The sequence below is a fragment of the Dasypus novemcinctus genome, chromosome 19 (assembly GCF_030445035.2).
Source record: "Dasypus novemcinctus isolate mDasNov1 chromosome 19, mDasNov1.1.hap2, whole genome shotgun sequence".
NCBI classification, from domain to species: domain Eukaryota; kingdom Metazoa; phylum Chordata; class Mammalia; order Cingulata; family Dasypodidae; genus Dasypus; species Dasypus novemcinctus.
In genome coordinates, this window is record NC_080691.1 from 10,102,905 (window position 1) to 10,174,993 (window position 72,089).

A 72,089-nucleotide genomic window follows, 5' to 3' on the forward strand; every position below is an offset into this window, starting at 1 on the left:
GTACAGAAAAGTGAGTGCCCCGGCCAAGGTGCCACGCTAATCACGGAACCACGGGCAACCTCGCAGTGGTGGAAAAGACACAGTGGGCGCGGGAGGCTGAGCCTGCATCCCAGAGGAAGGTGGAAACAATGCTGCTCTCAAGTCCCCTTCATTGCTTTTGTATTTTGATGAGTCTTTGGACTCATCAAAAGACCATTCGATAAACCCTTATTTATATATAACTTGGAAAATTCACAATTAAACCTTGGACAGTCATTTTTAAAAGTGATTAAAATGAAGAAACTATACTTACCTGCAGGTCAGATGTTTTTGTATATCATTGGGGTTCCTTATTTATCATAAAGATAGATTTGAATTTAATGAGCAAAGTAGATGGGGGCTACGGCGGTGCCCGCAGCGGGGCTCTCCTGGCGTGCTCTCATTCCTTCGCCTGCCTTTGTTTCAGGAGCACAAACGCTCTCCGTCGTCCTGGGCCTGCAGGGGAAGCTGCTGCTGCCAATTCCTGCTGCCCGGCAAACAGGCCTGAGCTCGCCCGGGCCTCCTGCCTACCTGCTGTTTCTGGACTAATCCCACACCCGAGAGAAAAACCTGCTTCCAGGCCGCCTGGGGCCTGAGCCTCGGGCTCAGCAAGGGGCTGCGGGAGGGCCATGAAGGGACCTGGGCACACTCTGGAGCTGCGCTTCTCATGGACATCCTTGTCCCGACCCTGTCACGGCCACCTGCGGCTCTGAGCGGCCTCCACGGTGGCAGCCTGGACCCCGCCTGGCCATGTGGCAACTGGCCAAGGCCTGCGACGCTGCTCGGGGGCTCCTCATTTTATCTGGGTCTGGGCAAGATCTCGTTTCCTGGAGCTTGAGAAGCTGCTTGAGTTTCCTAGACAAGGCATACAAACGCATACTCTCAAATCCGAAATTCTTTGGTGAGCTTTTGTTTTTCCCTGAGCACAGTGCCTGCCTCTCAAGTTATGTAATACTTTTAGCAGAGAGAAAAGCAAGCGGATTTTTTATGCGAGCAAATAATTTCCCAAAATCTTTCCCAAAAATCATGTTTTATTTATGTTGCAGTATGTATTTATTTTTATAACGTATGCTTATTTGTATGTTAATGACATATGTCATTTTCCCAGGAGAACTGAAAAATAGTTTTAAATTTACTTTGTGTTGTATAGACCTATGGGTTTTTTTGCGTTTTTTTTAAAAATTTATTCTAGTAATGTGTATTTGTGTTAATAGGATGGTATATGGGAACCATATTTTATGCACGATTTTTCTGTAAACCTACCACTTCTCTGATAGAAAGAATAAATAAATAAATTTGTTTTGCCACCCAGTCAAGAGACTTTGGATGAAGAAGGAAACTAGTCTGTAAACCAAGGAGTAATTAATGCCAATGGATTTCCATCACAGATGTTGTCCTCTCACTGTCCAGCTATATTTTCCATTAACGATGGATTTAGTAAATCGTTTCAGTTTTTGAGAAGCTGCCTAAGTAGTATTTATGTCTAATAGGAAGGGAAAACATCCTGTCCATCCCCTGAAACCTGGGTTTATGGCGCTCACTGACAAAGCAGCGACTTTCCAGAGCACCATCTAAATATCCTCAGTCCAGAGGGAAAAGAGGGTGCTCCCCTGTAAATTGGAATTTCTTAAACCAAATCTCAGTGGCACCAAAGGTCATGTTTGCAGACCTAGGAAGCTAATTTTCAGGTAGGATTTTACTGTTTACAACCCCTTCCCTGCCAAAGCTCTGCCACCCACTGAGGGCTGGTGTTAATATACATTAATTTATTCAACAAATAGCTGCTGAGAGCTATCTGTGGGCCAGGCCGGGCACTGGGCTCTAAAGGTACAAGGCCAGTCAGTCCAGATGTTGCGCTCAAGGCAAGGAATACACAAGCAAAGAGTGAAGGAAGATACCCTTGGAGCGCAGCAGGCCCCGCCTCCTGTGCACGCGCAGAGGTCCGCGGGCTTCAGGGCGCCACTTTGAAGCGTGGATTCTATTACCTCCGCCTCACAGGCGAAAAGCGCGAGGCACAGAGGGGCTGGGTGAGTCCACAGCATCCCACAGGTAGTATGCGGCAGGTTCAGCAGTCAAGCCACAGCGGGACAGCTCCAGAATCTCAAGCAGCAACAAATCTTAAGTGGCTGGTGGTGCGGGACCACCACGTGGTCGAGCCCAGTGCTGGGCACAGCAGGTTGGGCCTGTGCTCCAGGGGCAGGATGGACGCCGAGTGGGCGCTTGTCCAGAAGAAGCCACCAGGTCCCTGCATATCCCCAAACAGGCCGTGCACTTGCTCACACATTCACCACTGACACGACCTGTGCCTCCTTCTCCCAGACAACTCCAACTCGTGTCCCTCCCAGTGTCCAAACACCCTTTGATCCTATAGTGGGGATGCATCACAGGAGCACAGAATTGACACCATTTCTACTCTGTGTGCACAAGATCAAGGGCAAGCATGTTAATTGCCCAGGCAGCTCCGTGCCCCATCTCAGCAGGCATGAGCTGGGAGGTACGTCTCGTCTCTATGCTCTTCCAACTTCCTCAGTCCCCAGGTAACTCTGGTCCTGCAAACATGTTGTGCAACCAACTGTAATCCCAATGATATAATATATACTCTTTTCTTTACCCCAGAATACAACCAACCACTTTGCTGCTCCCAGAACAAAAGTAAACTCTTCCAACGCTGGTAGGGTCAGAGAGTAATCCCGATGATATGATATATATATTCATTCCTTTATGACAGAATAAAACCAACCCTTGAACTGCTGTTCACAGAGCTGCAGTAAACTCTCCCTCCACAGGAGCATAAGGCAAGATGTGTTGGACACTTCAAAGACAAATGCAGCCTTCCTACAGGAATTTCAAGTGATTCTTGGCCTGCGGAACTCATATCCTGGGTTTAGACTCTTATCCCAGGGGAAGAGGCTTCTCCCTGCCCTGCACGTGTAGCCCAAGCATTAGGGCTTCTGGAGAAGCAGACTTGACTCCAGGCCCCTGAGACCCCTCCACCCTCTCCCCAAGAGTCTTTCTGGAAAGAAGTAAAGGAAAAAAATAAGCAAAAAACATCATCAGGAGAGGAGTACAGAACAAATTGTATACACCTGAGCACCAAAACCTGCGATGATTTCTTCTGCTATAGCATAGTCAGGGCTGTTTTTTCCGTTTTCCCCCAGTTTGCTACTGTCACTAGGAACAGCTTTATTCTTGGTCATGCAGGACTGGCCCATGCATTGCAGGAAGGGACAGACCCAATAAAGGCCAGCTGGCCCCTCTAAGCACTGTGACAATGAAAAATGGCCCAGCATGTTTCCCCGTTCCCTGTAGGGGGCGGTAGCTTCCCAGCTGAGACTACAACCCCTAGTCTAGCCCAATGGAAGAGGGCAAGGACGGAGGCATAGTTCTGAACTGTGCGAAGGGAAGGTGGGCTCCTGCAGCCAGCCCCGTGAGCGGGAGAGGCAGGGCAGGGAGCGGACGCGGGCTGGGGGCCGCACCGCCTGAAAATCGCTGTTCTGGGAATGGTTATAATGCGTGGGGAACAAGGTATCCTCCAGCATGGAGGGTCTCCCTGAGGTGAGACCAGGCAGGAACTCAGCAGAGAAGACAGACCCCAACACACACAAGGGGTGCAAAGGAGGCACTGCTGAAAAGGAGAAGGGCCACAGCCGAGCAGGCCTCCGGTCAAAAGGCTTCATCCAACGTGGAGAAAAATGGACGCAGAAATTAAGCTCCTTTGCCGGGACAGGCACAGTCCTTGTTTTTTCCCAAGGTGATCACAGGCAGCAGCAGCAAAAATAAGCAAGCAAACAGCATGACAAACAACAGAAAGCACCTGCCGCCTAGGCGTAAACCCTCCAAGTGATGTGTAGAATCCACATCAGCGAAACTATAAAACCACACCGCGGGGCGTAAAAGAAGACTCGAATCCATAGCCAAACCCGCCGCAATCCCTGGCAGTGAGACCAACAGGGCCAGCGCTGATCTCCACCCAAACTGTTTAATAAAATCAAGACTGTTGCCATAAAGTCCTAAATGTGCAATAACTTCCAAGAAGATTTTGAGAGAGGAGCTGTTGTCAGGGAGACTGTCATTGACTAATCCTGAAACATACGACAAGGCTTTTGTAATGAACGGAAACCCCCGGATGCCAGCGGTAAAGCAGAGGCAACGCCATGCACAGAGGAAAATGCCAGAGAAGCCCCAGGTTCTTACCAGCATCCGAGAGATGGCAAATGTGCCGTTTCAAGTCAGTGGGAAACCAGAAGCCTCTTTCATGGAGGGTGAAAAGTCAGCCTGCCAGTTACTTGCCACCAAACAATCAATCAATCAATCAGTATCTGACAAAATGCACCCATTGCGTAATACTCTGAAATAAATTCACGCAGACTAAAGAGCAGAACACGAGCACACGTGGGAGCACCCACGGAAGACGTGCAGGAACTTCGTGGGTACAGAGCTTGCTCCCAAGCTTTGTAAGAAACACTTTGCTTTTCTACATGGGTTCACGTTTTTTAGCTGTCAGTGGTAGAGTGGCAGAAAGGGTATTAAATGCAAGTTAGAGTTTTCTCCAGGGTGCGGGGCCGTGTACTGCAGGGGTTTACAGGGTGCCAAGGACCAGGGGTGGCACAGGTCCTCGGGGCCACCGTTTTCTCCCTCCAGTCTCAGCTCCGGTGTCCCCAAGCTGAGCCATCTCCTGGGCGCCCCCGCAGCCTCCTGTACGCGCATCGCTGGCGTGGGAAAGCATTTGGAGGCTCAACTCACCACGTGGGTGAGAGGAAAGCCTGCCCACTTTCTCAGGACCGTCCGCCCCAGTAAGCCCCGTGAGCGTCTGTGCGCCATTGCCCCTCGGCCTGCTGGGAACGGGGAGCGCAATGGCCCTGGGCTGCCCCAGGCCCCCAAGGGCCACCGCCCGCAAGGTCTGGGCTCCTGACTCCCAGCTCTCTGAAACGTCTCCAGGGCCCCGCTCCCAGCCCTGGGACCTTTGGTGCCAGAGGTGGGAGGTCTGGGGGAGGAAGCAGGAAGCAGGAGGCAGGCATTTTCTCAGGAACACACACAACAGGTTTCTCTCATTCTATTGTCTTTTTCCATTTTCACCACCCACTCTTTCCTGAGGCAACAACATGTCTCCTAGCTTAAATCAGAGAAAAACTACATGATGGGCTACAAAGTGTAATCACCAGGGACCAAAGAAAATAAAGAAATAAAAGTAAAAATAAAAAATACATATACACCATCTTATAAATAAATAAACCTGTTGTAATCAACAGAAAAGATGGAAAATGAATATTTGTCTGATATATGGTTACCAAAGGCTTTTCTATCCTAAAATCAAATTAATAAGCCACAAAGGAGAAATTATTTATGTGACCGTACAACATTTGAAAATTTTGGTATACTAAAATGAATAAACAACCTAAAAGGCAAGTGAAAATTGGGGGGGAAAAACCTGTAAAAAAATGGCATGGCATTTGCTTCCTTAATACATACAGAACATTTATAAATCAGCCAATATGAATGCAATGCTTTAATAAAATCAATGGATAAATGATACGAGTGGCAAGCCAGAAAAGAAAAGAAGATAAGCTATGTAATATATATTTAAGAAAAATATTCAATTTAATTATTAATAAAAATACTACAAAACTCAAGAAGTTATTTTTCACTCATCAATCTAGAAAATATGTTTTAAAGATAATCTCCTTTGTTGGCAGTGTGTGTTGAAACAGTCACCTTCACAGAGTAGCATTATTTAAGGAAATTTTGCTCATCCATCTCAAGTTTCATAATGGAATATCCTGTTTGGCCCCCAAATTTCAATCATTGGTATTTATCTCAAGCAACTAATAAGATGTAAAAGGATAAGGACTTCCTGTGGGCTGAAGAGTTCCCCATCTCAGAGAAGGTTTAAGCACCAAAGGCATGCTGATGGTTACGTGTACTAATGGTGTTTTCAAGTAGGGGAAAAGGATCGCCCCAGATGAGTTGAAGATCGCTCTAAGTCTGAAATTTTATTATCCAATAACAACTCTGAGGTCAGAACAGAATTAGAATGGATAACCAGAAATGCCTGTCTAGGCTTAACACAAATCTGACAGTGAGGGGGAGGAAGAGGTGGGGGATGGTAACGAGGAGAATGATGAGGAAGTCAGTGATGATGGAGATGGTGGTGATGGTGATGAAGGTGGTGATGATGATGACGGCGATAGTGATGGTGATGATGATGATGAGATGGCAATGACAGTGAGGGTGATGAAGGTGGTGATGATGGTGATGAAGGTGGTAATGATGGTGATGATGATGAAGGTGGTGATGATGGTGATGGTGATGGCAATGATAGTGAAGGTGATGAAGGTGGTGATGATGGTGATGATGCTGCTGATGGTGATGATGATGGTGATGTGATAATGATGGTGATGAGATGGCAATGACAGTGAGGGTAATGAAGGTGGTGATGACGGCAATAGTGATGGTGATGGTGGTGATGTGACGACGATGGTGATGAGATGGCAATGGTCCTGCTGCTGCTGCTGCTGCTGGTGATGGTGGTGGTGACGATGGCAAAGATATTGATGGTGGTGAGCATGGTACTGGTGTGGTACTGTGAGCTGGGTAGAGGGTCCCTTCGAGAAGTCCACTTTCTGGGGCATCTCTCTCAAGAAGCCCCGCAGCCTCCCTCCTGGCCCAGGGAGCTTGTATTGACTCTTCTGGGGCTTGTTGGGGCAGTGCTGACCAACGGTTAGCACAATTAGTGTAAGTTTAGGGCAGATACTGTTCAAGCTCTCCCTATTTCAGTGGGGCTTGGAGCAGGAAATTGAACTTCCCAGGTTCCTCTCCTGTAAAATGGAGATCTGCTGGGAAACAGGAAATGCTACTACAGGCAGTTTGCACAGTTTACCAGTTAAGTACCCAACACCTGCGGGTGAGGCTGAGTCTTCCGTGTGCTACAAGGTCCAATTCTCTGCCTCGACTGCCTTTGGAGAAGGAACATTCTACATAAGGACATCATCTGACAGTTCTACACCAGGCTCAACACAGTCACATTCAAACACATGCACAAGTGTTAATGTCTTGGAAAACCACAGAGCTCTTTCTTGGCTGAAGGCTTATGCAAAGGGATATTGGGAATTGAATCATGTCCCCTACAAAAGGCATGTTCAACTTTGATTCCACGTCCTGTGGGTGTGAGTCCATGTGCAAAAAGGACCTTCTGAAGACGTCATGAGCTAAGGTGTGGCCAAACCGAATCAGGGTGGTGCTTAATCCACCCAGCTGGAGGCCTGGTAAGGAGGAAATGGGAAACAGGTGGTCAGTAGAAGCCGGAAGTCAGCAGATGTAAGAAGAACTAGGGATCGCTCACACGGTAGAGGACAGCACCGCCACACCACTCCTGACCCGGGAAAAGCATGGCTTGCCAGCATCTTCAGGGTGGCCTCCCAGCCTCCAAACGGTGAACCAATAAACTATTGTTAAGCCAACCCGCTGCGTGGTGCTTGTTGCAGCAGCTCTAGCAGACTGAGGCAGACATCATGAGGACTTTGCGCCTCTTATCAAGAGTAAAACTCCTAAAGTTCTTCCTTCAGGGACACACACCCTTGCATTCCTGTCCCGCCCTGGCCCTAAATAACCTGTTGCTCTCCCTCCTCTCAACCCTGAGGTCAGCCCTCCTTCAGGGCACTGATTAGGGTGAGGGCTGGGACAGAGGGAGGGTCTGGAACAAAGGTACCAGACGTGCAGTCTGCTTAGGCATTAGAGAATATCAAGGACGTGGGAATTCCAGGTGTGGGCTGAACACTGGTGACAGGTGCAATGGAGTCAGCTCTGTTTGGAGTGCTCTCAAATGCAACTGCAAGTGAGAAAGAAAGAGAAGTTAAGATTTGAGTTCTAGGAAGTGAACAAAGCTCTGCCACGTGGCCACGATCCAGGATTAAGGAGGAGAACATGGCCCATGGCAGGGAAAGCTCCAGAGGTCCCCACGAACTGTATTCCCCACATCGACCCAGAATCATCGCTATCAATGATTACCTCTTTTCATCTTTTTACTTTGAGTTAAACCTATTATTACATGTGCACCTCTGAAAAATCCTGCCTCTTGCCTGGTTTTGAATGTTATATAAATGCAGTCATGTGTAAGTACTTCTCTGATTCTCTTCTTTCAAATTCAGGTTTATGAATTTCATCCACACTGCCTTGTGTGGCTGCAGTTTGTTCTTTTCACTGGTGTGTAATATTCTGTTTTCTGAGCTTGCCAGTTGACTTACACAGACTCTTCCAGATGACCACTGTGGCTGTTTTCCAGATTCTTCCCATCATTTTTAGCATTCTTCACCTGCCTCCTGGGTCTACAGAGTTAATACTCAGCAGCAGGCAACTGTTGGTCCCAGAGCATGCACATTTTCAGATTTATTGGGTAGGTAGTTTTACCAGTTCCGATTACCACTCAACAGTGGATGAAAGCTCCCATTCTCCCATTGCTCCCACTGAGCTCACTGGCTTTTGAGACACTTCCTCCAAGAATCTCTGTCCTGCTTTCAGCATTTCCAGGGGGCCACGCTCTACCCACAGCAAAGATACCTTGGTCTTTGGCCTCAAACTTGTGGCCTTTCAGAGGTGGAGGCTCTCCTGCATCTTCTCACCAATTTTAGGAACTAGAATCTCTTTGTGAGGTTGCCCATAGTTTTGCCTGTTTTCCTAGAGTAGGGGTTCCAACCCTGGCTGCAAATTAGAACTAGCGTGGTACCTTTTGGAAAGCTCCCCCATGCTTCCATGTACAGCCAGGGCCACGAAGCCCTGCCCTGGATCCCCCACCCCCACCTGCTCATATCTCCCAAGACTTAGATGTTTCCCAAAGAGGATGCTGGGGAGTTACGCAGACCCCAGAGCTTCACGCCCCCTCAAGCCCCGGGGCGGGGGATATTTCCTCTAGACTTGAGAGTTCTCCTTCTGCCTTCATGTTTCTGCTCAAAACGTTTGTCATTTCTGAAAAATGAAAGCCGACAAGTCTAGCAGGGGTGTCGTGTTTTCTGCCTGCTCAAAGCCTTCTGATGTGGGGACAACATGAAAAGGGGAAGAGGGTGATCAGGGTGGGAGTGGCATTCAACTGATGTTTCAGCCTCTGTCAACTTTGGAGAGCAAAACACATACTAGTTACCGGCTGGGTTTCAGTGTCTTACCAGACACACACAGCCTAATCACAGATGACAAAGTGGGTCACTGCGAACAAGAGTAATAAAAATGTTAGCATGTAAACAATTACGATAAAGAATGCTTAAGAATAGAGTTTTATTAAAAATACTGAAACAATTAAAAGCATCATAGAAGCAGTAAAATCGAAGCAGTCCATCACTATAAACCGAGCTGGATGGTTTTGTTGTGATTTTCTTACAAAACACGAGTGTGTTGTGGGCGACAGAGCTGAATCCAGGGAGCTGTCTGGAGCTTTGCCATGTGGACACAGCACCTGACGCCCTGGCCAAGTGACCTTCATAGCTGTTAGCCAGATCATTCCCGTTTCCTTGCTCCGGAACCTTCTAAGACTTCCCATCCTGCTTCAGTCAAACCCGGGTCACGTCTGGGCCTGTCTGGCTCTCTGGCCTCAGGGTCCCACCCTGTAGCCCACGGCGCCTCTGGGTGCCCCCCCGGCCTTTGTCCTTGCTGGGTCCTCTGCCTGGGACACCCGTCCCCATTCAGTGTGTCCTTGAGTCTACTCTGGCCACCAGCTCCTCAAGGGCCCTTCCTGGGGCTCCATCTCCAACAGAGCTGTCCCCAGTCTCTCCTCTTGGTTTACATGTTGTTTTTCTTGTCGCACTGGGAATTTCTTGAAATTATACCACACATTTTAAAAAATTTATGTTCTCCCACACCCCCTGGACGTTAATCCGCAGGAGCCAGGGACCCTAGCCCTTGTTTCCCCTGCTCTCCTGGTGCCTGGAATAGACTCAACACTCACTGGTGAGTTAATGAATTAGTGAAAGAGCACGGAAAGGTAATTTCAAAAATGGTTGAAATAGGTAAAGCTTTATCTTGGGGTGTCTGCAGACAAATTAAAACTGCAAGTCTGACTGTATAACGAAATTGTAATCTTGGAATTCTCCCAGCTCACAGCCTTTCCTTTTCAGAAATCTACTCTCCAGCCATTGGCCAGGCGTCCTCCCCGGGGACTGGAGGTGTACGTGCCAGAGGGACAGCCAGAGGCACGCGGGGTTCAGCTGGAGCCCCTTCCAGAACTACGTGGCCATGGACTGGAATCGAAAGGAAGAGACAGCCTGCTGCCCCTGTCGTGGGCAGCCCTGCTCCCGCCGGCTTTGCAGCTTGTTTCCCAGCCCTGCAGAAGCAGCCTCTCTTCTGTGGAAAATGGATGACATTTCACTTCAAGAAAAAAATTCGTTATTCCCTCGCATGTGAGTCAAAATTTCCTTTCACATCTAGAAACACATCTTTTAAAGAAAACGATGGAAGCGTGAGTCCGAGCTGCAAACGCCCTCCCTTCCTGCACTACGCAGGCGAGAGCTGGTTCTAGACAACAACCTGCAGGAGCGCAGGCAGCGCTTGGGGGGACCCAGGGCTGCGGAGCCGATGCCGAGGTCCCCCAGTGACCCACAGGCTGGGGGCCGCAGCGCTGTGCCCCCTCCCCCGGAAGAAGGCCAGGTTCGCTCTTCCCCCGCCACCTCGGCGGGGAGAGGCGCTGCCGGGGCGCCTTCGGGGCTGCGTGGGCACGGCCGTTGTGATTTACTGTCTTCCAGGCACAGAATTTGGGGTGACTCCCCAAGTCAGGAGAGTCGTAGCTCTCTCCCCTCGTGCCACACAGGGAGAAGCGACAGGGCACCCATTCCCCCCCCTCACGACCAGGCCCCTGAACAGACCGCACCCACCTGGCACCAGCGGCCCTGTTTCCAGGGGGTTGTCCTGAGGAAATAACTGAGAACGTGTCCCAAGGCTTTACCAAGAGGGCCTTGAGGCAGTGAAATGCTGGAAAGGACCTAACGGCCCCCAGGAAGGGCCGACGAGCCAGGCAGGAGCAAAACTTCCAGCAAGAGCTGCTCAGGCTGCCGGCGCGGCGGCGGGCCCTGTGCGCGGCTCTGCTGCCTCCAGGGAAGCGCCGCTCTTGCCCCAGTTAGCAGAGCTCGCCAGGTGGGGGGGGGGCGGTTACCTGCTGCATGGGCGCCCCTCCAGGTGGGGAAGGTGTTTACGTGCTGCATGGGTGCCCCTCCAGGTGGTGGGGGGTTACCTGCTGCATGGGCGCCCCTCCAGGTGGTGGGGGGGGTTACCTGCTGCATGGGCGCCCCTCCAGGTGGTGGGGGGGTTACCTGCTGCATGGGCGCCCCTCCAGGTGGTGGTGGGGTTACGTGCTGCATGGGCGCCCCTCCAGGTGGTGGGGGAGGGGTTTACCTGCTGCATGGGCGCACCTCCAGCTGGTGGGGGAGGGGTTTACCTGCTGCATGGGTGCCCCTCCAGGTGGTTGGGGGCGTTACATGCTGCATGGGCGCAGCCTGCAGGTGGTGGGGGAGGGGTTTACCTGCTGCATGGGCGCAGCCTGCAGGTGGTGGTGGGGTTTACTTGCACTGAGCAGCTGGTGTTCAATCACACTGCATCGCCTTTTCACAGTGGCTACTCTTGCCTTCCCCCTGCCAGAGCCGGGAAGGAGCATTTCCTAGAATCTTCCCCATGAAAATACACTGAGGTTCATTGGAGATAAGCCTACAGAGGTGCAGGGGCTCCACGAGACCAGGGCCCCAGGAGCTTCCCACGCTCACGCTGGCCACACTTGGCCTGGGCACTGCGTGAGGGCGCTGCTTCAGTGCTCCTCCCGCTGCTCCAGATTCCAGGGTGATGGATGGCCGCTGAGCTCAGCTCTCGTAAGGAGCTGAGACAAGTCACTGATTTTCAGCTTTCCAGGGTGGGAGTGACGACTTCTGCTCTATACACGCTGGGACTGAAACTGGAAGTCCCTTCCATTATTTTTCAAAAGACGGTTTTATTTATTTATTTATTTAAAGATTTATTTATTTATTTAATTCCGTCCCCCCCCTCCCCCCTTCCCCCTCCCCCCTTCCCCCTCCCCTGGTTGTCTGTTCTCTGTGTCTATTTGCTGCATCGTTTCTTTGTCCGCTTCTGGCTTCTGTTGCCGTCAGCGGCACGGGAAGTGTGGGCGGCGCCATTCCTGGGCAGGCTGCACTTTCCTTTCGCGCTGGGCGGCTCTCCTTACAGGGCGCACTCCTTGCGCGTGGGGCTCCCCTACGCGGGGGACACCCCTGTGTGGCAGGGCACTCCTTGCGCGCATCAGCACTGCGCATGGGCCAGCTCCACACGGGTCAAGGAGGCCCGGAGTTTGAACCGCGGACCTCCCATTTGGTAGACGGACGCCCTAACCACTGGGCCAAGTCCGCTTCCCAAAAGATGGTTTTAAAATCCAAGTTAATGGTGACCTTACAGCGCCTCTGCAGAACAGCTGCTGTCCAGCTGAAGGAGTCCTGGAACCCATATATACATGGCCAGTTCCCAGGTGCCACCTTCAGGGACCCTGCAGAGTGGCCCGAGATGGAAGGGCAGCCCGTTCAGGAAGTGCAGAGCTGGGCGAGGTGAAAGTGCCAGCGTCACACCAGAGGGACTTCCAGTGGCCCAGAGTCACAGCCAGCACCAGACTCTGAAGTAGCTCAGCTCTGCTCTGTTCAGACTGAGCAGCCTAGAACACCTTCCCTGTCTTAGCTGCAGGCAATGGGACGTCCTGACTCGGGCTCACTTGACTAATATGGAAATTCATTTTCTTATGCAGGAAGAGGTCTAGAGCTTGGGAGGACTCCAAAGTTGACCCCACACCTCAACAATGTCCTTACTCATCTAGGTTTTCTCCGCCTGCAGCAGAGCCCCCAAAGTCTAGTTCTCCAGTCCTCGCAAGTTGGCCCTATCGGCAAACATTGCTATAGGTTTTATTATCTTTCTCATACACGTGCGCAGACACACGAAACCTTCTGTGGGGTCATCCTGTTAGGAGTTCACAACTGGACTAATAACATTCACCATGGAACGACTAGGTGGTACAATTAAGGACCTATGCCTGGGTCTAAGGACAGAGCCAGTGTCCCCTAAAGAATGTGGCTGGGTTGGAGAGGACACCTGAACAAAATCAGAGTCAGATGAGGAAGAAACAAAGGGGCTTGCAGATGGAGAGCTGGCACCTAACATCGTCTGCGGTATCTCCCGAGCCTGGCATAGCCCTTCGTCCTTAGGAGATGCTCAGCAACTTGAAGTTGGAAGGATTAATTCACCATGCCTCTTACTTCTCAGCACCGCACTCTGGTTCCCCTGCGTTCCGTCTGCTCTGGCCAGCCTGTCTGGTCCCCCCTTCATGTCCCAGCGTGCACCTGTCAACTCCCTTCCACTTCGTAACGCAGGGGTGAAGCACATTCCTGCAGCAGGAGAGGAGGTGGGAGGTAGGCAGAGTCCTGGCATGGCTGAGAACACGCCCAGGGCGCGACACCTGCTCTAAATTCCATGTCTGCTCTCTGGAGCTGAGGCGTACTATGTGAAAGGTGAAGGGCTGCCTTCTATCCTGACTCTGAAATCCATTCTGGCCCACACTCCCACCTTAGCTTCACCTCTGGGAGGAGCAAACTTCCTGTGGTTACATAAACAGAGCTCCAGTGACCCAACCAAGCACTGCCAGCAGTGGAATGACTTAGAAAAAATCAAACGCAACTAATTCCATTCAACACGGGAAGAAGGACGACCAGAAAACAAAACACTGATGCAGTTTCTTAACAATATGCATTTGACTTGGTGTGTGTGTCTAAGAGTACATGTGATTTGGTCACACTAGCAGAAATGGTGCACTTTCCAGGTGAACCAATTGTAGCTATTTTGGAAAAAAGTTCACGCTGCAGTCATCATGCTTCTTAAACACCACAGTTCACACCAGAGCTGATGTTTACGGCTCAGTGGTCAAGGATGGTACGTGGACTCACTCCTGAAGGCTGCAGGAAGCTCTTTCAGTCGTGTCTTAATAATTAGAAACCAGATTTATTTATTTTTTCTTTTGAAAGAAAGAAAAATGCCAAAAAAGCATTTACAACAAATCATTGTTCTGCACCATTTATTAGAATTACCTCTTCGTATCATCAAATCTCTTGCTTAGAGTGTTTATCCTTCCAGATCAAATATTTATAGCTCCCAGGCTTGAGATGACTTATTTCTATTTGCTTTTAATTTCCTCATGCAATGTTTCAAATGACTCCACAAGTTTTTATAAATACTTTGGAGTTAAATTATGTGGCATTGCCACATTGCTTCTGATTGCCTGCATTTGAAGAGGTTATTAAAACTGCAGAGGTATAAATTACCATAGCAACAAATCATCCGTTCAGAACCCGTTTCATAATCTGGGGCCTGAACAAACTGTACAGCACTTGAAAGCTCAGGCAAGAGGCAACTCCAGCACTCGGCTGCTGAGTCATGTGTGGTCCTGAAATCCATTTGAACTGACGTATGTGGAATCCGTAGAACAGTCAGCAGTGAGTAGCACGGGCCGTTCCTTCTAAACTTTCCACCCAAGGAAGGCTGGGCAGCATGCACAGTACATTCCTCTCCACGGCGTGTCCACGTGCTGGGAACAAGCCCCTTCTGAGAGTTGATCACATGGTCAAGAAAAGTCACGGTGCTGGAGGTGTGTTCTCTTCCGCTTGTGAAGTTCTTCAGCCAACTCCACAGCAATGGCGTTTTAGTCTCCATAGAAAGGAATGTGTATCGAAGGGAAGGGAGAAGACCAAGCAAAGGGACACAGGGAGAGCAGTATTTCCAGTCCCATAGAGAAGATACATCCAGGGGATGTGGCAGGGGAACTGTGCTGCCCCCAGCGGGAATGTGAGCATCTGGACACCCGGCCCCTGTGACTGTGACCTCATTTGGAAGCAGAGTCTCTGCAGATGGAATTTTAGGATGAGGTCCCAGCGGAGCAGGGTGGATCCTAAAGCCAACCTGACTGTGTCCTCATAGGAAGAAACGGAAGGGGGAGGAGGCCAGAGATGCAGGGATGAGCTGCGAGCCGTGGGGCAGCCCAGGCCCGCCACCACCAGGCGCTGGGAGGGGCTGAGGGACCCTCCCCTAGAGCCGCCGGAGGGCGTGGCCCTGCCCACGCCAGATTCCAGACTTCCCGCCTCCAGAACAGTGAAAGGACACATTTTCTTGTTTTAAGCCACCGAGTTTGCGGTTACTTGTCATGGCTGCCCTGGGAGACCAATATACAAGGTATCAGTGCAGTGTGAGCTATTTTGCCATTGATTGACAGAGCACCTAATTTGCTCGCTGCTTCACTTGATAAGAGACCAGAGATAAAAATAATAAGGTGGTCCCGGTGGCCTTACACTTTTTTTCTGAATAACTTTGACTGCTAGCAAGTAACTGGGTGTGCTTTTGTTACTTTATTTTTATTTATTTTGTTTTTCGCAGTACATGGACTTTTCATACTTCATAAAGAGCTCAAAATATGAAGAACAAGCTCGTTGTAAACAGGAGCTCCAACAGGAGATGGTCTGTTGTCCCCCGCCCCCCACCACCCACAAGCTCCCTTCCGGCTTGGGGCCAGTAGGTGAGGTTTGCTCGAGCAGGACCTGCTGTCCTCTGAGCCAACAGAGAGGCTTACAAAGACAGTGGTTTGTTCCCAGTTCTTTTGGGAGGCTTTAGAGAGTTTTTCTAACCTCAGAATTCAGGCCCAACGCTGCATAGATGAACGTTTAACTGCAGTGCTCGGGACCGGGCCGACGTCAGGCTGACGGACTTAGGCAAGGCTGCTACGGGACAGGACCAGCAGGGCCTTTCCTCCCCCACTGTCTGCTCTCTGTGTCCATTCACTGTGTGTTCTTCTGTGTCCACCTGCATTCTTGTCAGCGGCGCCAGGAATCTGTGTCTCTTTTTGTTGCATCACCTTGCTGTGTCAGCTCTCCTTGTGTGCGGAACCACTCCTGGGCAGGCTGCACTATTTTCGCACTGGGCGGCTCTCCTTGTGGGATGCACTCCTTGCACGTGGGGCTCCCCCTATGCAGGGGGCACCCCTGCATGGCAATGCACTCCTTGCACACATCAGCACTGTGCGTGGGCCAGCTCCACATGGATCAGGAGGCCCTGGGTTTGAACCTTGGACCTCCCATGTGGCAGGCGGATGCTCTATCCATTGGGCCAAATCTGCTTCCCTACCTAGAAGCATTTAATGCAGGTAGAAGGGCATGAGTCCAGGCAGTGAGGAAAGAAACTGTACATCAACAGCAAAATACAAATTGCTCCATTTAAAAATGGTCTAAGAACTTCATTAGGCATGCCTCTAAATTAGCTATACAAATGGCCAACAAGCATATGAAAAGATTGATCATGGAGGAAATGCAAGTCAAAACTACAATGGATGCCACATCACAACTACTAGGGTGACTATTATTAAAAACAACAATAGAAAATAACAAGTGATGAGAGGATGTAAGAAATTGGAACACTTTGCTGGTGAGGGCGTAAAATGGTGCAGCCTCTGTGGAAAACAGTTTGGTGGTTCCTCAGAAAGTTGAATAAAGAATTACCATGTAGCCCAGCAATCCCACTTCTTAGTATATGCCCAAAAGAATCAAAAGCAGGAACTAAAACAGATAGTTGTACACCAGAGTTTATAGCACCATCATGAGCAACAGCCAAAGTGTTGGAGCAGTCAAAGTATCCTTCAACAGGTGAATGAATGAAAAAAGATGGTCTATACATGTAAAGGAATATTTATTATTTAGCCATAAAAAGAATGAAGCTCTGATACACACCACACCAGGGATGGACACTGAAGAAATCACGTTGAGTGAAATAAGGCAGACACAAAAAAGACAAATATTTCTTATACAAAATATGTAGAATAAGAGAATTCATGGAGACATAGTTACTAGGGAGCTGGCGGTGAGGGGAAGAGGTAGTGGTTGCTTAACGAGTGCAGAGTTTCTGAGTGAGGGGATGAAAAATTTGGAGAAATGGATATTGGTGATGGTAGAACAATATTGTAAATGCAATTAATAAGCTCTGAATTGTGGTTAAAATGAGAAATTTTGGGTTGTATACATGTTACTACAATTAAACATTTAAAATGAAAAAAGACAACTTGTTTTAAAAAAAGAAACAGTAGGTTGTATGCAGAACAGGAGGGTGCATCTGAAGCATGGGGGGTGGGGTGGGCGGCGGGAGTGGATAGCAATGAGGCCAGGAAACATGCTCTTGGTCATTGATTTCCCTGGAATGGGGCTGAATCTTATTTTTTTCACACTTATATAATAATGCTGTCATAATAAGGAGAGAAGTAATTATAGATGGAAGAGGAAAAAGTCCAGAAAATGACTGTAGATCCTGATAATGACTAATCTTCCAATTACCTATAACAGAAAAACTTATTATGAGTTGATCTCGCATTTGTACTTCTAGCCCAAGGATCTTTATTTAAGAGATGTCTTAGGCTTTAAGTAAGAACATAAATAATTTTAAAATGTCCTCAAGTGTGACTAGATTTGACAAATTCTAGGCTCATTAGGTACTTCCTTTACCCTTAAATAATGTCAAGAGTGTGTGTTTTTTCCTAGCACTTTCACAACTCATAACTCTCTAATCTGAGTTATAGAATGACCTCCATGGTCTAACTTCATCACTTGGAGAAAGCTCGTGCTAATTGTCTCTAGCTCACCTACATTGTTTGTCTACATTAGGACTCACCTCAGAGTGTGCAGGTACAAACCATAAATAGAAATGGCTCCAGACACCCCGACACTCACTCTCACCTTTGCCCTGTTGGTCCTCTCCAAACCTCAGGTGTGAAGACTGCTGTTGATCTGGGCTTGCTTCCTTTAGGAATGGAAATGTTTGCCAGAATATGTGAAAGTCCAGTCATGGAATGTGGTTCAATTCCTTAGATTCTTGTTTTCTGAGTCCTGGGGTCAGTTGGAGGAATAGGGTTGGGTATAAAAGCATCATTTTAATGTTGATTATTAATGATGTTTTTCCCCAAATATTTCTTATAAAAATGGAACAAGTTTTGTAATTTTTCTAATTCTTCCTGTAAATTCTTCTTTAGCCTATGGATGATTTCATCAGTGTGTTTTTAAATTTCCAAATATTTAGGGATTTTTAAAATATGTGTCTATTAATTGATTTCTGATTCCCTTTCATAGTCGTCAGAGAACATATTGTGATTTACATTCCTGTGAATTTCTTAAGGTTGGTTTCATGAGACAGAACACAGTCCACATTAGTGAATGTTCTAAGTGTACCTAGAACGTGCATTCTGCAGTGGTTAGGTGGCGTGGTCCAAGAATGACAATCTGCCAAAAGTCAGTTGATAGTTCCGTTCAGCTCTTATATATCTTTACTGATTTTCTCTCTCTTCACGAAGAAGCACGGGAGTCTCCAACTGCAATGGTAATCTTGTCTATTTCTCTAACATTCTCCCTTTGTGTTTGCAGCTCTGTTGGTAGGTGCATGTATAATGCATTAGCAGAGGCTTTGTCTTCTAGGTGAACTCAGCCCTTCATCGTTACGCATGGCTCCTCTTTAGCCCAGGGAACCTTCCTTGTTCTGAGACCTCCTTTGATCATCTAGTCCCTCAGTTTTCTTTTGGATACTGCTTATATGGTATGTGTTTTTTCCATCCTTTCATTTTGACACTTAGAGATGGCATATACTTGGGTCTTGTTTTTATCCAATCTGACATAATCGGCCTTAATTGATGGTGTGGGCCATTTGCATTGACTGAAAATTGGTATGGTTAGATTCACTTCTACTAACAGCTTTTCTATTTGTCCCAAATACAGTTCAGCTTTTTCGATTTATCCCATCTCTTCTTTTTTCATTTTTCTCTCTTCTACCTACTTTTAGATTAATTGTATTTTTTAATGACTCATGGATTCATTTACAATTTGTCACCAATATTGGCTAATTATTTCTCTTATCTACTTTATTTTGTATTTGTTATGTGTTTTGCAGTATACATCTTGAAGTAAACAATGTCAGCCTTCATTCACACAAACTTTGTTTATGATAAGAACTTTACAATGGTATATCCCGATTTCCTTCCTCATATCTTTTGTGGATTATTGTTTTACCCCTCCATTTTTTTTTTTTTTAGAGGTACTGGGGCTGAGGACTGAACCCAGAACCTCGTATGTGGGAAGCCAGCCCTCAACCCCTGAGCCACATCAGCTCCCCTGAGGTGGGTTTTTTTGTCTGTTTGCTTGCTGTTTTTGTTTTTTTTTTTAGCAGGTATCAGGAAGTGAACCCAGGACCTCCCATGTGGGAAGCAGGCTCTCAACTGCTTCAGCCACATCCACTTCCTATTGTTTTACATTTTAATATAGGATCTACACCCACAATACAGTCCTATATATTTGATTTAGACAATTATCTTTTGGAATAGTTAAAGTAAAAAAAAAATTCATTGATATTTTCCTCTATTTTAAGTACAGATAATTTCCACAGATGATCATTTCCTTTCGTAGATCTAAGTTTTTCTGTCTGGTATCATATATTCCACAAATTTCCATCTAGTGGGTTGCCTTGCAACCTCAATTTCTGATGGATTCAAGAAAAGCTGTGATTTAATAAATAATACAGCTTATTCCTGTTGTTGTACAGGGAGCAATGCTCTTTTCAGCTTTCTATATTTTAAGTGGATATTATTTTAAGCTCCTATCCTATCCCACATCTTCTCACCATCCGTTTTCACCTATTACTTACGTGTCTGAGATCCAGCTCCCAAATCTTCCCTACACTGTGGAATCTCAGTCAGAGCCCTAACGATACATTGCCAGATCATTCCAAGTTGGCGGCGTTTGGGCCTTCATAAGCACAGAATGCTGCCTGGGTGGGAAACGTGGGGCATCTCATCCTACAGCCTCCCATGCACATTTATTCCACCGGGCACAGCAGAGTCCAGGGTGCTTTTACGGCCTCGCCCATTTCACTGGTGGCTGGCACGAGGCAACTTATTCTGAAGCAATCAGTTTTAGGGTCAAATATCTTTGCTCCTGGAGATCAATCTAACAGCTTTCTCAGAAGGGTGGCAACCCATTTTGTGGAGAGATACATGTTATCAGAGTCCAAATGTCACATTTTGTTAGCTCACAATTGCCATTGTTTCCAATGCGCCCAATAGGAAAAATGATACTGTGATTTTTTCAGAGGTTGAAGAATGTTAACACACGCCAACTGTTTGAATTTAGGAATGAAGAACATTGGGTCTGTGCTTACTTAGTTTTTTATTCCCCATGCTAAGAAGAGCTGTAAAATGAGTATAGCCTAGACTCCTGAACTTCAATGCTTGCTTTTGTTTTGTTTTGGTCTTTTTGTTTCATGCAGCCGTACTACAGAAAACTCTTTTGGGACCAATAGCCACAGGTTTGATCATTGCCCCAGGTAGGATATGCAGGGAAGTTTCTAACAGAGATTCTTGCTGCCTCTCAGAGAATGGAAAGGATGCAGAAGTATCCTAGAGAGGGAACTATGAACTGGTCTAGTTATTAGTTAATGGTGTATTTAGGGTCCTACACCAAAAAGGAATGTTTAATAGAAAGGTATTGGTGAGGTTTATCTCCCATTTCTATTTTTTAAAACACGGTCAATCATAATATATCACACATTGTAAGATAACGCTGAAAATGAACTAACATGGCCACATTTTTAAAGTCTATTTCCCAATAGACTCCTTACACCTAGAAGAGGCCATGAATCACTGTTTCTACTAGAGAGATTGAAGTAGAAGTTGCTGACAGGAACTTCTAGGTGGCCTCTTTGAAAGCTGCCTGTCTCAGCTGGCTCGGCCTTTGGTCCTTTGCCCATGTCCTTTTTTTTTTTAAGATTTATTTTATTTATTTATTCCCCACCCTACCCCCTCGTTTGCACTTGCTGTCTGCTCTCTGTGTCCATTCAATGTGTGCTCTGTGCCTGCTCATCTTCTCTTTAAGAAGCACTGGGAACCGAACCTGGGACCTCCCACTTGGGAGAGAAGTACTCAATCACTTGAGACATCTCAGCTCCCTGCTTTGTTGTGTCTCTCACTGTCTTTCCTCTTTGTGTCTCCTTGTTGCATCGGCTCGTCATGCCCGCCCATCTCGCCAGCTTGCTGTCTTGCTCATCTTCTCTAGGAGGCACTGGGAACTGAATCCAGAACCTCCCATGTGGTAGGTGGGAGTCCAATTGTTTGAGCCACATCTTCTTCCCATCCTTCTTAATTTTGGAATGTTTATGTGACACTGGAGGCCCCACTTTGTGATTAAGAAGAGATCCACGCTAGGAGAAGTGCTAGGTTCAGGTGGCAGAGCAGGGAGCTGAAAGCAGCCCGAGTCCCTGAGGACAAGGTGGGATCATCGTTCGGTCGATCCTGGGCAGTCCAAGGCCTGCAGTCCTGCAGTGTGTTCTTACTCACGCATTGCTCTGCTCAACCTGCATCTCACGTGCAATTTTCCTAAATTCACTGTAAGTTCCTAGCAGACCCCTGTGGCTTTTTATGTTTCCTGTGGCCCCATAGTTTGTAGCACATGGTAGCAAGGGGCAGGTGCACAAAACTAAGCTATTGATTGACAGATAAAGGAATGAGTGTGGGGTGTGGAAAAAAACATGACCCTGTTCCAACATAGCTCAGATTAGCTACCTGTTCGGCCCACTAGCCTCAGAGCACCTTACTGTCCATGGCCATCTCCCTTCCACCCAGCAAGGCTCCCATGTGGCTTTGATGCACACAATTCACGGAGGCGTTGTCTTCCAATGCTGTTCACTTTCACAGCTCTGATGGGGACAAGGGACAGACTCAGGGCCAGGCTTATGTACCTTGCCCTTATCTGATTTTTCCTAAATGTATGTCCTAGTCTAATTTGCAGGACAAAATTGAAAATGCATCTCCTGGGTCTCAAGAGGTGTTATTTGGCGGCTTTGGAAGCCCCACAGCTAAGGAGAGACACACCAGCAGACCGACGGGTCTCACTGATGAAACGTCGCCCCCGCTCGAACGCATCTAGTCAAGTGTGTAAATTGGCGTTTGCTGTGTCCAGCTGCTGAAAGAAATAGCTGACAAGATGGAAACGTGTGTACCTGAGCATGGAGTGAGAGGAGGGCTAGCTGCCAGCCGTCCTGAGAAGTCCACTGTGTTTTCTCATCCATCAGGAGGTTTCACTCAGTCTACCGGCAACTGCCGAGCTGGGCATAAATTCACCACTTGGTAGATAGGTGAGTTGACCTGGCCTTTGTGAGCCTCACCCTTGCACCTGGAAAAGGATGGGGCCCTCACTCTGGCAATGCAAATGTATTGTAATTGCACCCCGATGAATTCATGGGGGCTTATACTTCAGCTCTAGATAATCTGCTAAACATTCTCTTTCAGAAACAGGAAACCTAAGGAATGAGCTAGAAACACACCTGTGTGAATGAAGCTCCTTTCTACCCAGACAGACTCAGGGCCAGGAGAGCAGAAGGGCCAGGACTGTCGGCCGGGCTGGGGGCCGCTCTGCCCACCTCCCACCGAGGTGCAGACGGAGCTCAAACGAAGCAGCTCAGGACAGGACGCGCGGCAGCCTGCACCCTTTGGAGAACAAAAATAATTTCTCTGGCAGAGTGTGCTGATGGTAGAAGTGGTTGCTTAAGTGAGAAAATCAAAAGCGTGTATCCTAAGCATGTCAGAAGTAAACGTGCTTATCTGTACTGGGTGGGACGTAGGCTTAATGCCTGCTCGCCAACCTGAGGCACGAGGAGGGCTGCTGTTAGATGCAATAATGTGTGATGGGCTGTCCAGTCTTTGGATCTGCGGTGTCAGCCTTGTGCACCTAGAAACCACGGTATAGGCCATTAAAATGTGTCACAGAAAACTCTCAGGGCAGTGGTAAAATTCCTGCACAGCGAAGAGAACCTCTCAGAATAATGGGGGAGATTTTCCCCACAGCCCTGCCTTTGAAATAGGCTCATGAGCATTTTCCCAAGCATCCAGGATGGCATTTGGCGGCTGTGAAACGTGTGTTCTTCAGGATTAGATGAAGGCTCCTTGGAGCACTTCTGTTTTCTGTCTTCTGAGTTTGCTTTCCCTTAAACCTTCTAGCTACGTGTGTGAAATGATTGTATATGTCTGGGTACACATGATAGAAAATCTGGCAAACTTAAGCAAAATAAAAGTAGAGTGAGGATGTCCCGTGATGCTCTCCCTCATGAAGGGGCTTCGGGCAGTGTTCAGAGGCCCACTCGGGACCCAGAGTCTGGGAGTGAATCCACTTCCACCTCCTCCTACGCTGTTGAAATATTAAATTATACAGTGTAGGAAAAAAACTTAGTTGCCCCTGGTACATAATAAATGCTCAATAGATATTAGCTAAGGTCACACACACAAACACATACATAAAAGACATTCACAGACACATTAGAGGTAAATTTTAGAAACAATAAAATATCCAACCATCAAATGATTAAATAAGCTTACAGCAATACTCTCAAAATTTCCAAACAATACAGTAGATCTCTATGGACTTAATGTTATAGTGAGTACCAAAGACAAGCACTGTTAATAAAGCTATAGCATAATACAACTCATGATTATTTTATGTGTATGTGTTTGTGCATGTGTTCATTTGTGTGTGCAAGTACGTGTGTGTGCACACATATGAAAATAAAAAAGGTTTGGCAGGTGACATAAAGTCAATAATAGTGATTAACTCTGAGGATTTCACTGGAATTGGGAGGATAACATGGGGTCAAAGAGAACTTTGGTGGTTTTTTTTCCCCTCACGAATGGATTTCAATCACGTATTGCTTGTTTACTTAGAAGCCAGGTTCAATTTTCAGCTCTGCTACTGATGAGGTGGGAATCTTTGGAAAAATTGCTTAACTCTGATCTTGATGAGAAAAATGTAAACGAGAGTAGAGAGGCGCGAGATGGGTCAATGATGACTCTTTGGGGTGTTTTGCCATGAAAAGCGCCAGCAGCAAGGCACATGGGGGGAGAGGAGTAGGGAGCAGAGGCTTTGCTGCTGCTTATTTTATTTGTTTGCTTGTTTGATTTTAATGTTGCATAAAGTGGGCACCTATGCTTAAAATTATGAGAATGAAATGGACAGAAATATATGAAGTGCTTAAAGAGTGTCTGACACAGTAAGCAAATACCCAGTTAAGGTATGCTATTGTTAGAATCTTTGTTGCTTGAAGAGGATGAGAATAAACGAATAAAAAATAGGGGGGAAACATTTGCTTATTTTAAAGATATTTTTGGAAAGATTGCTTAAGGTCTATTGAAGTTGCTATGTAACACGGTCACAAAATAACACGTTAGGGCTTTGCAAACACCAATCCTAAAACAAGAATTTTCTATGACAGCCTCCTAGAACTTCCAGGAACTTCAGGTGTGGCATATTATGCACATAAATGAGAAGTTTGTTGGTCATTTTCTTGATTTTGTTTTTATTTTGCCATCCTACAAATGCTCGGTGGCCCATCTCATTTGTTTCTCTTACAAACCCTAAAGAAACTTGCAGGGAGAGTAAAACAAAACATAGTAATCCAACACCACGGCAGCAATTAGTAATACATCAGCAATAAGAGATCATTAAAATAACGTGGTAAATTCCCACTCGTAACTGTCATTCAAGTTCTTTCTCTTCCCTTAAGAAAACCCTTTTGAATGATACTATTGTAGGGCAGTGACCCTCACCTAGGAATGAGTTTGCCCCCAAGGGACATTTGCAATGTCATCAATATCGCCAGCAGTTTTTGGTTGTCACAATAATTGGAATGGGGTGGCAGGTGCTACTGGCATCCACTGGTGGAGGCCAGGGGTGCTGCACCACAATTCACAGGAAGGCACCCCCATATCCCTCTAAAGAATTATCAGGCCCCAAATGTTAAAAGAGCTGCTGTCGAGAAACCCTCAGGAGAAGCCATTCTGTGTAGCCAGAATGTCAAGCATGCCAGTCCTCAGGATGATAAAAGTCTCTAGAAGACCACTAGGTCAACTGCTGACCAACTGAGCTGCCCTGGTCACCTGAGGTGAGGAGCCCCCGCTTCTCTAGACAGGGGGCTCGGGGTGGGGAGGCGCAGGCGTGAAGGACGCACAGTGACTCGAAGGACAACTGCGGAGACGAGGTGGATGGCGCAGGTCTACTTTATTGAGGAAGTACAAGCAGTTTTATAGAGTATGGAGAGAGGGGATTGGTGGAGGGTGATTGGGCTCTGATAGGCTAGATTAGCTGTTGTTACCTTATAAGGGCATAGAAGCAGAACTCGTCTACTAGGTGGTAGTAGTTACTAGGGAGAGCTTAAATTTGAGAGGGCTGAGCTGGATAGCTCGCTGACAGGTGGAAGAGAGCAGGCGTGTCTTTACGAGGTAGGAGGCCCTGAGATTGGCCCAGACGGAGGTGGTGTGAGGGGGCTTGCGTGAGTTTCCCCTGCGGGGAGGCGTAGGTGCATACCTTGTCCCAAAGAGCCAACCAAGGGAGGCGTATTTCGTGCCTCAGACCTCGGAGGCGGCCAGTTCTGAGAGCCAAACTTTTGCATGCTTGCCCTCAGTCACCATTATAGCCACTATGGGTCCAGTAGGGCCATATCCAATAGTGTGTCCACAGAAGCGAGAGATCACCACTTTGAAAGAGGCTTAGTGGTGCAGACTTGGAAGTCAGGGAGAATTTTCGTAAGGTTCTAGGGCCTGGGCTGGGTAAGTCTAAAGAAGGTCTTACAAGGCAAGAAGTAAAAAACAGTCTACTAATCTTCACATGTGGTTTCTCCCAAATCCCCTTGTGCATTATACTTTATATGTGTGTGTGTACATAATTTATATTTTTTCCATTATGCTTGAGAGTTTCTGAAATGCCCCTTCAATTATTTAAGCATTCTTGAATGCTTAAATCCAGTAAACAAGTCCTAGCCTTCCTTGGGCATGTATTCTAGTGACTATAGACAGATAATAAACTAGTAAACAGGTAAATAAATGTCAGATGGCAATAATATTGAAAAGAAAATGATTAAGGGGACTTAAGAGTCCTGGAAAGTGGTGGAAGGTTTCTGTTTTATCAAGGTGTGGTCAAGGAAGAGCTCATTGAAAAGCAACATCTGAAGCAAGACCTGGCAATTGTGTGGGAACCGTGAGGCTCTCTGGGGGCTAGGGCAGCAGGAAAGGTATGTGCAAATGCCCTGGGGCAGGAGCATGGTTGATGAGTGTGATGGCTATCAGACCAGTGTGGCTGGTACCCACGGAGCAAGGGTGGCTGAGCTGAGCTCCGAGAGGTGACAGACAGATCATCCCAAACCTTGCAGGCCATCGAAGGGACTTTGCCTTTTACTCCGAGTAAAACTGGAGCACTGTAGGATTTTGAGCAGATGAGTAAAACAGCTGGTCCATTTTTTAGCAGCATTAAGCTGGCTGCTGGCTACTGTATTGAGAAAAGACTCAAGAGTGAAAGAAGGAAAACTAGATAAAAGACTTTGTCCTAAGGCCAATGGGAGAAAATGGTGGTACGGACCCGCGGTCACAGTGGGGAGGGTGTGAAGAAGCTGTTAGATTATGAACATACTTCTGAAGAATGGCCTAGCAATATTTGCTCATGGATTGTATATGAAGGGAAGAGAAACAGAAAGGTCTGGCTTTTGCCCTGAGTCACACAGAAACTGGAGCCAAGTTTATAGACATGGGTCAAATCAGCAGGGCAACTGGTTTACAGGAGGAGATCTAGAATTTAATTTGGATGCATTAAGTCTGAGATGCCTACTAGCATCCCACTGAGATAGCCAACTGACTATTGAGCATAGGGTTTGGAATGCATGGAAGAGGTATTGACTGGAAATAAATTTGGTCATCAACAACCTAAGTCAGTCATTTGAAGTTACTGGAAACCATGAGACCACGCAGAGAATGAGTGAAGGTAGGCCTGAGGTCCAAGGGAGGAGATCTGGAGCACTCCAACATGTCGAGGAAGCAGTAAAGAGACTCACAGCAGCGGCCAGAGTTAAAATAAGACCTGACGGTGGCTGAAGTCCTGGAAGCCAAGTGAAGAAGGTGTTAAAGAAGTAGGAGCCATCGCCTGAGTTCGATGCTCTTGAGAGGCCATGTAAAATACCAACTCGGCCTTCCATGCAGCCAGCATGCCCACAAGCCCACAATGCCAGAGTGTTGGTCAGGAGAGGTTCATGCGGGAGGGAGTGCCCAGCAAGCAGCCAGGCCACCATGGGCAGAACCAGCCCCCAGCATCTCAATGCCCCCAGCACTGGGAGCTGCCGGACTGAAACAACTGCTTGTTCATCTTCAGAAAAAGGGCTTTAAAATACAAGTTGCTGAGCATGGCCTTGGAACTATCTGAGATACTTTGAGGACAAGACTGACATCATTAATTAGGAAATAATAATGTTTGTCTCTTGCTCCTCCTAAAAATCTCTGGTTTACCAAATCCACTTGAGTCTTGTTTGGGATTTTGATGCATTAGGTAATATTGCTTATTTCAACAAAGTGCCAACATATTGTGCTTGTTTCCAAGAAAATGAAGAAAAATGGGCATCTGGGAGCCAAATCCTGCCTCTGGCACCCAATTTAGCCTCAGAAAATACAGACAAATAGATGCTTCCATCTGTAAGCAAAACTGTGACCAAATGGTTTTTAAAATATGAAACCTGAAATTGCCCTAACCTCAGGAGAGGTGGCCCACCCCGGGCTGTGGGCAGTGGATTTCTACAAGGAGACTCCCAGGCTGGACGGCGAGAGGGACCATGCCTCCCAGCACCCACCCCTAGAAGGCTTCAGCCCTCAGACACAGGGCTGCACAGACAGGCGGGCGTTTTCCATCGCTAGCAAGCAACCAGAGCACACGCTCCATCGTGGCCTTCACCTTCCACGGCATCAACATGTGCTCCTGAAGGAGGTGCTGAGCCTGGAATTTTGTAGTCGCAGAATGAAACTAAATGCACAGGCATTATCCAGCAGCAGAGGCACACTTGGCAAGCAGGAACCAATCACCTCCAGCGGTGGGCAGAATTTTTAACCCTTTATGTGCCCCACCTACGGGAGACCTTGCGGAGGAGGCTGTGAGCTGGAGGCACCACCTCCTCTACCCCAGGTGAGGAGGCAAGGCAAGGAGGTGTGAAGGGCCGTCACAGGCAGGTGGGAGTCAGGTCCCCTGGGGACGTTTCCACTGGTCTTTGAGACAAAGACAAGACAGGCAGATGGCAAGGAAGGCACAGACAGATGCCAAGTTACCGAAGTTTGAAAAAGCTGGGGATATGCAAGGGCAGGTGAGGACCCACAGCTGACAAAAGAGGGGACACCTGGGGAGAGCAGTAAGCCAGGTGGGAAAGCAGTAGTAACAGCTGATATTTGCTCCACATCGGTATGCACTTTATTTCTTGTACTCCTTTTAAGAACATTTTAAGGGAGAAAACTGGCATCATACCACATGCACATTTAACTTACGCAGATTTTACTGCACAATCTTGGAGAGGGAAAGAAAGAGACCCCATAATTTTCTTGTCTGCCCCTCCTTCCACAGCCCCATTACCTGGGCTCCAATGAAGAAAGGCAGAGCAGGACTTTGCATTCGGTTGGACTTCTGAGTTTCTAAGTGCCCTGACCTTGGTGATCTTAGGACAATTAAAGCAGTCTCCAAGGAGTCTCTGTACTAGACTTGACTTTTCACATAGATGTGAATTCAGAACATAAACTTCAGACTTAGACACAATACCACCATACTGTAAATATTCCTAATTTAGAGATGAAAAAACAGGGATCAATTTCTTCTGTATAGAAAAATTCTGGCTAATTTGCAGAGGAAATGATAGAATTAGAAAATCACCATTCTGCAAACCTTAATGAAAACCTGGATCTAGACAGCAATGTAGGCTAAAGCCATTGAGTAAAAGGGGCTGGCATTGGCCTCACAAGACCCCACTGGACAACCTCAATATCTGCCTCCACAGAGGATTCAACCATAGGCACAAACCCCTCCAATGAAGGATTCTGGCCAACAGAACTGAGCCAAATATCATCAAGCCTCCAGATCTGTCAGTTGACGGAAAATATGTGGGACAGACTGACATGTGGAATGACAGTTTCTACATACAGTCTGCCCATCACAGATGTAAGAAATAGGCTACATGGGCCACATTCTTCAATGAGTGAATGGCAGGAAAGAAACAGGAAAACGTCTTCCAGATTTCAAGACACTTAAGAGATACATCAACAAAATGCAATGTGGAAACATTTTTTTTTGTATCCTCATTCAAATAAACTGGCTACAATCAAAAACATTTTAGAAAACAACCATCAAGATGGCAGCAGAGGGGGGAGCTCCTAGAGTTGGGTCATGCTGCAGGCGCTTGGCGATCCCCCAGAGCTATCTAGGCACCTGCATGGGGGCTCAGGAGGGCTGAAGGAGGGTCCCGCGACATTCTTGGGAGGAGAGAGAGAGAAGGCCACCCATTTGCAGAGGGGATTCATGGGTAGAGCTCTTCACGTCCCGGGGGCTGGTGTCCCATCCTCCACTAGTGGCACAAGTGGCCCCTGGGGCTGTGCCGTGACTTGAGTGGAAGCTCCATTTCCCAAAAATGGGGGAGGAAGAGAGAGTTGGCCACCAATTCTGGCTGCTGTTTGGTGAATTCTGCTGGCTAAGTACAACCTAACAACAGCTAAAGTTAAAACATGACCAAGTCAGAAAGGGGCTGGTGGCTGCCGGAATGATGGGAAGCCCAGCTGACCGAAAATCACGATGACAGTATGAACCAGTTTCTTTCACCCAGATGGCCTGCAGCCCTAGCCTAGGCTTCAGCTCCAGCTCTGGCAGGGAGGAGGCTGGTGGGCCCTGCACCAGCCTCTCCAGGTAACTGCAGGTACATTTGGCTGTCACAAACTGAATAATAGGGAGTCTACTGGGGCAACTGCGGTCATATCAGACCCACACTGCATAGATTGCTGCCGACACCTGCAGCTCCATCCCTGCCCCAGGCAGGCGAGAAAGGGGCATGAAGCGTAATCAGTCTCTCTGGGCAACTAGAGTCTAGGCCTGTATGACTTGGATTATTACACAGAGCTGTGACTCTGTCCCTACCCTTGGCAAAGAAGAAAGTTGGGAGAAGCTTAATCAGTCCCTGGGGCAATGAGGGCAGATTAAGCATCCACAGCTTATAGCTCCAACTACATCCTTGGTTCCTACTGCACAACCAGCATTGGAGAAAGGATAGGAAGCCCTAAACTAAAGAGAAAAACTGCATGCAGAATAAATACTCTAGTAAGCCAGATGCCAAGACACCAACAAAAAAATTACAATCCACACCAAGAAATAGGAAGATATGACCCAGTTAAAGGAACAAGATAAGATGACATAAAGGAGTTGAGACAACTAATCAAAGATATTCAAAGAAATCTCCTTAATAAATTCAATGAGATGCCTAAAGAGATTAAGGATATTAAGAAGACATTGAATAAGCAGAAAGAAGAATTTGAAAGCATACACAGAAAAATAGCGGATCTTATGGGAATGAAAGATGCAATAAATGAAATAAAAAATACACTCGAATCATATAATAGCAAATTTGAGGGGGCAGAAGAAAAGATTGGTAAGCTTGAAGAAATGGCCTCTGAAAGCAAACATACAAAAGAACAGATGAAGAAAAGAATGGAAAAAAATTGAACAACTCAGGGAACTCAATAACAGCATGAGACATGCAAACATACATGTCATGAATGTCCCAGAAGGAGAAGGGAAAACGGACAGAAGGAATATTTGAAGAAATAATGGTAGAAAATTTTCCAACCCTATTGAAGAACCTAGATATCCATGTCTAAGAAGGAGAAGGTGGGGGAGCTCGAAGTCCTAAGTGGCAGGAAGCAAAGCCTCTAGGTCAAAGGAGATTACTCATTAGTCCAGCCATCACATTTCTGCTTTGAGGAATTGCCAGGAAGCAGCAGGGGTGAGGCCTTCCCGAGAAGCATCTTTCTACCTCTTTCCACTGGCCTGGGTGTCGATGCCGGAATCAGAAATTTATGTCCCATGTCTGTGAGGCTCGCCACAGAAGTGTGGGATCCAATGGCCCAGCAATTCCACTCCTTGGCATATACCCCAAAGAATTGAAAACTCGTACTCAAAAGAGTACGTATACACACATATTCACAGCAGCATCATTCACAGGAGCCAAGAAGTGGAAACAACCCAAGTTGTCTCAACTGACTAGTGATTTAAATCCACACACTATCTTCACAGTAACAGTGAGGCCAGTGCTTGTTTGACCAATAACTGGACACCGTAACCTAGCCAAGCTGACACATGAACTTAACCATCACAGCAGATTTCTAAAAAAGCTTTTTCCCTGTGTTTCCACCTAACACGGAAATATCTAACATTATTTCCCAAAATGCCTGAATTTGGAATTTTTTTTTAATTCTCCAGACTCCAAACACATGATCCACTTTCCATCTAGCATAGAAAAAAAAAATCCAGAGAAAAAAATAAAACAGAAAAGAAAGCAAACACACACACACAAACCCTTAGAATATCTGAGCAAGTCTGTCTTAAAAATAGAATTATCTTCATCAGTTCAGCACATTCTCCACCAATGCCTCTTCTTGAATAAGGCTTGATGGGGGCCTCTGCCTAGCAAAACCTCATAAAACTCTCCATTCTCACTGCTGATGAAATGCAACCGAAAGACCCTGAAGCAGGAGGTGAATGCGGGGACTTTTATTGTGTTGGAGGAGGACCACGGAAATGAAACTCCTGCCCCATCCTATCAACCCATGGGTGTCAAATGCCATTCTCCATTTGAAGGGGATGGGACAGGTGGGTGCTGGTTACAATTTGAGGGGACACCACCCAACTCCTCCCAAACCAAGGCCTGCCTTCGTCTCCCAGAGTGTCGTTCAGGGGACGGCTCACCACCTCTGAGCAGGACCACGCTGTTGGAAACTAAGCAAGACCTCACTGCCCTTCTCTGTGTCACCCCTAAATCCAGCCCCGAGGGTCACCTTCAGTCCAGGGCTCCTTACGCTGGGCCACTTGCAGATGCTCAGTGTTTCTTTCTGAGAAATAAACCTAATTGATGTATTTTCCAGTGGGTCTCCTCAGACCTGCAGGAACCCATGGAACTAAATTAAAAACTATGTATCACATTTTAGAGGAGAAGGTAGTTGTGACTGCATTAAAATTAAAGAGAGCAGCAGCGCAAGCAACAAACTTCAATTTCTTTCAGGCAGCTTGAACGTCCTGTCCAATGTGCCGAGGGAGAAAATGCTATTTGAGTCAATGACAATGTTTTAAACTTTAATAACATTTTGTTTGGGAATGAATAATACAGGTCCTATATGATTTGGATCTTATATTACATTACTTTTTTCACTTTGAAGATTGTTATCTAATAATAGCTACCATTGCACAGCTGTTACTATTTGCCAAACTCTGTCCTAAGAGCTTTACAATCACTATTTAAACCACTGGACAATCCTATGGGGTAGATGTTAAGTGGTCCCTCTTTTACAGATGGGGAAACTGAGGCATTGCAGTGTTAGAGAACTTGCTCAATGTCACACAGCATTAGGGGGATGTCCAGCTCAAGTCTGTGTTTTTAGCTCTAGGGCAATGGTCCTCAGGCACTTTCACATTAGAGCCACCAGGGCCACTTTTTCTAAAAAACACATCAAAGAACTTCATCATGAGAGTAAAAAGGCAACCTACAGAATGGGAGAAAATATTTGGAAACCGTGTATCTAATAAGGGCTTAATGTCCAGAATATATAAAGAGCTTCTACAACTCAACAACAAAAATACAAACAAACCAATTAAAAAATGGGCAAAAGACTAGAGTAGGTCTTTCTTCAAAAAAAGATACACAAATGGCCAGTAAGTGCATGAAAATATGTTCAACATCATTAGCACTCAGGGAAATGCAAATTAAAACCACAATGTGATTCCATTTCACACCCACTGAAATGGCTACTATTAAAAAAAAAAAGAAAAATAAGTATTGGAGAGGGTGTGGAGAAATAAGATTACTTATTCATTGCTTATGGGAATTTTTGTGCAGCTGCTGTGAAAAAGTTTGGCAGTTCCTCAGAACATTACATTTGGAATTACCATATTACCCAGTAATCCCAATTCTAGGTATATACCCAAAAGAATTGAAATTTGACCCAGCAATCCCACTTCTAGGTATATACCCAAAAGAATTGAAAGCAGGGACTCAAACAGATATTTGCTCACCAATGATTTTTAGCAGCATTCTTCACATTTGCCAAAATGATGGGAGCAACCCAAGTGTCCATCAATCAATGAATGGAAAAACAAAATGTGGTAGATACATACAATGGAATTTTATTTAGCTGTAAAGAGAAATGGTATCTGATACATGTGACAGCATGGATGAAACTTGAGGATATCATGTTGAGTGAAATAAGCCAGACACAAAAGGACAAAGATTGCATGATTTTGCTGGTATGAAATAATTAGAATGGGCCAATCCACAGAGTGGGAACCTTGAAGACAGGTTACCAGGGGCTGGTAGGGGGGTAGGAAAAAAAGGGAATAATGCTAACTTCAACAAGTTTCTATTTGTGTGATGGAAAAGTTTTGGTAATGTATGATGTGGTAGTTCAAAACATTGCAAACATAATTAAGACCACTGAATTATATTTGAATGTGGTCAAAAGGGGACATTTTAGGTTGTATATAGTTATTAAATATATATTTTTTAAATCATAGGACTGTATAGCAGAAACCGTGAACCCTAATATAAAGTATGGACCTTAGTTAATAATACAATTTTATTATCATTATAATATTCTTTCATCAATTGTAACAAAGGTACCACACTAAGTGTTAATATTAGGGAAAAATGCAAGTATGGGAGAAGCATATAGGAACTCTATATTTTCTGCATGATTCTTCTGTAAACTGACAAATTCTCTAACAAAAAAACACCGAAGATATCCATGTCCAGGCTCAACTCAGAACAGTTGGTTGCGAATCCCTGCCCGAGGTGGGTGGGTGGCAGATGGCCTTTGTGAGCTGGCTCTCTCTCTAATGGCAGGCATTTAGGCCAACTGTTTACTTCTCAGCACCCAGGAGTCCTCCTCTGTAAAACAGGTATGGTAGCGGTTCCCACTGCTAAGGTGGGCATGAGCATTGAATGGCGGTCGACCAGCTGTCCTGGCTTGCCCACTTAGGACTTTCACTGTCAGACCGGGGCTATCCTGGGCAATCAGGACAAGCTGGTCCCCTAATGAAAAGAGCAGATGCAGTTCTATCAGTGTGCGCTTTACCTAGAACTTGTAAGTATGCCGTTGGCAGTAGTTATTAGATTAACATTTACACGCTTCTATACTACTTCAAAGCCGCCCCACAGGCATCTAATAATTTTCAATGCAAGAATGAGCAGGCATATTTGAAGGTCAGAGGAAGGTCAGCGTGACTTGTTAGCATGTAAAATAAGAGGTTGCTACAGTCAATCTTGGGAGTAAAAAGGTAATAAAAAGCCAGAGAACCGTGGCTTTTTGTGTAGGGTGATGGATTCAGGGTTTGCTTTCTCAGCCTGGCGGCATTAAGTGCCCTGCAGCAGCCACGAGCTCCAGATAGGAAGGGCGACCCGAGGTCAGTGTGCAGGGGCAGTGAAGTTCATTGCCCTGGATGGCAGGTGCATCACGAGAGCAAGTCCCGCCGACGGCTCCACGCACAGTGCTCAGTCCTGGGCTGCTCGGCTGATGAACAGCGGCTCTCCTGACCTTCCATAAACATGGACACAGGAGAGGGCTGCGAAGCCAAGGTCATTGCTGTCGGAGGTCAAAGCCAAGAGCATCTGACATTCAGCTTCCTCTCTCTGTGAAGCATTATCACTGTTTAACCAGATTCTACCTAAACACTACCAGTGGGCCAGGACACTTCTGAAGAATGGAGCGACTGGTCTTCATTTGTTTCATGCCCTCCAGGTTAAAATCTGCAGGACCTAAACCCAAACAAAAGAATGCATTGCCTTCTGCTTGTGACCTTGTTCGTTTGTTTCATACTTCCTTTTAAAGACATAACATTGACGTTTTGGCAGAGATGTATGTCTCCCCAGTTGGAAAAATACACAAATGGGGAGGGTTCACTGAAAAAGCAAATGGGGAAAAAACATGTCACCCCTCACTCGGCATAGCTTTGCTTCTTCACACCCACTCTCCCATGGGGCTGCAAGAGCAAATGTCTGCAGGGCCCAGGCAGCAGAGGTAAAAGGGGGACCTACGACTGGACCCAGAAAAACAGGAGTGATGTGGGATGGTGGAGGGCCAACTGCAATGTTGGCAGTGTCAGAGCCAGGAGAGGGAGAGGATTCTTTGGCCCCAAACCATCCAGAGTAAAGACCAAAGACCTCACAAAGGCCCCAAAGGGCTGCCCTTGACCTCCTCACTTCTCAGACCTTCTTCCACTCACTTTCCACTCCTTCTCTTGGTTCCCATGTCCCAACAAGGTTGGCCTCCACGCTGTGCTCTCCAGATGTCCGAGAGCAGATGGCTTCAGGCCATACTTCCTCCAAGGCTAAGCTCGAGAGCCTGGCTCTTGCTGAGCCCTCCTCCGGCCACGCCAGCTAAAACACTGCCTCTCCCTCCCACCCTCACGCCTCCTCCTTCTCTGGAATATATTTATTTCTTGACTGTCTCTCCCGACAGGGGTTTCTTTCTTGTCTCCAGTGCTCCTTTTTTGTGTGCCTGGAGCAGTGTTTGGCACCAGGAAGCACTCTGTCAAGAGGTGTTGAATGAATGGAAGTGAATATACTTGGAGATTCCCAGGAACTGAAACTGCCCATCTGCCTAAGGAAACATGGACAGCGCATGGAGAGTAAATCAAACATGGTAGTGGGGGAGTGCACCCCAGGAGCTGCCAGCTGCATTATTTCTACCACCATTTCACTGATGCAATCAAGCACTTAATAGCACATGAGCACCCATGTGCTTTGTCCTGGATGGGGGCGGGGGGGGGGGGAGAAAATGTGCAAAGGTCGTGGAAGGTAGCCTCAGCTTCTAAGGAATGACTCTCTGCTTAGCTTCAACAGAGATGGCAAAATGGTGGCCCAAACACTGACTGGCATCAATGAACAAATCATGGGCTCATTTAGGATTTAAATATATATAGCTTTTAAAATTTTAACACTCAGGAAATTCCAAATAAAAATTTAGACTTCTGGGTTCTCTTGAAAAATCCAAGACCTGCCTAGGCTGGCCCTGTGTTTCTGCAGGAAAACGATTGGCAGAGTCAGGTGTCCCCTTTGTTTTCTGTGCCCCCCACCCCCAGGCCCTGGAGCTGCCATGCCCTGAGGTGATCCACAGCTTCCCCTCTGCAGGGCCCACGCCTGGAGGTGGGAGAAAGGGTCGCCTCTTCCTAAGGACTGACAAGGGTGAGTGGGAATAAGTGTCAGACCATCACCACTGTCCATGCCCCTTGTCCTCTCATGCAGCACAGCATGCCATTTCCAGGAGTGGCCCCAGGATCCTTTAGCAGCGGGTATCTTCTCTTAGCCACTGCTGCACCAGGGCTCCCCAGCTGCCACTGCCCGGAAGACATCTTGCTCTTGTCAAATTTTGTCCTTGGCATCTGTGAGGGACCAGATTCATCATCAAAATGGAAGGGGTTGCCTCTTCCTGTTTCCAAGTACCCAGACATGCTCCTGCCCAGAGGCCCTCAGCTCACCCCTGGCACGTGGAGGTTTCAGAGCTGGCTGGCTAATTGTAGCTGGAATCTTGCACGATGGGACCCTTAGCTGTTACCGTGTTGGACCTGGTCTAATGAGGAAACACAAGCTGAAGCTTCTTCCTGCCACCAAACGAGGACTCTGAGAGGCAGCTGTGAGTCAGAATTCACCCCTTCACTCAAGAGTTAGCACCTGGCCGCGTGCTTCCTTTGCCCATGCTGCAGGAAAGCACGTGCTTTCACGGCAACTAAAGCAAAAGGCCAGCTGAGAGGCGAAATTTTAATTACACCTTCTGCAGAAAGTCCTTGAGCCCATCCGGAACTTTCTCCGGAACTGCTTTACATCGAAACAAACTCATTCAGCGCCCCATTCCATCAAGGAACTTTCCCCAATGCACTGATTTTGGAAAAATGCACAGCAGATGGGATAGGGTGACCAAATTGAGAAAGCAGATCTTCATTTCTTTGGCAGACTTCTGAGATTTAAAGGAGGGAGTTTGAAGTGAGAACTTTGGGAAGAGCCAGAAAAATACTGAGAATTAAAATCCGCGTGGCATTCAATTTGCTGACAGCTTCAGAATAGCCCTTTGCGGTGCTTTGTTAGGCTGTTACATCACGTCTTTTTCAGGCAACAGCAAAGAGATGTAAGCTGAATTCAGCTTCACATTGCAACGTTTCTTTCTTTTTTAACACTGTTAAATAAGTTATTTTGAGGTTTTCTCACTCTACTCCTGTGTTATTCTGGTGCACGGTGAGGAGGAGAAGACATAAGTCACACATCCAGACTGCTCTGTTTGTTTTCAGATCTGAGACCAAATGCACATCAATCTGGGGGAGTCAGGACAGCACCCAGTGCATGTTCCCACACATCCACATCCACAGAACCACAGAGCAGCAGGCGCGGATGGAGATATTTAAAACGCAAAAGCCCAGTGTGAAAGGATGAAACTCCAAATGCGGTAGGGACTAAACCTGCGGGGCTGGGGTGGGCCCAGGCCTCGTGCCCCACCCACCACTGCAGAGCTGCACGGAGGCGAGCTCACAGAGCAGAAGCCTGCAAGCGGACAGCGCCTGTGCTCAGATGCCACCGCGTGCGTCTTCGTGGTGGCCGCTTGACTCTGCACCTGAAGAAAGAGGTCCTATCCGTTGCCTTACCCAAACCTGCACGGCGCTGCTGCTAGTTTACTGAAGCCATGTGGAAGAAGGGACCTGACGAGGACTATGCTAAGGGGCCCTCGTCGTGCAGCCCTCCGTGTTCAGCGGCATCCGCTGTGGACCACAGCCTGTATTTGGTCCCAGGTATTGGGCCGCCTTCCCACTTACTGTGCCCTGCAAGTGCAGGACGTGGCCCAGCCCCGATGCTCTGAGCTCCAGCTCTGGCTGCTGGAACAAACTCTTGCCTTGTTTTCTGCAGCCAAGTCCTGCCCCAGGCTGAGCTCAGGTCCTCTGGGCCTGCCGTCCTCCCAGGGCCCCTGTTCTGCTGAAGGAGAAGCTGAGTGTGCACAGCTGGGTCTCTGATTCCACTCAGTCCTCCCTCCGCCCACCACAAACCCCCAGATATCTACTGCCTGCTCCCCTGGCCTTTGCTGCCCTGCTGGGAATCCTCCAGCTGAGCACGCCTCACCCCCACCCCATGGGCACGCTGGACTCTGGGTCCCCACCTCCCTTTGCAGCCCCTTCCCCACTTGCAAAATCCATCAGAATATCAGTGACATGCCCACCAGCCTCTTCACTTTTCATCGTGGACCCGTGGGTTTTCACAACGCAGGCCTTCGCACGTGTCCTTTGGGTTCTGCCAGAGGCTTGTGAGACAGAGCATGGCCAATCTATTAGTTAACCTGCGAGGCGATCCCAGGAAGAACTGAGAGACGGGCACGGCTCAGTCTATCATTTTTATTCCACTGGCAAAGTTCACCTCAAAAAGGACTTCTCCATCAGGTGCATCGAGACATGGTTCATAATAAACAATAGGAAACCACTACCATCTCCAACCATAGGGGAAATGGGGGCTCAGTTGTGTTAAGGACATAGGCTGAAATACCACGTGGCTTTCAAAAATAGGTGTACAAATAGTTTTCAATTACTACATAAAATGATTTTACATAAGACTGTAAAGATTTAAGAAATCCTGTTATGTATATGCAACAGGAGACTTTGCTAGCTTGATTGGGATAGCCTGGGCAAGCTTCCACACCTCAGCCCCCAGCAGCATCCATTGCCCTCCACCTGCTTCCATCTTTTTTGTTGTATTTGTTTTTGAAACTGGGGGGAGAGAGGAGACGGGTAGAAGGGATCCCACGGTGTGCGTTTCCATTCCTGGCCTCAAGAGAGGGCGAGACTCGTGACACCAATACTGACGACAGCTGCAAGCTATTGATCACTCACGGGGTCAAGGCAGATCTCTGCTCTAAACTCTATACGTGTCATTCAATAAATGTGTACCCGGTGCCTGTTATGAGCCCGTGAACAGAAAGACAAAGCCCTTCCTCTCGTGGAGTAGATGTTCTTGAGAGGGGTGCAAAATACCATCAACAGAAACTGGTGGGGGACATTGGAGAGTGATGAGCGAGACAGCAGAGGATAGCAGAGCAGAGCGTGGCCAGGGGAGACGTAGTTAAACCTCGGCGGCGAGGGCGATGCCTGGCGGAGGAGGCCGGCAGCGAGCCCTGCAATTGCCGGGGGAGTCGGTGGTGCTGGAAGGAGCCAGGGCAGGTGCAGAGACAAAGGCAGGTCTCGTGTGCTCAGGGAAGGGCCGGGAGCGTCACGGGGTCCCTATGAGGAAGGTAGCGGGGGTGTCAAGAAGAGGGGCGGCCAGAGAGGTGGGGGAGCTAACGCCCTCACGGGGAGCTACGTGAGCCCCTGGAAGAACTGACGTTGACTCTGGCTGTGCTGGGGGCAGACAAGCAGCAGGGCTCGAGGGGGCTTTCGAGGGAGCACGCTGGCTGCTCTGCTGCCCCACGGACCGGCGAAGGTGGCAGGCGAGGCCAGTCCAAGGTCCCCTGGAGGATCGGGGGGAGGCATGGCAGCTCCAGCCAGGGTGGGCAGGTGGCGGGGTCGGGATGTATCTTGAAGGCGGTGTCAAAGGACTTCCTGATACACTGGATTTAGGGCACGAGGAGAAGCAGGTGAGTCAGGCAACTCTAAGCTCTTGACCCAAGTGATTGAAAGGATGGCGCTGCCTTCGGCTCCAGTGGGAAGGCCGCCACGGGCACAGCCCAGACCAGCTCCCGGGCGCTGGACCTGGCACCCAGCGGGCAACTCGTAACGCTGCTGTGCATCTTCCATGTTGGCTCAAGAACTGCCTTTCCGCTCTTGACGGAGTGTTTCCTGCAAGTGCCACACTTTAGGAACTGCGGCCGGCTGCGGCATCTGGAGGCAGGCGAGTCAGTCCATCCTTTTCCACTCCGCCGTTCTCACGAGGAGCAAGCGCGTTCTCAGCTGCTCCCCCGCTGCTCTTATCCTGGGAGGCCATCTTCCAGGCTTGTCGGGTGACGCAGTGCCTTGGGGGCCATCTGGGAGGTCCGAGTGGTGGCCGAAGACCCCCCAGGGAGACCCGACCCAGCAAGGCCCCGCACGGCCCCGAGGAAGGGCCGGCCCACGCCGCAGCTCCTGCCTGAGCCCCGCGGCCTGCGGCGCTGCCCTCCCACTGCCCCCCGGGCCCTTCCTTCCCAACAGCAGGCTCAGCCACAGGCGTGCGTCCCGACTAGCTATTTGATTTACTCGTTTCTTGATTCTTGCCCTTAGCCAAAAAAAGCGGTTTAAAATATCTCATTAGAAAACTGAAAATATAAGCGTTGTTTTAACCAGCCAGCAGGGGAAGAAATCATGGGCTGAGAATATGGAAATCTGAGTTATTATTCAGATTTGCCATGTATTTACCATGAGATCTGGAGCAAAGATAAGACTGTTTTAAAACCTGCCCCGTCCCAGACAGTGCGCTGAGACATTTACCAGCCCATCTCAGCTAATCCCTGCAACAACCCTGTGAGGAAGGAACTGCTGTCACCCCCATTTCACAGATGAGGAGACTGAGGCTCTGCCCTGGGAGGGCCGGCACTCTGGCCTGGACACAGGAGAGTCCCCGCTCCCTCGGCGAAAGCCAACACAGATTTCCCACTGGCCACAGCCTCCCAGGAAGCCCCACAAGGCTCCTTATTCGTTCTTAACACCGGGTGGCCTTGACCTGCATTCAGGGTCTGTGCTCCAAACAGGTTCACACCCTGAGAGATTCCTCCAGACTCAGGGCCTCCCTGCGGAGGAGGGCTGCGAGTTCAGCCAGAGGACGCCCTCGGGGCCGAGTGAGGGGAGAAGTCGGGAACCCCGGTGACGGATGCGACCGTTCCTTTAAGGAACACTGCACCTGCAGAGTGTAAGCGGGAGGGGGAGAGAGAGGAGCAAGTGGACCGAGCCCGCCCAGCCCAGGAAGGTGGAGGGAGGAATGCCGGTTTCTGAGCATCACACACGGAGGTGGAGAGAGGAGGGTCTCCTTAGGGACGGCGGGGCACGGTGGCCATGGAGGGGTCTCCCACGCGCTTCCGGGTCCCTCCAGCTCCCTGTCGTGAGCGGTGAACCCGGCCAGTCCTTCCCAGCTTCTCCGCCCATGACGGTCCAGACTGCGCAGCCGAGCAGCATCTGGGGTCACTGCGCCCTTCCTGAAAACCCCTTCTGAGGCTGTCCCTTGGGAGACTGATGATGTCCTAGGCTAATCTGTAACAGAAGCTTCTAGGCTGCGAGCAAGCCCACTGTATCTTTAGCATGGTCTTTGCAGTGCCCCAAGTTTTCCTTCTCCCCAAGTCCTGGAGGGGTGCAGGTAGAGAGCGCAGGGCTGGGGCCATGCTGCCACCCGGTGTCCTCCCTCTGCCTTCTCTGATTCTGTGCGTTTAGACAAGTCACGTGAACTCTGGCAGCGTTGGTGTCCTCATGTGCCAATAAGGAGACGAGCAGCCACCTCGGCCCTGTGCAGACCAGCTCAGCTGCGGTTGGGATAGGTTTTGAAGGTGGCGCTGAGGACAGGTGAATGTCAACAGTGGGGAGAGTGCCTCGAGGGGGCTCGAGGGACACAGGAAGTCCGTGACGCATCTCAGACCTCCCAAAGGAACTGCGGACAGTGGTGGGTATGTGAGTCCAAGGGCAGAGGCATGGCTGGGGCAGGAGAGGTGGACTTGGGGCCCCCTGTCCTGAGGCTGAAAGCCACAGGATGGCATGGCCCACTGGGTGGCCTGGGGGAGAGTGTAAACTATAACGTGGACCATTGACCATGAGGTGCAGCAGTGCTCAGAGATGTATTCACCAAGTGCAATGAACGTCCCGTGATGATGGAGGAGGTTGTTGTTATGGGAGGAGTGGGATGAGGGGGGTGGGGGGGTATATGGGGACCTCATATTTTTTTAATGTAACATTAAAAAATGAATAAATAATGAGGGGGAGGAGAAAGTCATGGGATGGGGTTAGCTCACCTGGGAAGTAAGCTTAATTAATTTAATTCATATTTAATTATTTATCAGTATATTTTCTCTTTTCAACAAGAAAAAAATCCCACGATGGCATACACATCCTGTGCTTCTGCATACTCTGAAATGCTTACCTTACTTAGAGTATTTACTGCATGAGGAAATGGTGAATGGAATTTCTGGGCCTGGAATACAGCTGGATTACAGATGGGCCCATTAGCCCATAAAGTCAGTCTAATCATGAGAAAGACGTCAGGCTATTGCCAGCTGAAGGCCATGCTACAGCCTCCTTCCCAGGACTCAGCCCAGTGGCCAAGATCATCATGAACAAGGGAAGTGCAGCCCACCCAGGAGTGGCACTGCACACATGGAGAGCTGACACACCAAGACGCAACAAAAAGAAACACAGATTCCCAGTGCCGCTGATAAAAATAGAAGCCGTCACAGAGGAACACAAGAACACATAGCGAATGGACACAGAGAGCAGACAACAGGGGGGAGGGGGGGGGAGGGGGAGAGAAATAAATAAAAAATAAATCTTTAAAAAAAAACAAACACAAAGGAAGTGAGAACCGCCAGAGTGAGACGGGTCTCAGGTGGCCCAACGGCTAAACATATCGTGTCCTAAATGGCACCCCAGAACAGGAAAAGGACACTAGATAAAAACCAAGGAAATCTGAATAAGTTATGGACTTGGCTTAGTAACAATGTATCAATATTTGTCCATTAATTGTTACAAATGTTCATTACTAATGTAAGATGCTATTAATAGAGGAATAGGGTGTGTGGTACAGGAAGGCTCTGTACTCTCTAAAAAATCTATATTAATAAGAAAGTGAAAATAAGTGGATCCTCTGGGAAGCTGCTTGAGATTTTACTTACATGGGAGCTGAAATTTTACAAGAATAAATTAGAAATATGATGAAAGCCACTTCAGGGTTTCAGTGCAAGACTGCTTGGCTAGAACACGCCGGTGGCTTCTGTTCCCACCCCAGCCGACGGGTCTCGGTGAACACTGAGAACATTCCTTATCAGCGCTCCTCTCTCCCCCGCACTTCTGGGATATTCAGCAGTGCAATTACCTGCCACGACCCCAAGGAATCAAGCCATCCGCCAGGATGGATTTAGAATCCATCTGAACTGTAAAACCCCAAAATACCATGTCGTTTAATTTACACACAGAAGCATGCTTTAATTCCTCCCCAGTCCAATCCATTACCAAATCCTCTCCGTTCCCCCCCAGAAATAGATAACAAAGCTGTCCACATCTCAAGACGTCTACTGTCCCCCCACCTTACCTGGACGGCGCTTAGAGGTCCCTCCACGGCCCCTGCCTTCCTCTCACACGTCTGCAGAGCAAGTGTCTTGACTTTTAAAGCAGACCATGGCACCCTAAGCCTCAAGAGCCCTTGTCGACACCCCACTGCCTGAAAGCCTCCCCAGAGCGGTGGACAAGGGCCCGCTCGGTCTGACCAGGCTCGCTCACCCGGCTTCACCGTGAGGGTCTCTGCCGTGCCCTGTCCACCTGACATCTGTGCTCACTTAGTGGGTGCACGGCGACCTTGGTCTTTCTAGAAGGGGATCTAGTCTTCAGATACGTTCACAAAAGGTCTGAAACCCTAAGGGAGCACCCAGAGGTGGGGGCCTGGGTGACACTGTTGAGCAGCCTGGGTAGGTGTGCAAACTGGTGGGGACGTTTATTTGGGGCCATTTCGGGAAGACCCGTGGCCTGGGCAGGAGGCACCTGCACCCCCGCTGGGCACCGAGCCCTGACGCTTCTCGGTGGCTCATGGGTCCTGGCGGCAGGGCCGGGCGCTGTCGAGGGGGGTGAGGGGGGGTGAAAGAGGGGCTCCCGCCTGCACCTGGGGGGCCTTCGCTCCAGAGGCCGGGCAGGGAGGCGCCTGCCTCCCCAGGGGCCGCTGCTCCTCGGCCGAGAGCTGAATGATAAACAGATGGAAGACACTTTATGGGGCTGTTCTCTTCTTCATTTTTTACCCATGAAATAAAATTTAATATAAGGAGGCATAAATGCAAATCTCTGTTCACATGAAGCAGGAAAGAAGCTTTCTAAGTGGCATTCATGGAGAAAAGCAGCATTGCCTCCAGTGGAGCTGTTCCATCAATCTTGAATTAAGCTCTTAAGGGCAGAGAGGAGCCCTCGGCTAAGAGCGGCGACTTGGCCTGCCAGTCTGGAGGGCGAGCACCCCTGGCCTCATGTTCATATTTCCAATGCCTCCTGCCCTCTGTCAAGGCCAAAAGCAAAAGGTCTCCTCAGGGGTGCAGTCGTGTTTTCATGCACTTCTTTGCCTACCCAGCAACTGTCTACTCTGCACCCACTGGCTGGCAGGCCCTGAGCAGAGCAGCGAGCAGGCCGTGGCGGGCCCTGCCTTCATGGGGCTTAGACACCCCCAGGCTAAGGAGACAGCACAGAAGCTGGCAGAAAAGAACAGAGAGCCGAGAACCTGCGCGGGCACAGCCCGTCGGGTGAGAAAAAGCAACAGGCCTTAATTGGCTAGCGTTCCCTTGATGGGCCTCAGTTACTGCCGTTTCCCAAAAATCCTACCCAGAAGCAGCCACCTGCTGGAGGGGGGTCCTTTCTGTGTCCTAGCGTAGGAAATGGAGATGGTCCATGGGGAAAATGCATGCTGCCGGAGAGAGGCAGGTCGCCCAGGGGCCCGGCGGGTGGTCCCGGAGCCACTGAGAATTACACTCCCCTCCCCCAGCACTGAGCAGGGACAGCGGGGGGGGGGGTCTACCCCAGGGCTTCTCCATGGCAGCACGCATCACACGGGGCATACTAGTATTTGTTATTGTGAACTGTCTTGGTTTTGAGAAGAGTATAATGTTTACATGAGATAATGCCCTTCAACTTTGAAAATTCCCACTAAAGGATAGCATGGTAAAATTACCACTTTCGGTTTGCAGACAGTTCCCAGGTCCTCTTACGAAAATTTTACGACACTTCCAAGGCACCTAACTTCCTTTCCTTTCTTTTTTCTCTTTTTTAAAATATTTTTTTAACACTCTTTTTAAAAATATTTTAATTCAGGGCAAGGAGGTGATGGACATTTTTAGAACCAGAAACAGGCATGAAGGCAAGAATGAAAAATCTGCCCCATGCAGTGCTGAAACAAGTTTCATTGTAGGTTATAGGTTATTTTTAACCAGGCCATATCATAATTGGGAAATCCATTCCCTCTTCTTTTTTCAAGAGCAAAGTGGTGATCGGAACACAGAGTTGGAATACAAGAATTAGGAAAGCACATTGTCTGTGCTGAGGGCAGGCTTGGCTCCTGCCCTTTTGGGCAATTCTGACGTCCTCTGGGTACGTGAACACGGTTTACTCCATGTTTCCTGCAGTGCTCTGAGGCTCTGCTTCCCTGCTCGGCTGTGGGTGGCAGGCAGACAGCACGTCCTGCAGCCTCGGTCTTCGGCCTCGATGCACAGGCATGGGGCTGCTTCTGCCCACAGCTGGAGGTGGCTCTTCCTCAGCAGCACCTCTGGATCCCCAGCTCAGCAGAGGTGGGATGGACCGAGGAATTGTAAGAGGAAGCAGGAAAAAGAGACGAGTCTCACTGGCATCAAATACAGTGAGGGGTGTGCAGGTGATATTTTCAAGTGAGAAATCTATGTTGCTGCTCAATATAATATGAATTAATGTTAAGCTGAGTTTTTAAACTCTTTCATCTGCGAGCAATCCTTTAGATCGCAAGAAACTGAAAATCCAACCTAAACTTGCCTTAAACAAACAAAAGGGGATTCTTGGCCTACATGACAGAAATTCCAAACGATGAGGTGGGTTTGGAATGTGTCAGTCTGCCACGCTGCTATGACATGTAGCACACAGAGCACTGGCTTAAACCACAGGAATTCATCGACTCACAGCTTTGAGGCCAGAAGTCCGAGCTCGAGGCATCAGCAAGATGATGCTTTCTCCCCAAAGTCTACACCATTCCTGGCTGGCTGCCAGTGATCCTTGGGGTTCCCGGCTTCTGCCCTGCCTCATGTCATGAGCTGATGTCCTCCCCTCCTCTTAGGGGTTCCCTTGACACCTGGCTTCCAGCTCGTCCCCGGGCCTCCTCTGACTGCCTGCCTTTCTTCTGCTGACACAGGCTCAGGGATCCAGGTGAAGTCCCAGCCTCGCTCAGGTAGGCCACACCTTCCCTCAGCATGAGCCCCTCATGAGGGCCTGCCTCCCTGGATTCACACCCACGAGGATGGGGATCGAGACTGAAAACGTGTCTAAACGGGGGACGCAATTCAACCCATCAGGATGCGTGCTCATTGAGTCACGCCAACTCCATGGCTTTGGGGTTCTGTGTGTCTGAGCATTGGCTTCGTCTTTAGCCTGCAACACTTCTTGGTGACAAAATTGCAGCAACATTTCCAACCCCGCACTCACGCACCACTCTGACACGGGCGAGAGGCTCTCTTCAAGGGGTTCCGCCTTAAAAGTGAGGAAGTGCGTTTGCCAGGGACCCCAGCGAAGTCCCTGGAGTCGCATTTGCCTACAGAGGGCAGCAGCTCATCCTGCGCGAGCCCCCGAGCTGATGGAGCAGGGCCTGGGCTCCAGATCCCGGCAGGGCAGGGCGCCCCCGAGGCACCTGGAGGGAAGGAGGACTGGAGACCAGCACAAAACGGGGGTGATGACGGGAACGGGGCAGGGGGAGGCAGGTGGGGTCAGCAGCCTTCCCTGGAGAAGACCTGGCTCCAGGCAGCTCTCAGAGGCTGGGCAAGGGGCCAGCAGGTTTTCCAAACCCCGAGAACAGAAGGCGCCATCTGCGAGAAGGCGTGACTTGTACTCGTCTTACGGCTCTTCCTTCTGCTCTCTCATGTAATATTCATAGCGAAACCCTGAGATAGATAGCATAAGCTATTTTATTTACTTTTAATTAAGCTTTATTTATTACCAAGTATTACTTGCACACACATGGTTTAAGGGAGGATATAAAACAGCAGCCCCTGCCTTACCCATCCCTGCCCCCAACTCTCCGCCCTAATGCCAAAATCGTAAACAGCCTTTTATTTCTTCTGGTATTTATCTCCATTTCCCTAAATGCTATGCAAGTACTATACTGCCTTGCCTTGATTTATCCACTAAATGAAATCTACCAAATTCCTGGGGTGGGAGATTCGGATTTAGACCTGCTCTCCCTCCCTCTCATTTCTCCTTTTCCCACCCTCCCAAACCACTCAAAACACTTTTTTGAGTAAACCATTCTTCACTCTTTACAGTATCGTGCATGCGTTGTTCCTCCTGAGCTGTGTTGACTTTCCCTGCCTTTCATAAATATTTTTCTCAGTGTTAATAAACAGGGCATAAACTCCTTCCTTTCCTAGGCACCTGTCACTGATTATTCCCAAACTCTCTGACAGAATAAAATGCTCTCCAGCACTCCTTTCCCCAGAATCAAGTTGGCAGGACCTCCCACAGTCCCACGGTTCCCTCTTCTTTGCCTTGCCCCACCCCAGGCCCCCCACGCCCAGCTCTCCTGAAGGCTGAGGCTCCCAGCCGGCGCCTCGCCTGGGAAGGCCCCCTCCACCTTTCTCCGGAGCCCCCGTTCCCCGTGTACCGAGTCTCGTGTTTCCAGGGCAGGTGGAGAGCAAAGGTGCTTCCCCTTGGAGGAGTAGCAGTAAGGGCTGCAAGCCCGCTCTGTGGGGGCCGGAGGGGACAGGCTGGTGGACAGCTCCTGGGGGCCTGCGGGGAGGGGCCTCTTCTCCCAGGGGCCTCCACATCCCTGGGCTCCCCGACTGTCCGCTTCACTAACTTCTCCAACACCCCAGCAACCTCTGGGCCACTGCTGTCCCTCGTCCCTTCTCCAGGGCCTGGTGCGAACGTGACATTTTCTCCACAGCCAGAGGTCAGCAAACCACGGCCTGGGGGCAATTCAGCTCGCTGCCCGGTCGCTAAGAATGGCTGCGATGTTCCACATGGCTAAAAAATCAAAGTCTATGATCTTTTGTGACATATGAAATCCAGGTAGCTGCGGCGGACCTGGGACGGCTGGGAAAGGCCAGTCCTGTTAGGTGCCTAGGCGATGCATTTGGCCGTCTAGGTGGGTCCTAAGCTGGGAGTGGGGACAGTGTTTAGGGCAGTGTCAGCTGTTGGTCAGGGTCTGGCAGTCCTGGGATGATTGTTACCGGGTTGTGGTTTGATTACCTGGGAGGTTTGCTGTAAAGAAGGGTCAGCTTCCTGGATGAATCGCTGCAGGCTGTGGGCCAGAATTTCCTGGTCATCATCCATTTGAATATTTACTGCCCTAACTCATGAAATGGATATTTAGGGTCGGTTAGTCATCACTGTTTCTCTCAAAGGTCATGAAGGCACTCAAAGCTTCTGCTCACCACCCCACACCACGTCAGTGGAACACGAGGCAGCAACATTGAATACAGGAAGAACGGGTCTTTCCTGAACTCCCGGTCTCTTCCACGTTGTTCTGCCCGGAGCTGAAGTTATCCCAGCGTCATAACTTACACTGCCCCATCACGGAAGGATCTCAGAACGGTCCTCTACCATCAGCAGCACCAGCCCCCAGGTCCCGGCTGTGAACGGAGCCCGTGGACATGCTCCCAGCCACGGCCACTCATCACCACTCAGAGCCTGTGTGATGACGGAAACCAACAGCTCCTGCGCCGTCTGCCTTGGTGGGGGAATGTTGGTTTACGTCCTTCCAGAAGATTTCCGTCGTTGTCATCGCACTGCGGCGGTCGCTGTCGCCACACTTCATCATGGGAGAAGCCTTCCCTGGGCTGTTGGCACTTGACGCTGCCCTGACTCTTAGCCCAACCCAAAGAGTAAACCTTGCTCGGGAAACATTTCAGCCGTGGGTCCGTGCGTCAGCTCCCTGGCTGCACGTCCACAGCACCTGAGAAGTTGTTTTGCTTTGTTTTGCTTTATTTTAATAATACGATGGCTGGATCTTGTTTCAGAAAACTCGAGTCAGGCCCTGGACATGAGTATTTTTTAAAACTCCTTGTGAGGATGCGGACAGGGCTGGAAGGATTAAGTTGACGGGTGTTTCACATGTTCATGAGTCTTCATCATTCCCAGCAAAATGCTAGTGGGCTTTGATGCCATTTTCACGGATGTGAATAACCGTGTGAGGGAAGCAGATGTGGCTCAACTGATAGAGCGTCCGCCTACCATGTGGGAGGTCCAGGGTTCAAACCCAGGGCCCCCTTGACCCGCATGGAGCTGGTTCACACACAGTGCTAATGCAACGCAAGGAGGGCCCTGCCATGCAGAGGTGTCCCCCACATAGGGGAGCCCCACGTGTAAGGAGTGCACCCCACAAGGAGAGCTAGCTGCCCAGTGTGAAAAGAGCACAGCCTGCCCAGGAGTGGTGCCGCACACATGGAGAGCTGACATAGCAAGATGATGCAATAAAAAGAGACACAGATTCCTAGTGCTGCTGACAAGAATGCAGGTGGACACAGAAGAACACACAGCAAATGGACACAGAGAGTAGATGGCAGGGGGCGGGGGGGACAAATAAAAAATAAATAAAAAATTGTGAAACCAGGCTACATCCAAAGCCTCTTTGGGTCCCTTCCCAGAGTTACAGAGAAAGCCAAGCCAAGGATGCCAGGGCTAAGAACGGTCTGTGCCAGCTCCTGCCCAGCGTGAGCTCTGTGCGGCCTCCCTGGGAGGAGACACCCCAGCACGCCTGCCTCCTGGTGCCGACGCTGCTGAGACAGTGGGCACCAGCATCGCAAGCCCTGAGGCTCATGTTGCCATTTGGTACGTGGCCCTGAAAGAGCGCTCATCATGGGACAGGAGCTTTTAGGGGGAAAGCTGCTCCCCTCTCGCTGCAGCCTGAAGCTCCTTGGCTCCGCCCAGCAGGGAAGCCGACTGGGCTCCCTAGCCAATCAGCCCACGTCTGTCTGGCCTGCAGCAGGTGGGGTTACGGACCCCAGGAGAAAGCCCTGTTCTAATCTTAATCCCTCCTGGGGGTATGAACCCAGCGTTATGTTGAAGATGTTACTTTTAGCTAAGGCGTGGACCGACTGAATGAGGGCGGGCCTTGATCCTATTACTGGTAGCTTTACAAAGAGAAAAACCTCGTGGAGAAGAAGCCGGAAGTCAACAGAACCCGGAAGAGAAGGGAGAGGACATTGCCAGGGGACCCCAAGGATCAGGGGAGAGCCAGAAGACACCCAGCCCGGGGAAGCGAGCCTCCTCGCCGCTAAATCCCTGAGCTGAGCAATTCCCACTGCTGAGCCAGCCCAGAGCAGCTGGGGAACTCAGGCAGGCCCCATGCTGCCAGCAGGCTCGGTGTGGGGGACACGGGTGCAGGCCGACTCTGGCCAGCTTCCTCGGCTCACGTGGGTCCCCCTGCCAGGGGACGGCATCCCCTCGCTCCGCCCCTGCTGCTGGCATCACGCTGGGGGCCAGCTCCAGGCACTGTTTTTTGGCTAAGTGCAAGCTGTTTGGGAAGGCTCTCACTTTGCATAAGCTATTGCATTGAGAAGCATTTCTCTATTTCCAGTTTCCCACTGGTTCAGAAGAGTGGGCCTATGCTGTTTTGTGTAATCAGAATTATTATTACGACTTTCTTATAAATATGTCCCAATATTATTATCACTATAATAGAAAAAGAGTTTTGTCAAAATATATATGCACCCTCATCCAGTGAGCCTATTACATGCTTTCACCATGTGGGGGATGGCAGATCTAAGCCCTGTGTCCCTGGGGACAATAAGAGCAGTTAATGTTCATTAAGCATCTAAGATGTGCCCGTTACATATATGTATGTTTATGTTTATATATGTGCATGTATATGTGTGTACATGTATGTATGTGTGCACGCTTGCATATACGTGTATATTATATATATATATATGTACAATAAAAAAGTCTTTATGTAATATATTTGGTGCAGTTAGAGCATTTTATTTTGTGTATTGTAAAGTAGAATGTTGCAAGGACAAAACATTAAGGTTAAAATGTTAATTTTCTTTTTGCTTCATGTATTTAAGTTCCCTGTTCCTGGTTTTAGACTCTTCATTTCCATTTCCCATAAATATAAATACACAGTCTATATAAATATCTCTCTAAATATAAATATGAATAGAAATAGAAATATACACAGATGTCAATATAAATCTAAATATATACAGCCTAGTGGAGATAAACATATATAATGTATAATTTATATTCTATTGGGAATCATGTATTTATATATAATGTAATTTATATACTTACGTATGTATATAATATTCACAACTGTTTAGGATGTTATTACTATGCCCGTTTTATACATTTCACAGATAAGGAAATGGATGTGCAGGAAAATGAAGCCACTTGCCCAGCGTGGCGAAGCTTGTCAGGGACAGAGCTGGGATTTGAACCCAGACGTCTGGCTCCAGACAACGCATTCTTATTGCCCAGTAATAATGACCTTCAGGGTTAATGGCTCCACTCTCTGGACTTGCACACCCAAAGGAGCATGCGCACGTTTCCCCACGCTTTCCTCCCTCCGCAGCTCTCCCACCAAGAGCCTGCGAGCTCCCCGAGGGCAGGAGCAGCGTCTCTGCGTCTCTCCCTCAGCGCCTGAGCCACAACTCCATGTGCTGGAGCTGAGAGCTCCTTCTTGAATGATTGAAACCCATGCCACAGAGGCATTCCCCTAAAAAATCCCTCCCTGCACTCCACACTCTGAAAGCAAACCCCAGGGGAGGAGACTCGCGCTCGCCTCAGGGCCACCCGCGTCCCTGCTCCCTTGGGGGCCAAGCAGCCTCAAGAGTAGCGGGCACTGGCGATTCGAGAGACTGAGCGGCTGGTCTCTGCTGCGTAAAGCGCAGGGGTTTGGGGAATGCGGTGTCCGAGGGAGAATCCTGTATCGTCCTCCCCACGCTGCTTCCGAGTAAGTCTATCTGCCGGCGGTGGAGCTGGAGCAGGCAGTCGCCGTGGTCCCGGCATAGAAGAGCCGAGAAACGGGGTGTCGGTGGCCTGCCGCTCCCACCGTTCCCTTACACACAGGATTGTGCCTGCTGTTCACTTGTCTCTGAGCTCAGGTTTTTAACCCAAAACCAGTCACAGTTACTAAACTTATAAGTGATACTGTAAATTACTCAAAACCAGGTTGACTTTAACAGTAATAATGCATAATGTATAAAACTGAGCATGGGCATTAAGTGGGTCTGTAATGCAAATGTTTTGTCTTTTTAATGGCACAAAAATACCAAGATGCAACATGGATAAAACTTAATAGCCCTAATTTCAGTGTGCCCTTGCCAACCTGACAATCACACTGTATAACTGTTCCAAATAAATTTGCCCCTCCCACTCAGTAGAATCTTGTGGGTTTTTCCTGTATACCCTCCAGGAAAGGGGAGTCTTCCGGGCTCCTTTCACCGCTCACCTGCAGGCTTGCACGCGGCAGTCCTGCCCTCTAGTTCCTTTCATTCACTCAAAGACCACCTGAAAGTGACACACTCCATTGCTCTACCATAAGGAGGCAGCAGCAGAGTGGGGCTGGCCTGTCCTTCCTGCCCTCTGCGTCCAACGCTGCAGACAACCAAGCACTTCAGCTACCGCCAGGTGGGCAGGGAGTGGGCGAGGCACGAGGTGCCAAGATCACGCCCGAGGAAGCCATTAGCAGGTGTGCCCACAAACGCATTCCACACGTTGCCTTCCTGGAAGAAGTGTGGCATGTTGCATTTGTCTATCACACTTAACAAGGACATCCCAATTAGAGATTTCAAAGACCTTAATTGACTTGACATGAATTTGGCTGCCATTGACGGATACATTCAATTACCTTCCTGCTTTGGCCATTGATTGTCTGCAGCATCCGTAGACTTAATTGGGTTAGATCAGGCCCAGTGTTGCCAACACTGAATGCAGAAGGCATGCACCTCTCACTCTTACTTTGTGCTGTCTTAAAATAAGGTGTTGCAGGGACATGAATGCTAACGTTCCTCCTGTTTTATTTATGTAAGTTTCACTCTTCCAGTTTTTAGACCTTAATTTCCATTCTCCTTAAATATAGATATAAATATAAATACCCACGCTGAAAGAGACAGAGAGAGCATGAGAGGGAGATGCATGCATGCAAACCTTAATGAACTTATCAGAGACATGCATAAAAATTTCAGACCACAACCGGCTTTGGCCTCCTTTCATTTCTGTAACTGAAATTCATCTCTATTTAGAGTACCCAAAGGGATAAAATTATCTCAGCCACTTTGGGGTTTCTCCCATTTCCCTCCATTTGAGGGAAGAGGGGCTCATTTGTTACCAAGCACTCAGTGGGAGGAGTCTTGGGCTGACAGCCACACAGCTGCTATTGTTTCCCTCCACTGCAGGGTTCCAGATCCTTCAGGGCCTGCCCTCTCGCTAACCACTGCCCCTCTCCAGAGCACAGTCATGCCCGCTCAGCAGACGACCTTGGCTTTCACCTCTGCCCATGCAGCCATCTCTCCGGGAGCATTTACCATCTCCCTGAGCCTGCCTAGGAAAGTGGAGCCTACCTGAACTTTCTGCATTCAGATCCTCCATATATGGGCTTTCACTTTTCCCCATCAGACTGGGTCCCATGAATGGCAGGACTCTGGGCCCCCACTTCCCAGGGATCCCTGCTACTAGCCTCGCTCCCCTCCCGCTGGCACCCAGCGTGTGGCAATGCCTATGGGTGAACCTCGTCCTGCTGTTTGCATCATCTGCATCTTCCGAAGTGTGGGTGGGTAACTGCATGCACAAAGCCCAGCCCTTCCAATCTCCTGACTTTCTCCAATCAGCTGCCCGCTCTCCCATCCACCCGCCCACTGACCCAAGAGCCAAGGTTTTGGAAAACTCAAAAGAAAAAGGAAAAACGTCTTAATTCTCACTTTCTGCAGATGGTCCCTTACCTGAGATATTGACATAGAGTTACATACCAAAGGAGGAAAGAGTCACCACCTAAAATGAAAAAAAGGCAAAAACACAAATGTCACATTGCACAGACACCCAGATACACCTTGAGCTCTTTCTGTTCGCCATGGATGAGCACTTCACCCTGCCAGCAGCTACAGCCCACGCTTCTTTCCACACTGTGATGGTTCTCTTCCAAGCAGATAACTGGCTCAATGGATAGAGCGTCTGCCTACTACACAGGAGGTCCAGGGTTCAAACCCGGGCCTCCTGACCCATGTGGTGAGCTGACCCACGTGCAGTGCTGATGTGCACAAGGAGTGCCCTGGCATGCAGGGGTGTTTCCCACATAGGGGAGCCCCACACGCAAGGAGTGCACCCCGGAAGGAGAGCCACTCAGCATGAAAAAAGTGCAGCCTGCCCAGGAGTGGCGCCACACACACAGAGAGCTGATGCAGCAAGATGACTCAACAAAAAGAGACAGAGATTCACTGTGCTGCCGACAAGAATGCAAGCGGACACAGAAGAACACACAGCAAATGGACACAGACAGTAGACAATCTGGGGGGAAGGAGGAAGGGGAGAGAAATAAATAATAAATCCTTAAAAATATGTCTTTCCTCAATAAACACTAAATAAGAAGGGCTGTCTTCTTCCTATTGCATGGCTAAAACCGTAACACTCATTATGGTCATCTAGACTTGGTGCTTGGTAGGATGCCTTCTGTAGCCTCTTCTACTCATTCACTCATTCAGTAAATATTTCTGTAGCTCCTCCTAGGGGCTAGGCTCTCCTCTAGGAATTTGGGGTGCTAGGGTTATCAGAGATCAGCACATACACAAATCCTCACCCTTTCAGAGCTTGCATTCCAACAGATCAAAAAGCTGCCCACACAGCCCTCCAGAGGGGCGAGAGGATGCCAGGACCGTGCTGGCCAGTCCCAGGGGCTGCAGGCAGAGGCAAATCCCAGTGCACTAACTGGTGGTAAACGGTTAGCGGAACTGACCTCAGTGAATCAGCTGGAACATTCTTGGACCTCTCATGACTAATGGCTGTGAAGTCGATCTTAGGTTGGGTCTGGATCACACCTGTTTGACTGTCCTCGAGTGTAAGAGGGAGTAAGTGCCGTTCATCAACGTCACCTCAATGCTTTAATGCAGGGGTCTCAACCCTTCTTGTTGCACGGGCCCCTTTGCCAGTCAGGTGAAAACCACGGACCCCTAACTAAGTCCACACGATACTGTGCATTATTTAATAAACATGTTGCACCCGCCCCAACGCGTCCCCACAAGAATAATCTCAATTCAAGCTCATGAACCCCTGGTTAAGAGCCCCTGCTTTAATGGGATGATGGAATATTTCTAACACGACATCATAGTCAGAGAAGGGGCTTAGTCTCTGTTAAAAGGTTGTAATTAGCATGTAATTACTTGTGACTTTCTCACATCAAGGAGAGCAGGTCTGAAATCACAGCCAAGGAAAGATGTTCCCTCAAAATGTATCCAGTTACTGCTCAAAACATTATAAAGTGTATTGCAACAGTGCTCATCTTTCCAGGCTTTTGACTGGCTCAGCACCAGTGCAGGCTCCTGACCTCTCCATTCAGGGGGCTTAGCTTGCTACGTTTATCAGGGGGACACATGGCACCTTTGTAAAAAGACACCAGGGAAGTGATATTTGCATTCTTTAAATATCACGAGAAAATTGTTCATTTATCCCCAAAAGAAGATGTATAGAAAATACAAAGCAAGTATAGCCAATTAAATTAGTTTATGTTTTTCAAAAGCCTCTGACAATGACTGACATCCAAACATGCTTAATCCATTAACTCTCTTGGGATTGGGATCAACATTTTGCCAGCAGGCGATCTTTAATTTTTAACAGGAGGCAAAAGGATTGTCTCTGGAGAATGGATTGTGAGCAGACATGCCTTAATAGGAGTGTTCTTTAATATTTTTATTAAAAAGGATCTGGAGGTGAGACTCTTTCAGTGACATCTTTAAGTCTGCAGATGATGCTAATTCTTCTGAATTCAAACTATCAAGGGAAAGTAGTAAGCTGGAGGATGGTCACAAGTGCAGGAAGAAAAATGAAAAGTAAATTTTACTGTTAGTAAGTCCATGTTGCTACATTTTAAAGAATAAATGATTCAGAAAGTTTTAGAGACACAAGAACTATCTTATCAGGAATACCACGACAAATGCCCAGAAAATTGAGAATTTGATCAGGAGAGTTAAAACAGAAAGCAGATTTCCAAAGGGATACGTGTCTGCATGTGTATGAATGTATGTGGGCAGATGTTTGAAAAATAAATGCTAAGAAGATTTTCCCTACTTTATCTTCCAAAATTCTTAGCAATTTTTACATTTTCTATTCTGGTTTTCATTTCTAATGTCTCTCATGCAATTGCTGTCAAAGCCCAAATTAAAACCAACACTTGGCCCTTCTAGGGATGAGGGACTCGTACCATCCTCAGACTAACCAAGAGAAGCCCCGTGGAGGTGGGAGATCCCAGGCTCTGAGGAGTCCCAGAATATTGCTCCTCCAAGAAAGACAGAGGAGCATAGCACCTTGGGCATCCTTCTCCTCTCCACATCCCCCATCTGCTGTGTCGGTAAGGACCAGGGCTCGGGAAGGAAGGAGAGGGTCGGGAGGACCCAGCTCTGAGCCAGCTCCTTGGAAAACGGCAGCCGTCCCCACGGCACGTGCCACTGTCTGCACGTGACCGCAGCTACACCTGCACTCCCCTGTGCTCACGCAGCCAGGTAGGGCAGACACTGAGGGCACAGGCCAGCTGCCCAGGGCAGGCATCCCCTTACAGGAGGACTTCGCGCCTTGGAGACGAGAGCCTTGGGGAGATGTCCTGGAGAGGATGTGCGCAGCATAGTTGTTGTCAGAAGAGAACAATCCCCAAAATGACAGTGATAGCCAATATGAGCTGCACACACAGGCAGGGCAGAGCGCCACCAAGAGGTCCCCGCCCTACCCCCTGGGACCCATGAATTTACTTTCCATGGCAAAAGGAACTGTGCAGATGTGATGAAGTTTGGCCAGGCAAGGGGGAGGGTGTCCTGGTTACTCTGGGGGAACTGCTCTAATCACACCAGAACTTGTCTCAACCAGAGCCAGAGAGATGCACAAGAGGAAGTCAGGCAGAGCCCGAGCGTGGGAAAGCTCCCGTGCACCGTCGGTGGATCTGCAAAGCCAGGACCACATGTGGCTGCTCCAGAGAAACCTCGAGGGGCTAGGGGCAGACCCCAGCTGGAAATAGGGACCGCCAGGCCTACAACTGCAAGGAACTAGAATCTGCCAACAGCATGGAGGAGCTCAGAAGCTTTTAGGGAGGGACGCAGGCGGCAGGCTGGCACTTTGAGCTCTGCCTTGAGAAACCAGCAGGCACAATCAGCCCCTGCTGCTCCCTGCAGGGGGTGCCCTCCTTTCTGGAGCGTCTCCTGGGCCCACCCACCTTCCTGCCCTGAGAGGGCCAGGAAAGGACCTGCTGCAAGAGGCCAGGCTGCAGCAGATGGCAGGGCCTTGCTCACGTAGCCTGGGATAGAAACCCATCTTCCCATGGCAGTAGGAGCATTCACCGAGGCAGGCAAGCTGGTCTCCCAGCAGGCGGTCATTTTAGGAGGTTTGAAGCAAAACAGAAGCAAGGCTCATGTAGAGTCAGCATGGAGCAAAATGCGTACGGGTTGCTTAGGGGCAGTTTCATGGACGTGACGTCAAATACGGCCTTGGCGAGTTTGCTTATGGAGCTGAGTTTGCTTTTGGAGCTGGATCAGTTTCTGCAGCATTTGTGAATTTTCTTTGAGGCTGCATTTTCCTGATCATTCTTTATTAGAAGTCTTTGATTGAAACACTCCTGCCTGTTCTTTCCTCTCCTCTCTTGTTTTCCAGAGACCGACATTTCATTATGCTCTCAAGATAGACTTTATCTTTCCAACATTCCTAACTGATTTTTGAAATTTCTGTACTTTTATTTTTTATTTATAATATCCAAGACAGACTTAGTTAATTCTATTCTGATTTTTAAAATTACTTGAAGGGACAACCAGCAAGATAGCGGCAGAGTAAGGCGCTCCTAGAGTCAGCTGCTGCACCAGGGCAGTTAGTGATCCCCCAGCGCTCTCAGAAGCACCTGTTTAGAAGCTCCAGGAGACAAGAAGAGCATCCTGTAACATCCTTGAAGGAATGGAAGGAGGAGACTGCCCAACTGCAGAGAAGACTCAAAAATAGAGTGTTCCACACCCCGGAGGCCAGTGCCCATCCTCCACTGGAAGCACAAGCCACCTCAGGAGCTGTTCTGTGGCTGGAATTGGAAGCTCCACTTCCCAAAAATGGGAGAGAAAGAGACGGTTGGGTACATCTTCAGCTACTGATTAGTAAATTCAGTGAACTAAAGTATAATCCTAAGAACAGCTGAAGTTTCAACCAGTCCAAGTCAGAAAAGGGCTGGTAACTGCCGTCTTACCTCTGCCCCCAGCAAGAGGGGAAGCCGGGCTGAATGAAAATCACAGTGACAGTAGAGACTGGTTTCTTGCACTCAGACCAGCCTGCAGCCCTAGCCTAGGCTTCAGCCCCGCCTCTGGCAGGAAGGAGGCTGGTGGGCCCTGCACCAGCCTCCCCAGGTAACTGCAGGTACCTCTGGCTGGCACAGACTGAACAATTGGAAGTCTACCAGGGCAACTGCAGTCATCTTGGACCCACACTGCATAGACTACTGCCCACACCTGCAACTCCACCCTCGCTCCAGGCAGGGGAGAAAGGGACATGAAGCTGCATCTGTCTCTCTGGGCAACGATAGTCTAGGCCTGCATGACTTGGATTATTATACACTGCTGTGGCTCTGTCCCTACCCCTGGCAAAGGAGAAAGTTGGGAGAAGCTTCATCCATCCCTGGGGCAATAAGAGCAGATTGAGCCTCCACAGTTTATAGCATCAATTACATTCTTGGCTCCTACTGCACAAGCAACAAGGGAGAAAGGGCAAGAAATCCCTAAACTAAAGAGAAAAACTGCACTCAGAATAAATACTTTGTTAAGCCAGATGCCGAGACACCAACAAAAAATTACAATCCACACCAAGAATCAGGAAGATATGGCCCAGTTTAAGGAATAAGATAAGCCTACAGAAGACATAAAGGAGTTGAGACAATCATAGATGTTCAAAGAAATCTCCTTAATAAATTCAATGAGATGGCTAAAGAGATTAAGGATATTAAGAAGATATTGGATAAGCACAAAGAAGAATTTGAAAGCATACACAGAAAAATAGCAGATCTCATGGGAATGAAAGGTACAATAAATGAAATTACAAAATACATTGGAACCATATAATAGCAGATTTGAGAAGGCATAATAAAGGATTGGTGAGCTTGAAGAAATGGTCTCTGAAAGCAAACATACAAAAGAACAGATGAAGAAAAGAATGAAAAAAATTGAACAAGTTCTCAGAGAACTAAACAACAGCAAGTGACATGCAAATACATGTGTCCTGGGTGTCTGAGAAGAAGAGAAGAAGAAAGGGGCAGAAGGAATATTTGAAGAATATGGTAGAAAATTTCCCAACCCTATTGAATGGAATACATATCCATGTCCAAGAAGCACAACATACTTTCATCTGAATAAATCTGAATAGACCAGCTCCCAGACACCTACTAATCAGAATGTCAAGGCCAAAGACAAAGAGGGAATTCTGAGAGTAGCAAAAGAAAAGCAATGCATAGCATATAAGGGATACCAATAAGAGTAAGTGCTGAAGACAGTGGTGTGATATTGCAAGAGAAAAACCTCTAGCCAAGAATCATATACCCAGCAAGATTATCTTTCAAAAATGAGGGTGAGTTCAGAATATTCACAGAGAGAGTTTGCAACCAAGAAACGAGCTTTGCAGGAAATACTAAAAGGTGTGCTATCGTTTAGAAAGAAAAGACAGGAAAGAGAGACCTGGAAGAGAGCCTAGAAATGAAGATTCTATCAGTAAAGTTAACTAAAAGAGTGGTAAAATAAAATATGACAGATAAGGGAAGCAGTTGTGGCTCAATCAGTTGGGCTCCCTTCTACCATATGGGAGGCCCTGAGTTCATGTCCTGCGGCCTCCTTGTGAAGGCAGGCTCGCCCGCACACCACAGAGAGCTGCCAGCCCACAAGTGCCGCTGAGTGCTGCCTGGCCCACAAGCACCTTGAGAGCCTACTCAGCAAGGTGATGCAATAAAAAAAAATAAAAAATAAGGGAGACAAGTAAAAACACAGACGAGCACACAGCAAATGGACACAGAGAGCAAACAACAAGCAAGCTGCAAGGGGGTGTGGAATAAATAAAAATAAATACAGACACACAGAAGACAACACAGTAAATGGACACAGAGAAGAGATAGCAAGCAAGCCACAAGGGGGGAGGGTGATCAAAAAAGCATATATGACAGATAAAACCCAAATATTTTGGAATAAACTTAACAAATGATGGAAAGCACTTGTATTCAGAAAGATACACCTCATTGTTAAAAAAAAAAAATTAAAAAGACCTAAATAAATTGGAGGAATATTTCATGCCCATAGATTGGAAGACTGAATATCATTAAGATGTCAATTCTACTCAAACTGATATACAGATTCAATGCAATCCTGATAAAAATGCCACCAGCATTTTAAAAATATATGGAAAACATGATTATCAAGTTTGCTTGGAAGGGTAAGGTATCCTGAGTAGCCAGAAACCTCTTAAAAAGGAAAAAGCAAAGTTGGAGGACTCTCACTTCCAGACTTTAAATCATATTACCCAGCTACAGTGGTAAGAACAGCATGGTACTGGCGTAAAGAAAGACACACAGCTCAATGGAACCAAACTGATGGTTCAGAAACAGACCCTCACATCTATGTCAAACCCACCCAGCTTGGGCAGAAGAGTCCATTCCACAAATGGTACTGAGAGAACTGGATATCCTTAGCAAAGGAGAAAGGACCCCTATCTCACAACTTATACAAAAATTAATTCAAAATGGATCAAAAACCTAAATATAAAAGCAAGGGCCATAAACCTTCTAGAAGAAAAAGTAGGAAAATATCTTCAAGACCTGGTGGTAGGTGGAGGATTCTTAAAGGAGATAAGAGGAGGACTGAGATGAACTACTGATGTTTAATGTATGTAGAAGTTTTAATGAACTTTATTGTAAAAGTGTGAAAATGTATACAGTTGATGGCAACACATTATAGTGAGTAACAGCTGATTTATAAATGGGAATGTGGCTGAAAAGGGTAGTCTCAGGATGTAAATGCCAATTGAAAGGAAGCTAGAGAATAATCTAGTGACTAACACAGTAAACCCAGAGTATGAGAACTGTGGTTGATAGTACAGATGCAAGAGTGTCTTTTGTGAGCTAGAACAGACGTACATTTGTAGGGTAGTGGGAATGTGGAGAAGCGTGGGAAAAATAGAACTAGAGTGACCTATGGACTGGGGTTAATAGCAGTAACGGAATATTCCTGCATCTATGCCAAACATGTACTGTGTTGATAATGGGGGAGAATGGAAAAAGTATACTAAAGTACACTATGGACCTGATAATAGTCTGATGATATTATCTCATAATCTATAACAAATGTTCTACCACAGTGTGGTGACTTGATAGAGGGGTATCGTATGGGAATTCTGCACATGTGCATGATTGATTTGTAATTTTACAACTTCTGCCATAAAAAATTATACTTAAAAAATAATAATAGGGTGGGTTGGGGGAAAAAATACACCAAATTAAGATAAGGACTGTGGTTAATGGTAAGATTTTGACATGATTCTTTCGTAATTTGTAACAAATATCTCACAATGCAAGGTGTTAAGAGTGGTTGATGTAGGGGACCCCTGTATGAGGTTATGCATGTTTGCTTTATGAGTTCACAACTTCACAACTTTTACTATACACTTATTGTTTATGTTTATTCATGCATAAATGATATACTACTACTAATAATAATAGGCTAGGTTGGGGGAAAATATACCAAATGTAAGATAATTTGATTAGTAGTGATACTTTAAGGATGATCTTTCATCATTGCTAAATGTTTCACAACAGTGAAAGGTATTGGTGGTGGGGTGAGGTATGAGAGTCCTGTATGATGTTGTGTATATTTGTTTTTTAAGCTCACAGCTATTCCTATAAATTGTTTCTATATGTTTATGTATGAGCAATATACATCAATAAAATTTTTTAAAAAGCAGTAAAAAAAAAAAAAGTTACTTGAAGGGAGAATGTTGCCAAGGTTAACATTTGAGAGAGTGCAGCCAGAAAGATGGAGGTGAGCGCCTCATGCACCCCTGATACCAACAGCTGTCATCTTGGTGCTTATAGTTTAGAAGGTAAGGAGTACAGGAAAATAATTAAATAGAATAAAATCTAATTTCTAGAAATTATTTCTTAACATAGTGAAGTTATAGTCTTTATATTTTATTAGGTTAAGATTTTTCTGTCACCCTGCTTACCCCCTCCATACCCAACTGCCTTACCTTGCTCTATTTTTTCCCAAGACATTTATCACTTCTAACACACTAAAGCATTTCCTTGCTTGTGCAGCATTGTGTTTTTTGAGTTACTTCTCTTCACTGCACAATTTGGATTTAGAAATAAAAATTTCCTGACTCCTCTCCTAAAGCAGTGTTTTTGTTTTTGTTTTTTTTTAACAGTAAATATTCATGGTTTATTATGTTTTTTAAAGATGCATAGATCACACAAAATGTTACATTAAAAAATATAAGGGGTTCCCATGTACCCCACTCCCACAAACCCCACTCCTCCCACAGGAACAACTTCTTTCATTAGTGTGGTACATTCATTGCATTTGATGAATACAGTTTGGAGCACTTCTACACAGCATGGATTACAGTTTACGTTGTAGTTTACACTCTCTCCCAGTTCATTCAGTGGGTTATGGCAGGATATATAATGTCCTGCATCTGTACCTGCAATATTCCGCGAAGTCCCCAAAATGCCCCCATACCACACTTCTTTTCCCCTCTCCCTGCCTTCAGCAACTCCCATTGCCACTGTCTCCACAACAATGATATAATTTCTTCCATTGCTAGAGTCACAATAATTCTATAGTAGAATACCAGTAATTCTACTCTAATCCATATTTTACTCCTCCATCCTGAGGACTCTGGGGTGGTGATGCCCTCTCCACCTCTAAATCAAGAGGGGGCTTAGATCCCACATAGCTGATGGATGGGATTCTCCTGCTTGCAGCTCTGGACGCTCTCGGTTCCCTGTTGTGGTGGTTGACCATCCTCACCTCCTTATTAGCTGACCTGGGTTAAGTCCAACGAACCGGAAAGTAGGTGTTAGAACTCTGCTGAGAGGCTCAGGGCCCTGCTGGCACATGGACAGTCAAGAGATTAAAGTCTCCTGAGCATATACCAACCCCAGCACCAAACACAGGTTAAGTAAAAGTGATGGAAGAGGCATGTGTAGAGAAGTCACATCTGAGTCCAACTCCATCACACTCAGAAGCACAAATTCCAAAGTAGGACCCACTGTCAAGGCACTGAACTCCAGAGCCATCTGCCATGACCATGGAATCTGTGTGTCTCCATAGCCCTCATATCACTACCTAGGGTTGTATTTACTTTGGCTGTCTCTGAGATTCTGCTGAGATGTGCATAAGCACAACCCCTCTGATGACCTCCCGGCTCATTTTGAGGTCTCTTAGCCATGTAAAATCATTCATCTTTACCATTTCCCCTTTTAGTCAAGGTCTTTTTCCAGTTGCATCACCAGCTAGTGTTTGGTAGTAATCCCTCAGTGCCAGGGAGACTCATTCCCGGGAGTCATGTCCCACACTGGGGGGAAGGTAATGCATTTATATGCTGAGTTTTGCTTAGAGAATGGCCACATTTGAGCAACACGGAGGCTTTCAGGAGGTTACTCCTAGGCACCCTGCAGTTCTAGGCCTAGTTCAAATTTCAGGCACACAGGCTCATAAGCATAGTCATCAGTATCAAGGACCCATCATTGGACCATTCTTCTTCACTGGTCTAACACTTATACTTGGGGGACTTGTTGCTGTTCCATTGGGGAATGAGATAGAGCTCCCCAGGATGGGAACTCAGCACTCCCTCAGTTGCCATGTGTAACTCTACCCACCATGTCAATACCCAATGAACATCTGAACATATCTATATACCCTATATGCATGTCCTGGAGAACTCCCTCCCACCCATGATCCCCTATCAATGACACCCCACACCAATGCTCCTCCCCTGCTATAGTTGAACCCCTCTGTGATCCAAAACGTCTTCAAAAATGAAGCCTTATATATTGCCAAATTCAATTACTAGGAAAATGAAATAGTAATGATAGGTTTAAAAATTAGAAATAAAATACTTAATAATTTTGAAGTAAAATATAAATTGGGGTATTAAAAATGAAAACTATCATAAAATTTTTTGTGTTTTGCCTTTCGGCACTATAATAGGTATTGCCTTGTAGATACACTGGCAAAGTAATCTCTTCCATCTCTTCTTCAGTGTCTACATCCTTTTTTTAAATTATGTCTTCAAAAAAGTTTTAGGTCACAGTAAAGTCACATACAGAATACAGGGGACTCCCATATATCTAACATCAAACCCTGTTCCCCCTTCCCCAGCAATGATCTTTTTACATGTGGATGTTACATTTGCTGCAGCTGATGTGCAGATATTGAAACACAGCTACTAACCATGGTTCCATTATGGTTTACATGATGGTTTACTTTTTGACTGTACACTTCTTTCTAAAGGTAGCCATGAGCTCAAAGATTCTTCTTGAACAGTGACAACTAAAGGAAGACCTCACCATGGGCCAGGAATTTGGCAGTCACTGGCTCCTTTAATATTTTATTCAGATAAAAGTTTGTATTTTATTAGAAAGCAGGAATCCAATTGTACTATAAAGATTTAACTTACAAGAGTCCTCTGCCTTCTCACCAGGCAAATTCTCTAGTAGTTAAGTTTTAATTCTGTTAGCTCTATTTTTCTGGTGGATTTCTACATCTTTTCTATTTTTCCATAGTATCTTTACTGAATTCATATACCTTTCCCAAGATATGCAGTCATCCATTCTTTCCCCACACGTTGCTTTTAGGCGGAAGTCTAGAGGATGACTGCCAGGAAGCTGAACAAGATGGTGGACTCATGAACGTCATGGCTACAGAGGCCATCGAAACTTCCTTCTCCCCTTGCTGTGTTAGCAGCGCTGACTTTCAGAACCCCGGTGCAAGCTGGTTTACCAATATTTGCTTTCAGAACCAGAACTCGAGTGCAAGCTGATGGTAACCACAAGAACAGCGTAACCCACACTAACCTCGCCTGCCTGCAGCCTTTAATGCCTTTTCAGCTGTACTCTCTTCCAGGACTAAGTGCCAGCTGCCTAAAGCCACAGAAGCAGCCTAAACCCAACGCAGCACTGAAGGCAAGAGCACGGCTGCAGTGCATGCCGAGCTACCCCCCTACTGACCCCAAGCACCCGTTAAAAGAACCCCGCACTCTGCCCTTCAGGGAGAAGGTGTCTTTGGGACGTGAGTCCATACTTCTCATTCTTTGATTAGAGACTAGTTTCTTCTTTGCTTCCTAAATCTGGTCGCACTCAATTGGCACGAGCAACGCTGGACGAGAGACCCAAAAGGTTCAGTAACCCTGAACTGCTATTGATTAGTTCAAGCAAGTTCAAGGTGAAGTGCTGTGGTTGGATGTTCAATGGGATGAGATGATCACAGATGGCAAACTTGTCCATCTGGCTTCCTACTCAGTCCCTATAACCAGATATTTGACCTTTAGCATTTTAAATGCCCAAATAACTAAATGCATTAGACTGGAGGTAATTATTCGGTAACTGATTTTTTGAAAGTTGATGAAATTTTGAAAAGTGATGTTCAGCCACACAACTGTTTGGTATGTATATATTTTCTCTTGTGTGTTTCTCTGTTTGCACATAAAGCTATAAGTTTACTCATTTCAAGGAACTGGAATGCAGAAGGAAAAAAAGTAATGTTATACTACTTAAATCAAATTCTATATGCATTTCTTATTTTAGATAGTTTTGTACCCTTTAATCTTGGAGTGAAATAGTTTTATTTGCTTAGTTGTCTATGCATCTATTATTATGTTTCTCCCAAGTTTTTCAGTGCAGTCTTAGAAACAGACAACGTGCTTCTCATCTCGGGTCCTCGGCGCCGCCCCCTCATGTGTCCTCTGTGCTGCTACTCAAGCCCTGGCTGCCAGTGTGGGCTCGATCCTCGGACCCCTGTTTCTCCCTGGTCTGGGGTTTTACACGGCCCCTCTCCTGTGAGTCTCCCTGCGTTCTAGGTTCACATCTTCCCTTTCCTCCAGGTACTCCCTTATTTTGATGAAGGGCAACTTCTGGTAGCTCTCTCTTGCCACAAAAATTTTTCTTAGGAGATTTTTTTTTTTAAGCTTTCCATATTTGAAAATGTTTCTTTAACGTAAAAATAGTTAGCAGTTTAACTGAATATGAACAAAAACCCTTCTGCAGAGTATGAAGGCACAGATGTGTTTTCCTTGAGCTTCCATTGCTGCCCTTGAGAAACGCAATGCAATTTTGATTTTGATTGTTTTCCTTCTCTGGTTCCTTCTCTTTAGTCCTGGTGTTGCAATATTTCCTGAATACCCCCTTGGATCAGACATTTATGTTTGTTATTTTTGCTTATTATTTAGCTGGGTCCTTAGAGTTCTCAAACTGTTGGTACATGTCAGTCCTACAGAAGAATTTTCTACTATTTCTTGACTAATTTCCTCCCCTCTGTATTTTGTTCTTATTTCAGGTTTCACTGCTAATCTGATATTAGACATCTTTGATTTATACACTTATCTTTATCTTCTTTCTTGTTTTCCATCTGTATATACCTTAATATGTTTTCTAGAACATTCTCTTTATTTTCCAAACATTTTTAATCAGTAAAAATTCTATTCTTACATATTTTATTTTCTATGATATTTTAACTTAATTAAAATATATTTGAATTTTTATTAGAAAATTTTTCAAAACATATAAAATGGATTTATAGTGAAAAATTTTCCCTCTTTTCTTTCCTATCAGCAGAGTTCACTTAGAGGCAACCAGTGGTCTCAGATTCTTGTAAATTCTTTAAAGATTTTTATTGCACATAAACACACAAACGTATATGAATCTCACATCTACTATTTATTTAATAGTCCTAAATAAGATGTAAGCAGCACATTAAAAAGATCATAGATATCAGTAGTTATCAAATGTTTTGGTCTCAGAAACCTTTTCTAACCTTGAAAATATTGAAGATGCCAAAGACTTTCTATGTGTAAAATATTTAGGGATATTTCTAGTTTTAGAGGTTAAACTTCCACATGGGCCTCCAGCAGCTGCTGCCAAGACGGGCGGGGGGCGTGGAAGGAAAGCAGAGCCACCTCGCTTGGGGCTGGAGACGTGTCAGGCCGTGCAGGAGGCCCAAGACACGTCCTTCTCTCATTAAAAACCAGGGCTTTAAACTGCTGGGAAGAGGGCAACCGTCACCACCACACGTAGGGCTCGGCTGGACCCCCGTGTGAATGGAGCTGGCAACACAAGGCAAAGCAAAACTCTTCTTGTTCCCGGGGGCAGAGCTGAAAACCGTTCCGGGACCACCCTCTGGCAGCCCCCTAGCCCTTGGGGAGGGGTCTCTGTGGAAGCCCCTATAGCAAGACCCAGGGACACAGGACCAAGTGGAAAAGGCGACCAAAAACATGTATAGAAGGAAATTTGACCAGGCAGATGCAAACTCTAATAAAGAATCAGGTTCACTGCTAGATAACACAATTACTAAAAACATGGAGGAGAGATCAATGTCTTTGACAGGGTCATTGGCAAACTCAGCATGGCCAAGGAAAGAAGAAAAATAAAGATAAAAGAATAGAAGGGGGAAGCAGATGTGGCTCACGTAGTTGGGTGCCCACCTGCCATGGGGGAGGTCCGGGGTTCAGTTCCCAGTACCTCCTGGGGAGGATGAGCAAGACAGCGACTGATGTGATGGGCTGGCATGAGGAGGAAACACAATGAGAGACACAAGTGGGAACGGAGGTGGCTGGAGCTATACGGTCACCTCCCTTGCCAAATGGGCGGTCCTGGGTTCGGTTCCCAGTGCCTCCTAAAAAGAAGACAAGCACGCAGCGAACAGACATGGAGAGTAGACAGCAAACACAGACAATGAGGGAGGGGGATAAATAAATAAAAATAAATCTTTAAAGAGGAAAAAAAAGAAGTGATCTGAAAAGATACACAGAGAGGAAAAGGGGGGGAGGGGCATAGCATAGAACATCCAAATCTGTGGGATCTCACATGCACTTGGGTTCCTAGCAAAAGAAGAGAGTAAGAATGGGGCAGAAGAGAAAAAGGCTATGAAGTTTCCAATGATAACTCAAGAAATCAAACCTCAGGATTTCAGAAGACTCTGAAAATAAATCTAGACACAAAACAAAACTGCTGAAACTGAAGGTGAGGAGATAAACTTGAAGAGACCCACACAATTGCGTACAGACGAATGAAAATAGAAATTACAATGCACTTCTTTTGAGAAACCATGCAGGCCAGAAAAAAATAGAGGGGTATTTTTAAAGTGCTATATACAAGGCAAATATCTTTAACCCATAAAAGAGAAATAAAGATTTTTCCTGACAAACAAAAGCCAGCAGACCTTCACTGCAAGAAACACCGCAGTGAGTTCTTCAGTCAGAAGGTATATGATTACATGTGGATTAACACAATGAAATGAAGATATATGGAAATCGTTAAAACAAAGGTAGTATAAATAACCTTTCCCTTATCTGTTATCACTAAAGATAATTGACTTTCAAAGCAACAATAGTATAAATGGATTGTGGATTTATAGTGTGCAATGGTGAAATAGATGACGAGAGTAGCACGAAGATGAGAGGGAAAAATTTTATACCATACGTGAAGCAGTAAAATATTTGTAAGTAGACTGATGAAAGTTGGATATTTTAAATCCTAGAAAACAATTAAAAGCTTTTTGAAAAGGAGATATAAATAGTAATCTAATAATAGAGATGAAATGAATCACAAAAATACTGAATCCCAAAGCAGGAAGAAAACAGACAAAAATAAAAATAAAATGATGATATAGTTAGCAAGTGGGGAGATTTAAAAATCAACCATATTAAAAATCACATTAAATGTAAATACTCTAAACATACAAATAAATGACAAGGTTAACAGGCTTAACAAAATAAGCTAGACTCAACTTTATACTACCTATAAGAAATACAATTTAAATACAAGGTCATAAAATAAGTTACAAGTAAAAGAAAAAGAAATAAAAACACATAAATCTAGCACACACTAACCAAAGGAAAGCAGAGTGACTTTAAATAATATCTGAAAAATAGCTGTCAGATTAAGGAATTTTACATTGGCATTTCATAAGAGTAAAAGGAGTCAATTCTCCAAAAAGACTTAAACATCCTAAGTGTGTTTACAAATACATGAAATAAACACTGATAGAACTGAAAGGCAAATTAAGCCAATCCACCAGAGTACTTGGGAATGCCAACACCCTTCTGTCAGTAATCAACAGACCAAGCAGATGGAAATTCAGCTGTAATGTAGAAGACCAGAGCAGCCCACTTGCCATAATCAACCCCCTGGGCCAAACTGGCACTGTAGGAATTGTAAAATATTTCCACCAGCACAAGGCAGAATTGCACAACATGACCCCTTTGAGTTGGATGGGGACACATGAATAATTCTTTCTAATTACTTTTGGTAGAAGAGATGTATGCCAGCTCTGAGGCAAAACATTTATTTGCTAGTTTGAAACCTTCAGGGTTCTCTCTGCCCATTGGCATAAAAAGAAACAGTAACATCTGAGATGGTACCTACACCACGAGGCTGGTACTGATGAGCAGAATACCCAGTCAAAGTGCAAGGAGCATTTACTGTAACTGGGGATGGGGATGGGGATGGGGATGGGATGGGGGCAGGAGTCATTTTAAAACACTGCAATTAGAAGGATGTTTGTTACTGCAGCATTACTTAGCCAAGTCTGACTGAAAGAAGGCTTCTTCAGTGTTATCATTGCATCTTCACACAAGGCAAAAATTAGGAAGGTAGTAGATGGAAAAAGACAGCTTCTTTTGTGTATCTCTTTATCACAGAAGAAAGAGAAATCCCCAGTCTCTGAAGAGGTCTCCTCCAATCCCATTGGCTATGATCAGTCGTATACCTAAAGCCCTAACTACTAGAGGAACTGGGAAACATGCATCTGACATTTTTGGGTTCTATATTTGGAGAATGGTGCTCCAGGAAAGGTAGAAGAGAGGGAAAGAAATTTGAGCATACAACCAAGAGAACCTGCCCCAAGCATTAAATGCACAAAAGGGAGGAAAATAAAGCTTTGTATTAAAAGCATGGGCTTTGGAGACAGGAACTTCTGGGTTTGAATTCTTGTTTTAGAATTCATAATGCTATGTCCTGGAGAGAAGGACTCAGAGTCTCAGTCTCCTCATTTACGAAACTGGGATAATATCAGAACATACCTCAGAGGGTTGCTGATTTAAGTGACCTAAAGCCTGCAAAGTACGTAGACTTGGTGCCCAGCAAAGGACCTTAGAAGCAAATACAGAAACAGGAGCGACGCTGAGCGCCTTCTGCGTGTCAGACACAGGGTCAGGCATTTCACATATGCTGTTTTTTTATCAACATGATAATTCTTTAAGAAGTACTGTGACTTTCCAGGAAAATCACAGTAATAAGCTTCAAGTTAGTACCTAGAGTGGAAACTGATGGAAGAAAGAGCCTCTACAGTCAGCAGATGGGAGAAGAATACGGCTGGCCTCAGTCAGCTTAGCAGGAAGCTGCTAGACGAGAGCTCTTAAGGGAAAGCTAGTCGGGGGAGAAGATCACAACTGCAGGTGCAAACGCAAATCCTGACGGGGCTGAACGAGATACCGACCAATACAGTGGGTGTACATAAACGTGCTTTTATGCATATGTGCACATACATGTACATATTAAAATGCAGACCACACAGGAAAGCAAATCCGTGATTTCAAATGATAAAATGTCAGTATTTGTGTGCTAAAACCCGTATCACCATTTGTGCCCTAACAGCAATTTTATTCGTTTTTAAAATGATGCAGTCACAAGTTTAAATGAGTTAAGCAGAGTGTTAAAAACAATGAAATTATTCTAAAATCTTTTCATCAAGATAATAAGGTAATTACAATTAATACTTTTAATTTTCAAAAATTAATTTAAACTAAATTATCTCATTTATCTGGGGATAAAATAATCAAATTATAGAGCTATTTTATAATTAAATGAGTAATTACATAACTGCTTATGGCTTATGCCAAGAGTTATACAAGCATAGGCTCTTATTATCATCATTAATAAATTCTCTTAATTTTGTTGTAAAGCTCAGAATCAAGTTGTTCTTAGTCACTGAAGAGTTTACAAATGGCTGGGTCACTTTAGGAGTGGCTGGTCCTTGAGTACAGAAACAGCTTATCAAGGCTATTTGAAATCTGCTCTCTTATAATTCATGAATAAGTGTGCCCATTTCGAGGCTCAGTATCAGTTATAGAAATAAGAAAGCAGATAAGAAATATTACTCCCTGGTATTTTGGACACAAAGACTTCCCTGAAATATATTACCCAACAGCATTTTTAACAAGGGAATGAATGCTTGTCAAGAGTAGAAACTGTGTGTGTGTGTGTGTGTAACTAAAAGTCATACAGACAGTGCCAATTACACTAGTAAGAAATTATTTAATTATGAATATTAAAAGAGATATATAGGATTTTGTTTTACTAAAAATAAAAAGGGAAATTAATTGTCTTTTTAAAAGTCTTTCATTATCTTTTTTTTTACATTACACAGATTGCCAAAAATGTTACATTAAAAAATATAAGAGGTTCCATGTTCCCCATCCCCTCCCCCACTCCTCCCACATCAGCAACCTCTTTCATCAGTGTAGCAAATTCATTGCATTTGATGAATACGTTTTGGAACACTGCTGCTCCACATGGATTATAGTTTACATTGTAATTTACACTCTTCCCCAGTTCATTCAATGGGTTATGGAAGGATATATACAATGTCCTGCATCTGTCCCTGTAAT